At 41.6% G+C, this 72,089-nt stretch overlaps 1 protein-coding gene across 1 annotated transcript; it reads left to right on the top strand.

The window, feature by feature from the left end:
- Positions 1–38,697: 38,697 nt before the first annotated feature.
- fzd10 (frizzled class receptor 10) lies at positions 38,698–40,434 on the top strand. Its single transcript, XM_038997590.1, has one exon. It carries the CDS (start codon positions 38,698–38,700, stop codon positions 40,432–40,434), a length of 1,737 nt encoding a protein of 578 aa, XP_038853518.1.
- Positions 40,435–72,089: the final 31,655 nt, after the last annotated feature.

Genomic DNA, 72,089 nt, shown 5'->3' with positions numbered 1-72,089 from the left:
ACTGTCTGTGTGGGTGGACCATTTCAGTTTGTCAGTGATGTGTACGCTGAGGATCTTGAAGCTGTCCACCTTCTCCACTGCGATCCCATTGATGTGGATAGGGGGGTGCTTCCTCAGCTGTTTCCTGAAATCCACGATCATCTCTTTAGTTTTGTTGATGTTGAGTGAGAGGTTATTTTCCTGGCACCACACTCCCAGAGCCCTCATCTCCTCCCTGTAGGCTGTCTTGTCATTGTAGGTAATCAAGCCTACAACAGTTGTGTCATCTGCATACTTGATGATTGAGTTGGAGGCGTGCGTGGCCACACAGTCATGGGTGAACAGGGAGTACAGGAGGGGGCTGAGCATGCACCCTTGTGGGGCCCCAGTGTTGAGGATCAGTGAAGTTGAGGTGTTGTTTCCTACCTTCACCAACTGGGGGGTGGCCCGTCAGGCAGTCCAGGAACCAGTTGCACAGGGCGGGGTTCAGACCCAGGTCCACGAGCTTAATGATGAGTTTGGAGGGTACTAAGGCTGAGCTGTAGTCAATGAACAGGGTACTATTGTGTTGAATGCTAAGTTATAGTCAATGAACAGCATTCTTACATAGGTATTCCCCTTGTCCAGATGGGAAAGGGCAGTGTGCAGTGGGATGGCGATTGCATCATCTGTGGATCTATTGGAGCGGTAAGCAAATTGAAGTGGGTCTAGGGTGACAGGTAAGGTAGAGGTGATATGATCCTTGACTAGTCTCTCAAAGCACTTCATGATGACAGTGAGTGATATGGGGTGATATTCATTTAGTTCAGTTACCTTTGCTTTCTTGGGTACAGGAACAATGGTGGCCATCTTGAAACATGTGGGGACAGCAGACTGGGGTAGGGAGAGATTGAATATGTCCGTAAACATACCAGCCAGCTGGTCTGTGCTGCTTGGGATGCCTTCTGGGCCGGGAGCCTTGCAAGGGTTAACACGCTTAAATGTCTTACTCACCCACAGAGAAGGAAAGCCCACAGTCCTACATAGCGCATTAATGTGAATCACACTGTTGCTCTCTAATTTAGCTATTTGCACCTTACGGATTGTGGTTGTTGTGGATTGCTGTTCAAAAATCAAAATGTGTATTTGAATCCAATAATGGTTGAATTCAAGAAGTTTAAGCTGCCTACCTGTTTTTGAAACCAGTGGACAGCCAGTGAAAAATGCGCTCTTGCAACAGCTGCATAGTGCGGATTCCAGCCTATGAAATAAAAGTGGGGCTTTTATTGTTCAATCTAATTCATGATGATAAAAAAAAAAATCCATAGGCCTAATGAAGATGTGATCAGACTCGCACACATTTGATAGACTCAAAGAGGCAATCTGTAGTTTCTACATCTATTTTTGGACTTATAAATGATGTATATTAATGTGAAGATATAATTTAATTGGATTATTATATGTAGTAGAAAGCGATGGGTTAAATTTTTACATCTATATATGGCCAGCTATGTAAACTTTGACATTGATTTATCCTGTAATAGATGTTGTTCAATTGGTAGCATACATTTGTATCTTCTTCTAATGCCTCTTAAAGGGAAAGTAATCTAAAAGTGTAATCTAAAAGTTACATTACTGATTATAATTTTGGATAGGTAACTAGTAACTGTAACAGATTACATTTAGAAAGTAACCTACCCAACCCTGGTCTCAGTCTATCCCCTCACAGAACAGTGCATTCCAGGCAGAGTATGTGTAAAGAGGGAATCCATCCCCAGAGCAGTACCTGACCTCCCGTTCCCCTCTGCACACACCTTGTCAGCAGGTAGGGCCTTATCTTGGGCTGGCTCTATTGAGGCATTGAGCACACACTTGACCTTGTAATTATACCTGGTTTTGTTTCCACACCCTTTTCTTCCCATTTATTTCCTCTCATGCACTATTTGAACAAAGATAAGATGGTCTCACTCTCTTGATCTCTCTCTTTCTCTCTCACACTCTCTCACACTCTCTCACACTCTCTCACACTCTCTCTCTTACACACACACTTTCCCTTTCACTCCCTCCCTCTCTCACACACACACACAACAGTACATGCTTTCTTTGTTCATGAAATAGGCCTTGTGAATGTTATACAGGAAAGGCCCTTGGCTTAACCATGACCGTCCTAGCACTCAAATGTTTGTACCTTTGTCAGGCAAGTCTCTCAAGAGGTAGACAGTTTTTCCTGCTGAGAATAAATATACTAGACACATACTGAAATGTAACATTCAACCTGACTCTCATTGCTAGTGATCAGCACACTGGTGACCTTTAAATTATCTCTGTTAAAGTGAAGCTCTCTAACATGGCATTTATATCTCTTAAGCCGGTTTTATTATACTCCCTTTCGTCATCTAAAATAAATGTATACATATTTAACTCTATTCTCTTCAGATGAGTAGAATAAAGTGATCTTGCCTATGGTGGTTTAGAAGCCTTTCTGGCTTTTGAGGGATCCGATCTGGTTGGATTTCAAAGTCATTTTTGGAATAACAATCAGAAGAGTAAGATTTGTGGCATATGCTACCCATAAAGTAAGCTGGTCTGTATCTGGCCATCAAAAATGTATTCACACACAGCTCTAGGAGTGACGGTGTTGCCCTTTGATTTTAATGCTAAGAGCATAATTTATGTAAGATGTCTGAATGGCTTTTTAAGAGAGAATAGATTAAAGAAAGTTCCATGTTTGAGGTCTAAAAAGTCCATGCAAAGCAGTGTTTTTTTTGTTTTTTTTCCAAACTCTCCTGGGGCTGCAATTGGGTTGACAAACGGGGCGGCTGCAAATGGTTATTAGTTCACACCATTTACTAAGCGATCAAAAAAGCTTGCCAATCAAGGCCATCCCCTGAGTTTTATTTTTTTGTAAATATGAAAGGCTTCATCACAACAGTCACTTGAAACGTGGCAGCCCCCATATCGGGCCACGCTGTCTGTCGCCCTGAGCCAGGCCCTCTGCAGATCAAAACCCTCCCGACAAAAGGAGCTCTAGGTGAGGTAATGAGATGCAGTGCTTCTTTCAACTGTGTGTGGAGTGAGAGGCTCTCTGTCTCTTCACTTGGCACTCAACCTCAGCTCAGCTCTGGGCCTGGAGCAGCCTGGACAGTGGAACAATCGTCCTGTATCAACCTCCTACCCTTTGGACAACACCCACTCTCTGCATCTCTGACTTATGCAGTACCAGCTCCCCTGTGTAAGACAGCAGTGGCTGGGTAGGTTGTGTAGAGGTAGTCACACCCATAGATTTCTCTCAGACAGGGGAACATGGGAGTAGCCTGTTGGGTATTTTAGGAGGTGATGAGGGCTCCTATCAGAGGATTCGTAGACAGTGTGATGCCAGAGGCCTTGGAGCATGCTGCCCTGCGTCTCCCTCCCCTGTATGACCACCCTTCACTGGGGATGGAGATAAGAGCACACAGAGGGTGTGTGGACAGGCTGACACGCTACCGCCTCCTCCACCCCTTATACTGTTTGAACACTCTCCTCCCTAAGCCCTAGAGAAAGGTCGACAAACAGCCAGTTATGTCCATTATATCATCCACAGGCATGCCTCAACACTCACATAGACGGAACCTTGGAACTAGAGTCTTCACAGAAGCATTCAAACAACATGTCACAACACAGCAAAAACCCAAAGACCGTTCTCTTCTCTCAGTAAGCACACAAAGCAAAGGGCCTCTATTCACATCCATACACCGTTTATTCACCATTCACTGCAAAACACAATTGGACTGGTGGATTGATAATTCAATATGTCTCAGTTATTGCCATCCTATTACACATTTTTCAGTGTTTACCTGGAGCCCGAGGGTACTAGTCATCCTATTACACATTTTTCAGTGTTTACCTGGAGCCCGAGGGTACTAGTCATCCTATTACACATTTTTCAGTGTTTACCTGGAGCCCGAGGGTACTAGTCATCCTATTACACATTTTTCAGTGTTTACCTGGAGCCCGAGGGTACTAGTCATCCTATTTTCAGCGGCCGTTGCATTACCTCAGAGCCGTGCGGTGCCTAGCTAGCTGCCAGAGAGGGAGGCGGGTATTGTTTTTGTGACAGAGATCAGTAGATGGGTGAGTGTGCTTTAATTCTGCAGGAGCTCCTCTCCCAGGCTAATAAATGCAAGCCTCCCTGCTGACTCAGCTGTCGTGCCTAACCCAGCGGGGGTCAGCCTTTTTGTGTTCCCGTGCCCATATTCTGGAACCATCAATACTCTCCCTGTAACCAGTCAATAGAAGCACACTTTGTGGCTGAGGGGAGACCAACTTCAAGGCTAATCTGGAGAGAAAAAAGTCCTGACACAAGGACCGGATCTAGAAATATATTGTGAAACAAAATTGGTAGAAATAAAACTGTGTTACATATATGAAAATATGTTAAAATATATATTTTTAAATGCTGCACTTTAAGAGGGGAAAATGTGGTACTTTGTTGTGGCTTAGGGACCCACAAATGTGGAAGAGAGTTTATGTCAGATTGAAAACATCCTTGTGAATACTCTTATGACTGAGGAGTCTAGATTGTGAAAAATAATTAAAGAGTTACAGTATGATGTGAGGAATAGAGTTGCAGCTCTAATTTGTTGAAATAATTTGTTTGAACAAATTACACATAATAGCATTTATCAATTTTCATCATCCACTGTACCTGTAACGCTCGTCGTTAGGTGGAAGAGAGGAGGACCAAATCGCAGCGTGGTACGTTTCCATATTTATTGGAACACTTACTTTCAATACGAACAAAACAATAAAACAAACGAAAACCAACGAAGCTACAGTCTTGAACGAGAGAACATAAAACACATGAACGCACGAACAGGAACAATCACCCACAAACAAACAGTGAACACAGCCTACCTAAATATGGTTCCCAATCAGAGACAACGTAAAACACCTGCCTCTGATTGAGAACCATATCAGGCCAATCAGACACACCTAAACCAATGAGACACAAAACATAGAATATACCCACCCAGCTCACGTCCTGACCAACTAAACAAAGACTAAACAAAGGAAATAAAGTCAGGAACGTGACAGTACCATGTTAAAGTGAACTAAAGTGAATTTCACCATCATGCACTGGTGATCATGTAGTAGTGTGCCCACCCTAAATGGAGTGGATAATACAATACTTGAGATTTAGATTGATTAATGGTCTGAAAGGCATGTATAAAGTTTCTGATTTATCTATTCCAATCTTTTTTGATTGATAGAAACGTTTATAAGGACATATACTCTAAAGTTTTAAACAATAGTGGTTTGTGGGAGCTTTGAGTGTAGGGCAGGCAATAGATCACACCATGCATGCCTGTGTTCCCATACTGCCTTGCTGCTAGCTTGTAGAATCAAGTGAATTATTAAACATCCGGCTTCAAATAGCTTGTAAAATTCTGCCCTCCTCAAAAAATTGAAACTTTTTTCTTTCTCTCTGACTCTCTCTGTCTCTCCTTTTCTCTCCTTTTCGTTGGCTTCTCTAACATCAAGTTGTCTCCAGATTTTCAAACGGGTTGAAAAATAAGAGCTTCCTCAGCTTGTGAGCGTATTCAAAGGGCTTCTTCAGATGTGCCACCTTGCAGCGTGGTGGTGGCGGCGCATGAGCAGGATAATTCAGATATGCTAATGACCCAGCGGGGTAGCTCCGAGCACGGCTTACCGCGCTTTAAATAGACAGCTGCCTTCTCCCTTTCTTTTCATGCCCCCCGCTCACCCTCCCTCTCTCATTCCCACTCTATATTAATAGCAGGTTGGCATTTTATAAGCATTTAATTTCTACTAATTAGATAGAGAGTAATTAGCTCAGTACATGTAAAGCTAGGTTTTTAAATATGTTGGACATAAAGAGTGCAGTAGAGAGGTTTGGGACTTGGTAAAAGGGTCTGTGGCTCAGGCCTGGCGTAGTGTAATGATATCACGCTACAACACAGAGAGCTGGAGATAATGGAGTCAGTCAGTGCCCACCACCCCTCCCCTCAGTAAAGTGGCCCTCTGTCCTAGAGACCCTGTGTCTGAGCTGTTAGTATTGCCATAGAAAGCCTCAGTCCCACACTCTCTCCGGATATCTATTCTCTCCAGTGAGAGCCATGCTGCGCAGGAATCCTGGGTGATTGGGTTTCTTTCAGAGGCCTTGTAGTCAGTCATAAATCGGAGGGGATGCTGCCCGGCCCCTCTCTCTCACCCCCTAACCCTGGCTCCAGCTGGCAGGAGACGATTGTTGGAGAGCCTAGGTCACTGCGGGGTCGCTCTCTGTGGATCTTTTTAACTCCCCTGGACTTTTTCTCTCCCCCTCCTCTCCACTTCTTCTCCTCTTTTCTCTCCGTCTGTCCCCTAACTGGGGTTGCTAGGGCTTGCTATTTGGTTTTTAAGACCATGCTGTAATTACAGAGGAGCCCTCATCCCCCTGCTGGCTTTGGATTACTCTCCTCTTTTTATCACTCTTGATTGGTGGTAAGAAGCTATGCTGTTCCCTCTGCTCTGTACACACAGAGCTGATTCATTCACATGGACTAACCTTTACATAGCCAGAGGAGGACATGGACAGACAGGGTGGCCACTGGAGACCCTCAGCCTGGAGCTATACAGGAGCAGAGGTGGTAGCTCTGTGGACCTAGTAGAATAAGCTACTAGGTCCTCGTATGTCTGTGTAAGAAACAACTTTTACTTCAGGGTCCTGAAATCAGAGTAAACAATTGGATGTTTACGATCCCAAAAAAGAGAACAAAAGTGATGTGATTGTAAAACGTGTTGACACAGGTAGAGGCCACATTTCTCTGTCATGTCTGGGCTCATAGCAGCTGGCTGGGTGGTGTGGAAACAGAACAGAACAGAACAGGGGCCATGTTTACTGTGAGGAGCCATACACCACAGGAAACATCACAAGAGAGATGGCTCTACTGAGGGATAACATTACTCTGCAAACATCTGGGGCCATAAAACACATTGAAGATCAAACGTTGAGAATGAATAGAGCACAATAATGACAACAAACAATTACCCCAATAGACAATAGATAAGAGTTCCCTCCAGTTGTAGTTTGACCAGTTGGGAGATGCCTTCCATCTCTAGAGAAGATTGCAATAACCAATAGCTTTATGTTTGACTGTAAGGCTTTATATTGAAGGCAACTAACATTACAGAAGCTCAAAGGAGTAATCTAGAAGATTAAAGTATTTGCTTGTAATGAAATAAAAGGCTTGTGGGGTGTTAGTATGATAATTACTTTTGAATGAGAGTCCTAACAGCATGTTAACTTTCACTCCCTATTTGAACTGAATGGAAATATTCAGCTGACAAACTAATGTATTTCAGATTATAACATCATCTTGAGATAACTGATATATCACCACATCACACAATGTCATCCAAAAAATATAAATATCTGATACTTTGTCCTTACATATGAGAATTTCCCCAATATAGTTAAAAGAAAAAAAGCCCAGAATATCACAACAAAACGTGTGATGTGTGTGGCACTATAGGAGCATGCCAAGTCTTTCATTTGGATTGAAAAGTTCCACAAACGGAGCATTATCCCTTATGAAATAAGAGCAGGCTTGGTAGAGCTATTGTTCTACTTCTGTTTGTTTGAGTCTCTTCTGTTGTGTGTTGGCTCTCTCCAGAACCGTTGTTACTTCTGACGAACAGCGTCTGCAACAGGGACTCTGCTTCCTCCCATGGGATAGACCAAGGAACAAAATAAATATCATCTGTTCAAATAGATAGGACGGTAATAATTGTTGGCCCCATCAATTGAAGTATGTTCCTGGATATTCGTGGATAATTAAATTAATAATTTTAAGGGTTTGACTAAATGGGTGCCAATGAAGACAGATGAATTGTCTGGCAGTGCTCAAATCACTGGTTGCAAGGAATACAACTTATCAGAGCACAGGCTTATTGAATACCATAACAGAGTATGGTAAAAACATCCATTTACCATCAGGACAACCTCATGTGTGCTGGATAGACTAAGTATAATTATGAAATGAAATGCACACTGTTTCTTATAAAGTAAACAACCTATTTATTACATTATAGAGAGCCCAATGTAAGGCGATCCTACACACCTTGACTACAGAGCGAAGCCTGCATCCCAAGCCACATATCACATGCCTAACCAAAGCCAAATGTCAACATTGTGTAAACAAACACCAGTAAACAGCAAGCATAACAATTACAGCTGGGTGTCTTTGTTCCCTGGGGACTTCCCCTTGGTGTTATTGGGTCCGTTTTCTTTGACGTTGCCACAGTGGCAGTTTACCAGCCTCCCTCAGTATATTGTAGTGGCTTGCAGTGCTGGATGAAAGGCCCTCACTAAAATGTGTTAATGGAAACCTCCTGACCCTGAGAAACCTTCCGCCCTGTCAAAACCACTGACAGAGAAGGTGAGAGATGGGGACAGGGGAAGAAGGTGTGTGAGTGTGTGTGAGAGAGAGAGAGAGAGAGAGAGAGAGAGAGAGAGAGAGAGAGAGAGAGAGAGAGAGAGAGAGAGAGAGAGAGAGAGAGAGAGAGAGAGAGAGAGAGAGAGAGAGAGAGAGAGAGAGAGAGAGAGAGAGAGAGAGAGAGAGAGAGAGAGAGAGAGAGAGAGAGAGAGAGAGAGAGAGAGAGAGAGAGAGAGAGAGAGAGAGAGAGAGAGAGAGAGAGAGAGAGAGAGGATCCCACCCACTCTGTGCACACCCCTGTCAGCCCCTCAGATAGCCCTCCTGACAACCCCACAACACCCAGTGAGGACATACACAAGCCAGAGACTGTACTCCTTATGGACGGAAACTTGAAATATATACAAGAAAATGAACTTTTTCCCAAACGCACATTGTCTAAACTGTTGTGCCCAAACACCCAGTGCGCCCTAGACCTTTTGTCTGAGGACCAACTGAGGTCACCAAGCCAGATAATAATACACGCAGGCACAAACGGCCTGAGAGCACAGTAGGAAATGGTGACCACAGCACTAAAGGGAGTGATTGAAAAAGCTTCTTCCACTTTCCCCAACACACAAGTGGTTATCTCCACCCTGCCACCACAAAAATACTTTCACCCTGCTACCATACAAATCAAATCAAATGTTATTTGTCACATGCGCCGATACAACAGGTGTAGACCTTACAGTGAAATGCTTACTTACAAGCCCTTACACCGGGTAAATGCAAATATTTCCTGTGACTGTGCCCAAAACCAAATGTTTACCTGACCCACCACTCCACCCTGGACAGCCTTTACGACCAGGTCCACCCATACAAAGCATCTATAAAGACCCCTTTACTTTTTTCACATTTTGTTAGGTTTCAGCCTTATTATAAAATTGATTAAATCGTTTTTTCCCCCTCATCAATCTACACACAATACCCGATAATGACAATGCAAAAACAGGTTTTTAGAAATGTTTGCTCTACCATAAAGGCCTGATTGGTGGAGTGCTGCAGAGATGGTTGTCCTTCTGGAAGGTTCTCCGATCTCCACAGAGGAACTCTGGAGCTCTGTCAGAATGACCATTGGGTTCTTGGTCACCTCCCTGACCAAGGCCCTTCTCCCCAGATCTGTGCCTTGACACAATTCTGTCTCGGAGCTCTACGGACAATTCCTTCGACCACGTGGCTTGGTTTTTGCTCTGACATGCACTGTCAACTGTGGGACCTTATATAGACAGGTGTGTACCTTTCCAAATCATGTCCAATCAATTGAATTTACCACAGGTGGACTCCAATCAAGTTGAAGAAACATCTCAAGGATGATCAATGGAAACAGGATGCACCTGAGCTCAATTTCGAGTCTCATTGCAAAGGGTCTGAATACTTAGGTAAATAAGGTATTTCTGTTTTAGGTTTAATAAATTCAAAAAAAAATTGAAGAACCTGTTTGCTTTGTCATTATGGGGTATTGTGTGGGGATTGCTGAGGAATTTTCTTTATTTAATCAATTTTAGAATAAGACTGTAACGTAACAGGAGCTGTGTTTACTTTTCTTTGTTCCGGGATAATGTGGACCGCACTGACTTTTAATGTAACAACTGCTTGCTTGCGGAGGACAACAGGAGCAAAGTAGCTACTCTTAGCAAGCAAGTAGCAAACCTTGCGTGTGGTGCAATTGCAAGGTTTGCAAGGTATGACTCTTGGCAAGCAAGTAGCAAACCTTGCGTGTGGTGCAGTTGCAGTTGCATGGTATGATACAGGATGCTCTCGATTGTGCATCTGTAAAAGTTTGTCAGGATTTTAGGTGCCAAGCCAAATTTCTTCAGCCTCCTGAGCTTGAAGAGGTGCTGTTGCACCTTCTTCACCACACTGTCTGTGTGGGTGGACCATTTCAGTTTGATAATACTTGATAATGTATGTAATATCAACAGAGAAGTGTATTTTCTGGGTGATTTAAATATTGACTGATTATCATCAAGGTGCCTACTCAGGAAAAAACTTCAAACTGTAACCAGTGCCTGCAACCTGGATCAGGTTGTCAGTCAACCTACCAGGCTAGTTACAAACAGCACAGGAATTAAATCATCAACATGTATTGATCACATCTTTACTAACGCTGCAGATATTTACTTTAAAGCCGTATCCAAATCCATAGGATGTAGTGATCACAATATAATAGCCATATCAGGGAAAACCAAAGTTCCAAAGGCTGGGCCTAATGTAGTGTATAAGAGCTCATACAATAAGTTTTGTAGTGATTCATATGTTGATGATGTAAAGAATATTTGCTGGTCTGTGGTGTGTAATGAGGAACAACCATACGCTGCACTTGAAGCATTTATGAAACTACTTATTCCTGTTACTAATAAGCACGCACCCATTAAGAAAATGACTGTAAAAACTGTTAAATCCCATTGGAATGATGAGGAATTGAAAAATTGTATGGTTGAGAGGGATGAGGCAAAAGGTATGACAATTAAGTCTGGCAGCCCAACTGATTGGCAAACGTACCTCAAATTAAGAAATCATGTGACTAAACTAAATATAAATATAAATAAACTACACTATGAAACAAAGATAAATTACATAAAGAATGATAGTAAAGCTTTGGGGCACCTTAAATGAAATTTGAGGGGGAAAAGCCAACTCGGCTACTTCATTTATTGAATCAGATGGCTCATTCATCACAAAGCCCACTGATATTGCAAACTACTTTTATGACTTTTTCATTGGCAAGATAAGAAAACTTAGGGATGACATGCCAGCAACAAACGCTGACACTAAACATCCAAGTATTTCGGACCAAATTATGAATGACAATAATTGTACTTTTGAATTCCGTAAAGTGAGTATGGAAGAGGTGAGAAAAACAAGCCACCGGGGTCTGACAATCTGGATGGAAAATTACTGAGGATAATAGCAGACGATACTGCCACTCCTATTTGCCACATCTTCAATTTAAGCCTACTAGAGAGCGTGTGCCCTCAGGCCTGGAGGGAAGCTAAAGTCATTCCGCTACCCAAGAATAGTAAAGCCCCCTTTACCGGCTCAAATAGCCGACCAATCAGCCTGTTACCAACCCTTAGTAAACTTCTGGGAAAAATTGTGTTTGACCAGAAGCAATGGTATTTTACACTAAACAAATTGACAACAGAATTTCAGCATGCTTATAGGAAAGGACACTCAACAAGCACAACACTTACACAAACAACTGATGATTGGCTGAGAGAAGTTGATGATAAAATTATTGTGGGGGCTGTCTTGTTAGACTTCAGTGCAGCTTTTGACATTATCGATCATAGTCTACTGCTGGAAAAACGTATGTGTTATGGCTTTACATCCCCTGCTATAATGTGAATAAAGAGTTACTTGTCTTGGAGAACACAGAGGGTGTTCTTTAATGGAAGCCTCTCAAACATAATCCAGTTAGAATCAGGAATTCCCCAGGGTAGCTGTCTAGGCCCCTTGCTTTTTAAATTTTTTACAAACGACATGACACTGACTTTGAGTAAAGAGTCTCTATGTATGCGGATGACACAACACTATACACGTCAGCTACTACAGCGACTGAAATGGCTGCAAAACTCAACAAAGAGCTGCAGTTAGTTTCAGAGTGGGTGGCAAGGAATAAGTTAGCCCTAAATATTTATAAAACTAAAAGCATTGTATTTGGAACAAAACACTCACTAAACCCTGAACCTCAACTAAATCTTGTAACAAATAATATGGAAATTGAGCAAGTTGAGATGACTAAACTGCTTGGAGTAACACTAGATCGTAAACTGTCATGATCAAAACATATTGATGCAGTAGTAGCTAAGATGGGTAGAAGTCTGTCTATAATAAAGCGATGCTCTGCCTTAACAACACTATCAACAAGGCAGGTCCAACAGGCCCTAGTTTTGTCGCACCTTGACTACTGTCCAGTCGTGCCACAAAAAAGGACTTAAGAAAATTGCAATTGGCTCAGAACAGGGCAGCACGGCTGGCCCTTGGATGTACATGGAAAGCTAATATTAATAATATGCATGTCAATCTCTCCTGGCTGAAAGTGGAGGAGAGATTGACTTCATCACTACTTTATTTATGAGAGGTATTGACATGTTGAATGCACCGAGCTGTCTGTCTAAACTACTGGCACACAGCTCAGACACCCATGCATACCCAACAAGACCATGCCACAAGAGGTCTCGTCACAGTCCCCAAGTCCAGAACAGACTATGGGAGGCAAACAGTACTACATAGAGCCATGACTACATGGAACTCTATTCCACATCAAGTAACTGACGCAAACAGTCAAATTAGATTTCAAAAACAGATTAAAAAAACACCTTAAGGAACAGCGGGGACTGTGAAGCAACACAAACATTGGCACAGACACATGCATACACACACAAACACACATACACACACACACACGATAACATACGCACTATACATACACATGGATTTAGTACTGTAGACATGTGGTAGTGGTGGAGTAGGGGCCTGAGGGCACACATTGTGTTGTGAAATCTGTGAATGTATTGTAATGTTTTTAAAATTGTATAAACTGCCTTCATTTTGCTGGACCCCAGGAAGAGTAGCTGCTGCTTTGGCAGCAGCTAACGGCGATCCATAATAAATTCAAAATACAAATGCCAACTCACACTATTAAATTAATCAAAACAGGAACATTTTACATTTGGCTAGAAATTCAAAAGGAAATGATCTCAACAGAGAAAAATGTCCTGCTGTGTCCAACCTATATCCCCCACTAGAATCCCCATACTTTAATGAATACAGCTTCTCCATCCAGGAAGGGGAAATCAATAATTTCAAGGCCCAGGGACATGTACTAGCCTGTGGCGACATAAATACCAGAACAGGACAAGAACATGACACCCTCAGCACACAGGGATACAAACACCTACCTGGAGGTGACAGCATTCTCTCCACCACATGCCCCCCTAGGCACAACTATGACAACATAACCAACAAAAACGAGTCACAATTCCTGCAGCTCTGATGCACGCTGGGAATGTAAACTTGGCAAAAAAGAAATATCCCTTTTTCAGGACCCTGTCTTTCAAAGATAATTAGTAAAAATCCAAATAACTTCACAGATCTTCATTGTAAAGGGTTTAAACACTATTTCCCATGCTTGTTCAATGAACCATAAACAATTAATGAACATGCACCTGTTGAACGGTCATTAAGACACTAACAGCTTACAGACGGTAGGCATTTAAGGTCACAGTTATGAAAACTTAGGACACTAAAGAGGCCTTTCTACTTACTCTGAAAAAGACCAAAAGAAAGATGCCCAGGGTCCCTGCTCATCTGCGTGAACGTGCCTTAGATGTGGCCAGGGAAATAAATTGCAATGTCCGTACTGTGAGACGCCTAAGATAGCGCTACAGGGAGACAGGACGGACAGCTGATCGTCCTCGCATTGGCAGACCACTTGTAACAACACCTGCACAGATTCAGTACATCCGAATATCACACCTGCGGGACAGGTACAGGATGGCAACAACAACTGCCCGAGTTACACCAGGAACGCACAATCCCTCCATCAGTGCTCAGACTGTCCGCAATAGGCTGAGAGAGGCTGGACTGAGGGCTTGTAGGCCTGTTGTAAAGCAGGTCCTCACCAGACATCACCGGCAAAACGTCGCCTATGGCCACAAACCCACTGTCGCTGGACCAGACAGGACTGGCAAAAAGTACTCTTCACTGACGGTTTTGTCTCTCCAGGGGTGATGGTCGTATTCGCACTTATCGTCGAAGGAATGAGCGTTACACCGAGGCCTGTACTCTGGTGCGGGTCTATTTGGAGGTGGAGGGTCAGTCATGGTCTGGGGCGGTGTGTCACAGCATCACCGGACTGAGCTTGTTGTCATTGCAGGCAATCTCAACGCTGTGCGTTACAGGGAAGACATCCTCCTCCCTGATGTAGTACATTTCCTGCAGGCTCATCCTGACATGACCCTCCAGCATGACAATGCCACCAGCCATACTGCTCGTTCTGTGCGTGATTTCCTGCAAGACAGGAATGCCAGTGTTCTGCCATGGCCAGCGAAGAGCCCAGATCTCAATCCCATTGAGCACGTCTGGGACCCGTTGGATCGGAGGGTGAGGGCTAGGGCCATTTCCCCCAGAAATTTCCGGGAACTTGCAGGTGCCTTGGTGGAAGAGTGGAGTAACATCTCACAGCAAAAACTGGCAAATCTGGTGCAGTCCATGAGGAGGAGATGCACTGCAGTACTTAATGCAGCTGGTGGCCCCACCAGACACTGACTGTTACTTTTGATTTTGACCCCCACCCCCTTTGTTCAAGGACACATTATTCAATTTCTGTTAGTCACATGTCTGTGGAACTTGTTCAGTTTATGTCTCAGTTGTGGAATCTTGTTATGATCATACAGATATTTACACATGTTATGTTTGCTGAAAATAAACGCAGTTGACAGTGAGAGAATGTTTCCTTTTTTGCTGAGTTTACATAGTCAACGGTAGGCTTCGAGGGGACTCCTACGGTAGGTACACCTATAGCTCATCTCTTGGCAGTAGTACTGTAGACTACTTTAGCACTGACCTCAACCGAGTCTCTTAGAGCATTCACAGTCAGCCCACTGACATCCCTATCAGATCACAGCAAAACCAGTCTACTTGAATACTCAAAGCCAAAGGATCTGAATAATATTAAGAAATGCTATAGATGGAAGGAAAGTAGTGTTGGAAACATACCAAAAAACAATTATGCAACAAGAAATTAAACCCCTTTTAGAAAACTTCCTGGACAAAATGTTTCACTTTTTTAGTGAAGGTGTAAACTTGACAGTAGAAAACCTACACAGTATATTTGACATATCAGCTTCCCTATGAAATGTAAACATTTCAAGCAGAAAACCTAAGAAAATCAATAATAATGACAAATGGTTTGATGAAGAATGCAAAACCTAAGAAAGAAATTGAGAAACCTATCCAACCAAAAACATAGAGATGCATAAAACCTGAGCCTACACTTTCATTATGGTGAATCACTAACACAATAAAGAAATACACTTCGGAAAAAGAAGGAACACCACATCAGAAATACGCTCAATGTAATTGAAGAATCCATAGACTCTTACCATTTCTGGGAAAATTGGAAAACACTAAACAAACAACAACATCAAGAGTTATCTATCCAAAACGGAGATTTATGGATTAACCAGTTTTCCAATCTTTTTGTCCCTATATCAAAGAAGAAACAGAATAAACATATACATGATCAAATACAAATCTTAGAATCAAGTATTAAAGACTACCAGAACACACTGGATTCTCCGATTACTTTGAATGAACTACAGGACATGTGGTGTTGATGGTATCCTAGATGACATAAAATATACAGACCACAAATTTCAATTGGCTATAGATAAACTCTTTAACATCATCCTTAGCTCTCCCATCTTCCACAATATTTGGAACCAAGGACTGATTTCCCCAATCCACAAAAGTGGAGACAAAATTGACCCCAATAACTACCATAGGATATCGTCAACAGTAACCTTGGGAAAATTATCTTCATTAACAGCAGACTCATACATTTCCTCAGTGAAAACAATGTACTGAACAAATGTCAAATTGGCTTTTTACCAAATTACCGTACAACAGACCACGTATTCAGCCTGCACACCCTAATTGACACAACAAACAAACAAACCTAAACAAAGTATTCTCATGCTTTGTTGATGCTTTGTTGATTTCAAAAAAACTTTTGACTGATTTTGGCATGAGGGTCTGCTATACAAATTGATGGAAAGTGGTGTTGGCGGAAAAACATACGACATTATAAAATCTATGTAAACAAACAACAAGTGTGCGGTTAAAATTGGCAAAAAACACACATGTTTCTTTCCACAGTCCAGTGGGGTGAGATAGGGATGCAGCTAAAGCCCCACCCTCTTCAACATATTTATCAATGAATTGGCACTACCCGGCCTCACCCTACTAGAATCTGAAGTCAAATGTCTACTGTTTGCTGATGATCTGGTGCTTCTGTCCCCAACCAAGGAGCACCTACATCAGCACCTAGATCTTCTGCACATATTCTGTCAGACCTGGGCCCTGACAGTAAATCTCAGTAAGACAAAAATAATGATATTCCAAAAAAGGTCCAGTTGCCAGGACCACAAATACAAATTCCATCTAGACACTGTTGCCCTAGAGCACACAAAAAAACTATACATACCTCGGCCTAAACATCAACACCACAGGTAACTTCCACAAAGCTGTGAACGATCTGAGAGACAAGGCAAGATGGGCCTTCTATGCCATCAAAAGGAACATAAAATTCGACATAACAATTAGGATCTGGCAAAAAATACTTGAATCAGTTATAGAAACCATTGCCCTTTATGGTTATGAGGTCTGGGGTCCGTGTAACAGTGTTGCTTCCGTCCCTCTCCTCGCCCCAACCTGGGCTCAAGCCAGGGATCCTCTGAACACATCAACAACTGCCTCCCATGAAGCATCGTTACCTATCGCTCCACTAAATCCACGGCCCTACTTCAAGGTCCCAGAGCGAGTGATGTCACCGATTGAAACACAATTAGCGCACACTGCTAACTAGCTAGCAATTTCACACCGGTTACATCCGCTCACCCCCCTTTTGACCGATACCCGCTAATGATCAAAATTCAGAAAAGAGGCGTTAAGCTGGTCCTGGGGCTCTGTTCACAAACAGACCTCACAGAGCCCCAGGACAGCAACACAATTAGACCCAACCAAATCATGAGAAAACAAAAATATCATCACTGGAAAGAATTAACAAAAAAACTGAGCTAACTATAATTATATTTGGCCCTAAACAGAGAGTACACAGTGGCAGAATACCTGACCACTGTGACTGACCCAGACTTAAGGAAAACTTTGACTATCTACGGACTCAGTGAGCATAGCCTTGCTATTGAGAAAGGCCGCCTTAGGCAGACCTGGCTCTCAAGAGAAGACAGGCAATGTGCATACTGCCCAAAAAGTGAAGTGAAAACTGAGCTGCACTTCTTAAACTCCTGCAAAATGTTTGACCATATTAGATACACATATTTCCCTCAGATTACACAGACCCACAAAGAATTAGAAAACAAACCACATTTTGATAAACTCCCATATCTATTGGGTTAAATACCACAGTGTGCCATCACCGCAGCAAGATTTGTGACCTGCTGCCACAAGAAAAGGGCAACAAGTGAAGAACAAACACCATTGTAAATACAAATCATATTTATGTTCATTTATTTTCCCTTTTGTACTTTAACTATTTGCACATAATATGACATTTGACATGTCTTTATTCTTTTGGAACCTTTGTGAGTGTAATGTTTAGCGTACATTTTTTTATTGTTTATCTATTTCACTTGCTTATGCAATGTAAAAAATATGTTTCCCATGCCAAAAAAGCCCCTTAAATTGAAATTGTGTGTGAGAGAGAGAGAGAGAGAGAGAGAGAGAGAGAGAGAGAGAGAGAGAGAGAGAGAGAGAGAGAGAGAGAGAGAGAGAGAGAGAGAAAAAAACCAGAAAATACAGACACAGGGGGAAAGGGGTTGTTTGCCCAGACACAGAGCAGAGGGTCATGGTGAAAACATGCCCTGTCCTTTGTAGTGGAGGGTAGGGGACCACGATGTCACTCGTCAGTTTGGAGGGTGGCCGCCAACAAAGCCGTGTCATCTCACAGAGGAAACAAGGCTAGTGTTATCGTTCACTCCTCAATTCTGCCAGCCTGTTTGAACTGCAGTGGGCCACCCGTTGTCCCCTTGTTTAGAAGGCTAACAGTCTGCTCAATCCATTCATACCTGGACCATCAACAGCACATGACACTGTTCAAAGGAGACAACAGAAGTTGTGTTTACTCCTTTTGGTCTCTCTCCATCCCCGGAAATAGAAAACATAGATGTATTCAACATCTGTAGCAGAGATGAAACAGAAATATAATTGGATGCAATCATGTGAAAGTCTGCTGTCCTTCTTGTGAGGCACATTCGCACCTGAATGCAATTGTAGTTTGCCATAAAAACAAGATAAAGAAGAAATAACAGGCATAATCAAATCAAAAACGGGTCACATACACATAGTTAGCAGATGTTATTGCGGGTGTAGCAAAATGCTTGTGTCTCTAGCTCCAACAGTGCAGTAGTATCTAACAATTCACAACAATACACACAAGTCTAAAAGTCAAAAAATGGAATTAAGAAATATATAAATATTAGGACGAGCAATGTCTGAGTGGGATTGACTAAAATACAGTATATATATATGAAATGAGTAAAACAGTATTTAAACATTATTGAAGTGACTAGTGTTCCATTTAAAGTGACCAGTGATTCCATGTCTATGTACATAAAGCAGCAGCTTCTAATGTGCAGCATTGAGTAACCGGGTGGTAGCCGGCTAGTGATGGCTATTTAACAGTCTGATGGCCTTGAGATAGAAGCTGTTTTTCAGTCTCTCGGTCCCAGCTTTGATGCACCTGTACTGACCTCGCCTTCTGGATGATAGCGGGGTGAACAGGCAGTGGCTCGGGTGGCTGAGGTCCTTGAGGATCTTTTTGGCCTTCCTGTGACATCGGGTGCTGTAGGAGTCCTGGAGGGCAGGCAGTGTGCCCCCGGTGACGTGTTGGGCAGACCCCACCACCCTCTGGAGAGCCCTGAGGTTGTGGATGGTGCAGTTGCCATACCAGGCGGTGATACAGCCCGACAGGATGCTCTCCATTGTACATCTGTAAAAGTTAGTGAGGGTCTCAGGGGCCAAGTCAAATTTATTCAGCCTCCTGAGGTTGAAGAGGCGCTATTGCACCTTCTTCACCACACTGTCTGTGGTTTAAGATTGTCAGTGACGTGTACACCAAGGAACTTGAAGCTGTCCACCTTCTCCACTGCAGTCCCGTCGATGTGAATAGGGGTGTGCTCTCTCTGTTGTCTCTTGAAGTCCACGATCAGCTCCTTCGTTTTGTTGATTTTGAGGGAGAGGTTATTTTCTTGCCACCATTCTGCCAGGGCCCTCGCCTCCTCCCTGTAGGCTGTCTCGTCATTGTTGGTAATCAGGCCTACTACTGTTGTGTCGTCTGCAGACTTGATGATTGAGTTGGAGGCGTGCGTGGCCACGCAGTCATGGGTGAACAGGGAGTACAGGAGGGGGCTGAGTATGCACCTTTGTGGGGCCCCAGTGTTGAGGATCAGCGTAGTGGAGGTGTTGTTTCCTACCTTCACCACCTGGGGGGTGGCCCGTCAGGAAGTCCCGGACCCAGTTGCACAGGGCAGGGTTCAGACCCAGGTCCACGAGCTTAATGATGAGTTTGGAGGGTACTAAGGCTGAGCTGTAGTCAATGAACAACATTCTTACATAGGTATTCCTCTTGTCCAGATGGGATAGGGCAGTGTGCAGTGTGATGGCGATTGCATCATCTATGGATCTATTGGGGCGGTAAGCAAATTAAAGTGGGTCTAGGGTGTCAGGTAAGGTGGAGGTGATATGATCTTGAACTAGCCTCTCAAAGTACTTCTTCATAACAGAAGGGAGTGCTATGGGGCAATAGTCATTTAGTTCAGTTACTTTTGCTTTCTTGGGTACAGGAACAATGGTGGACATCTTCAAGCAAGTGGGGACAGCAGACTGGGGTAGGGAGTGATTGAATATGTCCGTAAACACTCCAGCCAGCTGGTCAGCGCATGCTCTGAAGACGCGGCTTGGGATAATGTCTGGGCCGGCAGCCTTGCAAGTATTAACACTCTTAAATGTCTTACTCACCTTGGCCATGGAGAATGAGAGCCCACAGTCCTCGGGAGCGGGCCGTGTTGGTGGCACTGTGTTATCCTCAAAGAGGGCGAAGAAGGTTTTTCGTTTGTTCGGGAGCAAGACGTCGGTGTCCGCAACATGGCTGGTTTTCCCTTTGTAATCTGTGATTGTCTTTAGACCCTGCCACATACGTCTCGTGTCTGAGCCATTCAATTGCAGCTCCACTTTGTCTCTGTACTGGCGTTTTGCCTGTTTGATTGCCTTACGGAGGGAAAAATGACATATTCCCAGTCACCTTGCCATGGTTAAATGCGGTGGTTCGCGCTTTCAGTTTTGCGCGAATGCTGCCATCTATCCACTGTTTTTGGTTCAGCTAACCGAACTGAAGCATGCTGACGCCTTAAGTGGCTTCAAGGACACATCTCACATTTATCAATATCCACTGTCTAAATATATATATATTTGCTAATAAATAATTAATGTTTTCTGGTGGAATAAGGTCTCAAGATATTGTACAATGCCCATAATCAGCTAAGATCACTTTATTTCTTTATCATGAACTGTATCTCACATTTACTATGAGCTAGTAGCTCACAGGTAAGTTAGGTTATGTGAGAAACTTTAGATACATTTTCAAAGCTCAGACTTGACATTAGATTTAACATACACAGACATACAGTACCAGTCGAAAGTTTGGACCCACCTACTCATTCAAGGGTTTTTCTTGTTTTTTAAAACTATTTTCTACATTGTAGAATGATAGTGAACACATCAAGACTGTGAAATAACATACATGGACTCATGTAGTAACCCAAAAAGTGTTAAACAAATGAAAATATATTTTAGATTCTTTAAAGTAGCCATCAAGTGGCCTTGATGACAGCTTTGCACACTCTTCACATTCTCTCAACCAGCTTCACCAGTCTTGAAGGAGTTCCCACATAGGCTGAGAACTTGTTGGCTGCTTTTCCTTCACTCTGCGGTCAAACACATCCAAAACCATCTCAATTGGGTTAAGGTCAGGTGATTGTGGAGGCCAGATCATCTGATGCAGCACTCCATCACTCTCCTTCTTGGTCAAATAGCCCTTACACAGCCTGGAGGTGTGTTGGGTCATTGTCCTGTTGAAAAACAAATGATAGTCCCACTAAGAGCTAACCAGATCGGATGGCGTATCGCTGCAGAATGCTGTGGTAGCCGTGCTTGTTAAGTGTGCCCTGAATTCTAAATAAGACACCAACAGTGCCACCAACAAAGCACCACCACACCATCACACCACCTCCTCCATGCTTCACAGTGGGAACCACACATCCAGAGATGATCCGTTCACCTATTCTGCATCTCACAAAGACACGGCGGTTGGAACCAAAAATATCAAATGTGGATTCATCAGACCAAAGGACAGATTTCCACCGGTCTAATTTCCATTGCTTGTGTTTCTTGGCCCAAGCAAGTCTCTTCTTATTATTGGTGTCCTTTAGTAGAGGTTCTTTGCAGCAATTTGACAATAAAGGCCTGATTTCATGCAGTCTCCTCTGAACAGTTGATGTTGAGATATGTCTGTTACTTGAACATTGTGAAGCATTTATTTGGGCTGCAATTTCTGAGGCTGGTAACTCTAATGAACTTATCCTCTGCAGCAGAGGTAACTCTGGGTCTTCCTTTTCTGGTCCTCATGAGAGTCAGTTTCATCATAGCGCTTGATAGTTTTTGCGACTGCACTTGAAGAAACTTTCAAAGTTCTAGAAATGTTCCGCATTGACTGACCTTCATGTCTTAAAGTAATGATGGACTGTCGTTTCTCTTTGCTTATTTGAGCTGTTCTTTCCATAATGTGGACTTGGTCTTTTATCAAATAGAGTTATCTTCTGTATACCACCCCTACTTTGTCACAACACAACTGATTGGCTCAAACGCATTAAAGAAGGAAAGAAATTCCACAAATTAACTTTTAACAAGGTACACCTGTTAATTGAAATACATTACACGTGACTACCTCATGAATCTGGTTGAGAGAATGCCAAGAATGTGCAAAGCTGTCATCAAGGCAAAGGCTGGCTACTTTGAAGAATCTCATGTATAAGATATATTTCGATTTGTGTAACACTTTTTTGGTTACTACATGATTCCATATGTGTTATTTCATAGTTGTGATGTCTTCACTATTATTCTACAACGTAGAAAATAGTAAAAATAAAGAAAAACCATGGAATAGGTAGGTGTTTCCAAACTTTTGACTGGTACTGTACACACAGACATAGACAGTAAGACACAGACACAGAGTTCCACACACATGATATTTAGGTATTCAATGCACCCATTTTATTTTCTTTGCCTCAGTCAGTTACCTAATACGAGATCTACCACCCTTAAAATTGCTTTCATATCCCTCAACAAAAGATGTGTGTGTATATAGTGTGTGTGCACTATATCAACATCCTCTAACTTGTGAGAAGAGGCAGCAGAAATAATGTCTGCAGCAAACATAAAGGAAGGAGGTGAAATGAAAGAGCAGGAACAGAAAGAGGAGTGCATATTGTTTCCTATGCTGTTTAATCAGAGGGGGGAAAACAGCCATTCCCCAAAGATGCCCTTACTTCCGGGATAAAAATGTGCATATCAAACAGGATGTATGAAAGGCATGTTTCAAACAGCTTTCAATAGGACTGTTTTCAATACCATGTCAAATGTCTCTGCTTTTCCTCTGCCCTGGTTAAGAAACGGAACAACAAATTCAACATATACAATCATCAGCTATTTTGACCTAAGACCTCTTGTAGCATATTATCAGAACGGGGGGAGGGGGAAATAATAAAAGCACTCATTTGACAGTGTACTGAAGTGAAGCCCAAGGGAACATTCCACTACTGGATTGCCAATAGCTGTCACATTGTTAAAGGGGAAAAAAATGTGGAGACCAGGTATTTCTGTTAAATGTTTTTTTTATAACTTATATCTAACTTGTTTCTTCAAGTATATTAGAGTTTTTACAATCACTTTGGCACTAATTTCGGAACTCTAGACACAAAACTCACAACCAATGATCAAAATGCAAATTTTTCAAAACTAACACTTTTTCCAATTGCTTGGATACAATACACATAAAGATAAGATCATTTGTTCATTGAACTAAAATCACCTGTTCAAAATGACACAACTAAACATCAAAGTATTACCATTTCAAAATGCAATTCACACATTAAATCTGAAATGACTGTCTATTCATTTCATTACAATGATCTAACTATCAATTGATACAACTGCTCAAAATGATAAGTGACTTTTGCATTACTCTTAATGCATACTTTTATGAAAACTGACTAACAATATTCCATGTTTAGATCATGAAAGTTTCAGGATAACGAGATCCATTGACACCAATTTCCGTGGAACATGAACCAATTGGACTACATTATCTATGGATGTAATATTTCATCATCATTCTTTATCAGACACTGTTTCTATGGTCCCATGTACCACTTTTCCAGACCATGTTTTCAGATTTGACATTACTGTACACTCACCGGCCACTTTATTAGGTACACCTATCTAGTACTGGGTAGGACCCCCTTTTGCCTCCACAACAGCCTGAATTATTTACAGTGCCATTCTGTACACCACTGTTTTAAACAGCTGTTATTTGAGCATTTGTGGCCTTTCTGTTAGCTTGAGTGAGTCTGGACATTCTACTCTGACCTCTCTCATTAACAAGGTATTTTTGTCCACTGAAATGCCGCTCACTGAATGTGTTTTGTTTCTCTGCACCATTCTCTGTAAACTCTAGAGACTGTAGTGCGTAAAAATCCCAGGAGGGCAGCTGTTTCTGAGATGCTGGAATCACCATGTGTGGCATCAACAATCATACCACGGTCAAAGTTCCTTAGATTACTCTTCTTGCCTGTTCTAATGTTTGGTCGAACAACGTCTAATACTCTACATATTGAGTTGCAGGCAGCCACATGATTCGCTGTTCGAATGTAACCTTCCTTGATGAGCTAAATCAGGTCTATAGAGCTGATGGCATGACCTATGTCATTGTGTGGTATAATGTCAGGTTCCACCATGCTCAAATGGTAAAAGCATGGTTTCAGGCCCAACCACAATTTACCACCCTGTACTTACCCCCATACTCTCCTTTACTTAACACAATTGAGGAATTTTTCTCCACATGGAGGTGGAAGGTATATGATAGGCTCCCTCACGAACAAGCCACCCTTCTCCAGGCCATGGATGACGCATGCAATGACATCACGGCAGACCAGTGTCAGGCCTGGATTCGCCATGCCCGAAGATTCTTCCCAAGATGTTTGGCTAATGAAAACATCCATTGTGATGTGGATGAGAACCTGTGGCCAAATCCACAAGACAGGGTTGAGGGAAATATAGAAGTACAGTAATCAATCCTTTGTGTTGCTTTTTACAGTAAGCCAGGTGAGAAACACTGCAGTTGACATTTTACTGTCGTTTTCTTTTTTTGTAGCTAATTATTTTTGCTTTGATTCAAAGAAACCTATGTTGTGATTTTATTGTATTTCATCAATAAATTTCTGATTTTGTTCAATGATTCCACTGTGTCTGTAGTATTCTCTCTACTAGTCCTTTTACAGTGATGTATTACGTGTAGTAGCATAATGAAACATGTGTCACATATTTTGTACTACAATATTTAATGATTGTATGAACAACTACACAGTGAAACTATTGGTATCGTGTGTGTGGGTGATTTAAATTAATGTTCCTATGGTATTTCATGATAAATTAGTTATTTGAACCGATGATTCTGCAAGTGCAAGGTTTCTTTAAAGATATGAATGCACAATGCAATGTTTTGAACATTGGACAGCCTGTGTTACAAGTGATGACCCTTTTTGAGTTTTGTGTCTAGAGTTTTGAAAAATGACCACAAGGTTCTGAAATTAGTGCCAAAGTGATTGTAAAAAACTGTATTAACACTTTTGTTTTGTTTCAAATATTTACATTTCAAAGAAACTTTTATTCACAGCAACTTACAGTAGTGAGTGCATATATTTTAATACTGGTCCCCCTTGGGAATCAAACCCACAACCCTGGCGTAGCAAGCACCATGCTCTACCAACTGAGCTTCTCGGGACCAATATGACACTTCAGAACAATGACAGTTCATAGTTTTCAGGTTTCCGCTTTCAGAAATTGTTTAAATGCCTTTGTGTCTTGAGGTAGTATTGTTGCAGGGTATTTTCTCCCCTCAATAAAAGAGAGCAACAGGTTAGTTATTTAACTCTGTTTTGATATTTGAGCTTGAGGAATGCCTAAAGATACAGTAATCCTTCTGTGTAAGGAGGAAGCTTCATAGATGAGGTAAGACTGCTCACAGCTATGAAACAATATGTGAAACAAATTGAAGGGAATTTTCCTCTGCTTGATTCTCACTGGGCAATTCAATGTCTATTCCAAGTTGGTTCAATGTTATTTCACTGAAATGCCTTGGAAACAACGTTGATTCAACTAGTGTGTGCCCAGTGGTTTTATATTCCTTTCAGCTTTCCCAGGTGCAATATCTTAAATGAGAAAGGGTGAGAGGGCAAGAGAGGGTGTGTGTGTGTGTGTGTGTGTGTGTGTGTGTGTGTGTGTGTGTGTGTGTGTGTGTGTGTGTGTGTGTGTGTGTGTGTGTGTGTGTGTGTGTGTGTGTGTGTGTGTGTGTGTGTGTGTGTGTGTGTGTGTGTGTGTGTGTGTGTGTCTGTATTGTTGTGTATTCCTTCACACTGTGCTTGCTTGATTTGCTACTGGCTATGGTTAGCCTGCTGCTAGTATGCTTCCCACATTTCCACCAATAAGAACGGTCCTTTCAGCTCTGTAAAGTATTTTTTTTTACTTTTCAAACATCAAGACATCCAATCAGTGTCTTGATGTTTGAAACACAGTGGGCTGTGAGCCTGTGGAAAGGCACAGCTTGAGGAGGGAGGATTCTGACAGAAACAGAGAGTTTGAGATGTTCTATGCTGATGATGATTAGAGTCCTGGCTTGTATTCATACCTGTTCAGGTTTTACTGCAAGGCTTGTCACCCCCCCCCCTCCCCAGACTTGAAACAAAGCCCAGATTTGTTCACCTGCGCCGCCACTCATCCCTTCCTTTAAACCTCGCCGACAAGCTGCAGTGCGAAGCAACGCACAAAATTACCCAGAATTATCCTGAGTCAATCCTCACACATAACAAGGCGTTTTTGCTTGGTGTTGTGTTATTATTGGATCATCAAGTTCAAGTAAACTTCCTTTTTTCATTAATTAAAAAGAGATATCTGCTACAGCACACCGTTGGGAGGGTTTCATTCTAGCTGGGGGTTTTGTACCAAGGCACAGTTTAAGCAAATAACTACTTCCAAGTAAAATGTCTGGGAAAAGTGCACTTCAATGTCCTCACAAATCTAAACAAACTTCAGAAAGAGAGGCTCTACATGTGGTTCCTTAAAATAGAGCACCATGCCTCGGGTGGAAAGAAAACATGAGAAAACAACTTTGTTCCCTCATTTCTTTACTTAACAAACAATAACAGCAAAAAACAACATTATCCCAATGCTTTTGCTTGCCAGCTCATATAGTGCCTTCAGAAAGTATTCATACCCCTTGACTTATTCCACATTTTGTTGTATTACAGCCTGAATTCAAAATGTATTAAATATAAAATAAATATCAGCACACAATACCCCATAATGACAAAGTGAAAACATGTTTTTAGAAATGTTTGCAAATTTTCTGAAAATGAAAAAATATCTAATTTGCATAAGTAGTCACACCCCTGAGTTAATACTTTGAAAAAGCACCTTCACCGTTGGCAGCGATTACAGCCGTAAGTCTTTCTGGGTAAGTCTCTAAAAGCTTTCCACACCTGGATTGTGCAACATTTGCCAGTTATTCTTTCAAAATTCTTCAATATTATTTCTAGACAACCATTTTCAGGTCTTGAAAATAGATTTTCAAGTAGATTTAAGTCAAAACTGTAACTCGGCTACTCAGGAACATTCACTGTTTTCTTGGTAAGCAGTGTAGATTTGGCCTTGTGTTTTGGGTTACTGTCCTGCTTAAAGGTGAATTCATCTCCCAGTGTCTGGTGGAAAGCAGACTGTACCAGGTTTTCCTCTAAGATTTTGCCTGTGCTTAGCTCCATTCCATTTATTTTTATCCTGACAAACTCTCCAGTCCTTAACGATTACAAGCATACCCATAACATGATGCAGCCACCACTATGCAAGAAAATATGAAGAGTGGTACTCAGTAATGTGTTGGATTGGATTGGCCCCAAACATAACACTTTGTATTCAGGACAAAAACTATTTTTTGCAGTATTACTTTAGTGCCTTGTTGCAAACAGGATGCATGTTTTGGAATATGTTTATTCTGTACAGGCTTCCTTCTTTTCACTCTATCAATTAGGTTAGTATAATGGAGTAACTGCAATGTTGATCCATCTTCAGTTATCTCCTATCATAGCCATTAAACTCTGTAACTGTTTTAATGTCACCATTGGCCTCATGGTGAAGTTTCCTTCCTCTCAGGCAACTGAGTAGGGAAGGACGCCTGTATCTTTGTGGTGACTGGATGTATTGATACACCATCCAAAGTGGAATTAACATGCTCAAAGGGATATTCAATGTCTGCTTTTAGTTTTTTACCCATCTACCAATAGGTGCCCTTCTTTGCGATGCATTGGAAAACCTCCTTGGTATTTGTGATTGAATCTGTGTTTGAAATTCACTGCTCGAATGAGGGACATTGTATGTGTGGGCTATAGAGATGAGGTAGTCATTCAAAAATCATGTTAAACACTATTATTGCACACAATAGGGAGTCCATGCAATTTATTATTATGTGACTTGTTAAGTATATTTTACTCCATAACAAAGGAATTGAATACTGACTCAAGACATTTCATCTTTTCATTTTTTATTAATTTGTAATGTCAAAAAACATAATTCCACTTTGACATTATGGGGTATTGTGTCTAGGCCAGTAGTCAAACATCTCAATATGATCCGTTTTAAATTCAGGCTGCAAGAACACATGTAGAAAAGTTCAATGGGTGTGAATACTTTCTGAAGACACTGTATAAACAGTTTACTTAAGTTATTCAAATCTCAACAGAAAACAATGAATCATCAACACGAAATATACAGTGAATCAGCAAACATGCACTGTCAACTGTGGGACCTTATATAGACAGGTGTGTGCCTTTCCAAATCATGTCCAATCAATTGAATTTACCACAGGTCTACTCCAATCAATCATGTTGTAGAAACATGTCAAGGAATCAATAGAAACAGGATGTACCTGAGCTCAATTTCAAGTCTTACAGAAAAGGGTCTGAATACATATGTAAATAAGGTATTTCCGTTTTTCTTATACATTTGCAAACATTTCTAAAAACCTGTTTTTTGCATTGACATTATGGGTTATTGTGTGTAGATTAATGAGGATTTAAAAAAAATCAAGTTTAGAAAAAGCTGTCACGTAACAAAATGTGGAAAAAGCAAGGGGGTCTGAATACTTTCCAAATGCACTGTACTGTATGTCCCTATGGTCAGTGATACCGTTGTGCCAAAGTTCCAGGTATTCATTGATGTCAAAATGTTTTTCTTCTTCACTGCAGCAAATTTAATCATATTAAGTAAGAAGCAGTATTCTGAAAATGGCAATGTACAGTACATTTGGTGTATAGAATAGTGTCAGTGCAAAAATCAAGCCATGATGTTGAAGGAATTGTTCATAGAGCTCAAAGACAGGATCGTGTCGAGGTACAGATCTGGGGAAGGGTACCAAACATTTCTGCAGCATTGAAGGTCCCCAAGAACACAGTGGCCTCCATTATTCGGAAATGGAAGAAGTTTGGAAGCACCAAAACTCTTCCAAGAACTGTCCGCCCGGCCAAACTGAGCGATCGGGGGAGAAGGGCCTTGGTCAGGGAGGTGAACCCGATGGTCAGCCTGACAGAGCTCTAGAATTCCTCTGTGGAGATGGGAGAACCCTCCAGAAGGACAACCATCTCTGCAGCACTCCACCAATCAGGCCTTTATGATAGAGTGGCCAGACGGAAGCCACTCCTCAATAAAAGGCACATGACAGTCGCTTGGAGTTTGCCAAAAGACACCTAAAGGATTCTCAGACCATGAGAAACAAGATTTTCTGGTCTGATGAAACCAAGATTGAACTGTATGGCCTGAATGCCAAGCGTCACGTATGGAGGAAACCGGGCACTATCCCTACAGTGAAGCATGGTGCTGACAGCATCATGCTGTGGGGATGTTTTTCAGCGACAGGGACTGGGAGACTAGTCAGGATCGAGGGAAAGATGAACAGAGCAAAGTACAGAGAGATCCTTGATGAAAACCTGCCCCAGAGCGCTCAGGTTCTCAGACTGGGGCAAAGGTTCACCTTCCAACAGGACAACAACCCTAAGCACACAGCCAAGCCTAGCCAGAGCCCGGACTTGAGCCCAATCAAACATCTTTGGAGAGACCAGAAAATAGCTGTGCAGCGATGCTCCATATCCAACCTGACAGAGCTTGAGAGGTTCTGCAGAGAAGAATGGGAGAAACTCCCCAAATACAGGTCTGCCAAGCTTGTAACGTCATATCCAAGAAGACTCGAGGCTGTAATCGCTGCCAAATGTGCTTCAACAAAGTACTTTGTTGAGCATTCAGACACTTTACTAAGTACTTTGTTGAGTGCGTATGTAAATTTGATATTTCCGTTTTTAATTTTTAATACATTTGTAAAAATTCTAAAAACCTGTTTTGCTTTGTCATTATGGGGTATTGTGTGTAGATTGATGAGGGGAAAAAGCGATTTAATCCATTTTAGAATAAGGCACAGGTATCTCAATCACTCTGAGCATGATATATCTAGTCCTCATCATTATGGCTCTTTGTCGTTATCGATACTAATTTCCTCTCTCTCTGCACCAGGCAGCACAGGAGCCTCCTAGCCCTGCACACAGCCAGCCCAGTCCGAGGGAGTCCAGGCAAAGGAGGAAATCAGTAGCGAACATTTTGCTACAGGCTCACACATTTTTATCTGTTTTGAATGAGTCAGCTTTAATTTAGCTTTGCTCTCCATTTGCTGCTTTTTGGGATGGCTGCACACTGTACTAGGAGGAAGCCTTCATGAGGCTTTTCCTATAAAATAATCTCTAAAACCCAAAAGTATATTTTACTTGTGCGAGTGTCCCAAACTGATGAACTAGAAAACAAACACATCACAGGCCAGTGGTGTATAAGCATTTCGGTGCACCTTTGATAATATCTGCAAATCTGTGTACACAACCAATAAACTTTGATTTAATTTAATTATAGAGGTCCATCAATCACAAACAGCTCAGTTAACCGTAGATGATCTATTGTGGACAGATTTGAAAGAATGAGCGGAAGTCTATTTATGGAAGGATTTACGAGCAAGCAGAGCTAATGTGAGTACAGGGCTGGTATAAAGAGATCCTCAATGTTGCTGAAAGAAGGGGGCTTCCTGCTCCTGTGAAGTAACAGGAACAGGAAGCTGGCCTTGTGCTCTGCTCTGCCAACCAGGCCTCCCTCCACCGCACTCCCACATCCACATCATTAGAGCAGTGTAATGATTGGGGAGTGATTTTATGAAATCACCCAAGGTCGGTTAAAGATGGCTGCCCTTCGTTCACCCATTTCTACATTAGTTTCTCTTTTTTGGAGCAGAGACAAAAAGGTCTAGGCAGAGAAAAGACCAATGCCTTGCTAGGGAGAAAGGGAAGGGTCTAATCTAATTTGGTTGGAGCAGGATGGATGTGTGTGTGTGTGTGTGTGTGTGTGTGTGTGTGTGTGTGTGTGTGTGTGTGTGTGTGTGTGTGTGTGTGTGTGTGTGTGTGTGTGTGTGTGTGTGTGTGTGTGTGTGTGTGTGTGTGTGTGTGTGTGTGTGTGTGTGTGTGTGCTCGGCTGTGTTGCACAGTGTGAGGGGACTGTGGGAATGGTGCAGGAGGACTGTGGCTCTGAATGGAACCTCCAGAGCCAGAAGCAGTGGGGAGTCTCCCCAGACGCACTGATTCCAGGATGACCACTCAAAGAGGGATTAGAAAAGAGAAGGCCTTCCTGATTAGCAATTCACACTCAAGTGCCCCCACGAAGACTCTGGCTAATATTTCCATCAATTCTCCTCTCCAATGAGAGCCTTTAGTTGTTTACACTTTTTTTTTTTTTTTTATCATCCTCGTTCGTTGCTCCTTCTAAACTGGAATGTTCGTTAAACGCTCTGTGTTCAGAGAAACTTCGTTAAATAGCAAACCAAGTCTTGCACCACAGATTCCCATCGCATCTAAAATTACTTTCCCAGCAAAAATGTGTTTTGCAAGCAGTTAACTGTAACTGTTTTGGTTCAGTGCTCAGTCTGGAGCTGGTGAGCAGACTCAGAGGGGACGCCTTCTTCTCCTCCTCCTCCTCTTATGGCTGTTAAACGATGACCACTTGAAAGGAGGATGAAGTAGAACAAACTACTAAACTAATATTGCCCTTTTCAAAGGAGCCTCAGACATTATTGGATCTGATACATAACAAACATAATGAATTACAACACTGTGTTTATTGCAGGACTGTCACCGTGCGGGTGAGAGTTTCCCCGGTTGTATGGATGCATTCGTCATCATCAACTCCCTACTACTCCACACTATAAAAACTAGCAGCTTTTAATCCAGTGGTGTAAAGTACTTAAATCAAAATACTTTAAAGTACCACTTAAGTAGTTTTTTAGGGTATCTGTACTTTACTTTGCTATTTATAGTTTTGACAACTTTACCTTTTACTTCACTACATTCCTAAAGAGAATAATGTACTTTTTACTCCATACATTTCCCCTCACACCCAAAAGTACTTTTACATTTTAATGCTTATAGCAGGACAGGAAAATTGTAAAATTCACACACTTATCAAGAGAACATCCCTAGTCATCACTACCGCCTCTGATCTGGTGGACTCACTGAACACAAATGCTTCATTTGTAAATTATGTCTGAGTTTTGTTGTGTGGCCCTGGCTATCTGTAAATTAAAAAAAAACAAGAAAATTGTGCCATCTTGTTTGCTTAATATAAGGAATTTGAAATGATTTATACTTTTACTTTTGATACTTAAGTATATTTAAAACCAAATACTTTTAGACTTTTACTCAAGAGTATTTTACTGGGTCACTTTCACTTTTAATTGAGTCATTTTCTATTAAGGTATCTTTACTTTTACTTAAGTATGACAATTGAGTACTTTTTCCACCACCTCTTTAATCATCCACCAACACAGTGGACACATACCACCATTGGGTTGGTTTTCCACTACGGGCTGTTCGACTCGCTGCATCCACGACACCACTGCACCAGTAGACTAGATTATATAAGGATGGCTGCTTGTGACTGAGATAAAGCAGCCTTTCATGGAGCTGAGTGAAGAGGAAGAGTTGAAAAATTTGCCCTCATTAATAAGTCATTTTTATTGAACTATTAAAACCATATGTGCAAAGAATCCTGGGGGCTTTGATGTTTTGCAGGGCTTTTAAATAATTAATTGCCGGATTCATATGCATTTCCTCAAAACGTCTGACCCTTTACCTAAACTGATGCTCTTATTAAAGTGCTTGCACTTCAAATGGGAAAGAAAAAGGTATATTCTTGCAGACATTTATGGAATATTCTTAGTAAACTGGGCTACGGTTTCTCACTTATTGTTCTACCATCTAAAGTATATTCCTCTACATTTTCTGTTGTCATTCACACACTCTGGGTTGGACAGAAGCAATATTTGACCACCTTTCCGGACTAAACTTTTTTTTAAATAAGTGAATTATTACTTATGACTGACACGAAGTAATAACGGCCATTTACATTACAAACACCTGAGCCTTATTGGTAAAATATCCCCTGTACTATCTAACAACATACAGTGGGGTGGATGTTCAAGCAAGACTACAACCCCAAGCACACATAAGATATCCCCAAATAAATGGTTAATTGGCCACAAAATCCAAATTTTGCAATGACCATCTCAGTCTCGACACTTGAAACGCATCGAAAGCCTGTGGTTTGAATTGAAGACGGCAGTCCATAAGTGCAGACAAAGGATATCAAGGATCTGGAAGGATTCTGTATGGAGGAATGGTCTCAGATCCCTCACAATGTGTTCTCCAACTCATAAAACATTTGAGAAAAATGCCGTTATCCTCGCCATGGTAGGTATTGAAAGGTATTAAAAACAAAGGTGTCAATCATTTTGACCCCTAACTTTTTGAGAAAAAAAAATATTACTTATTAAACAAAATCTCTTTATCTGAGCAATTGTATTAGTATATATAATACAATTTCCCCAAAAAATGTGCATACAATATAGCTCAGTATTTTAATTATTTTTTTATACAGAAATCTTGGCTCATTTATCAGGGTGTCAATAATTTCAGACCCCACTGTATATAATTGGAGCAGAATGAACTAAAATCGAATAGTAAATAAATACATGTGATTGTGAGGGAGAACAGGAGCCCTGAACAATGCGCAGGGAATCTGGATAAATAGTGTCACCTCCAACAGAGAGGGTTGTTTCTTCTTATTGTGGGCCATGAATGAGGAGAAGAGGCCCTTGGTTAAGAAGATTATACCCCAACCCCACCCGTTCGTTTAATCAACATGCCCTTTCAGCTCTGCCAACAATACAAAACATGTCTAAAACGTCCCCCTCTCGCTCCCATGGCATACCTCTCTTATGTTGTAACAGACTGGGCTACAACTTAACCACAAGTAATTAAGGAAGATATTTTGCTTTATATGGTTTGGGTGGATTTGTGCCGTCACACCAGACAGTTGTATGAAATTGAATATCAGAAGAATGTTGGTGTCCAATTCAAAAGTATCACTATCATTCTGCCATACTCTATGCTCATCTTCCTATTTGAGACTTCATTAACAAAAAACATTAACTTAAATCATTTTATAAAATAGCTAATACGTTTTCCATTCATTTAAACTTATCAATATTCCCACAAGGACCCAAGGAGCTTTCTTTTTTCACCCTGTGCTTCTTTCATCCACAGTTAAATATGTAAATAAAATGTCTAAAGTCATTCTTCAAAAGGGAACAAAAGGAAAAAGGGAGCTGAGGGAAAAGACAGCCAGAAAATTCCTCCAATTCTCCATAACATTAGCCAGAGGGGGCCAGCTTCTAGCCAGAGCCTAGCAGCAGGGGAGCCAGCTCGCTCCATAGAATCACACATCTTAAATCCCACACACAAAAAAATAAAATATCTTTTCAGCTCCAGCCATCAAAGGGCCCCTTTCACTTTATTAGTTACAGAATTATCTCACAGTTGCTGATTTCTCAGAGATGGAACTGCAATGCACTGCTTGCTTTATAGAGTTGTTGTGGTTGGAAAGATTGCGATAAAGTTGACTGTGTGTGCATGCGTGCGTGCGCGCGTGTGTGCGTGCGTGCGTGCGTGCATACTGGGGTGGGGGTGAATCTATGAAAAGGAGAAGGGGGAGGTAGACAGAAAAAAGACAGAAATCACACAGTAGTAGCTAGATAAAGATGATATAGATTGAACACTGATTCCTCCCCTTTGCTTCTCATTTTCAAAGACATATCATCATGACCAGCAAAACAATCATGAGAAGAAAGAAGAGAGCAAGAACAAAGATGCCTGAATTACAACAAACCAGTAGACTGTGTATTCTTATTAGGCTTTGTGACAATGTTATCTTGTATGTTTCACTAAACAAGCACAGATGGATAATAAGAGTGGATATCTGCTTTAAAAATATGTCCTAAACCCAGATGTTCAGTAAATGGAGATCACAATTGCTTTGGCCTTGTGAATGCAATGCAATGCTATCTCTCCACATTAAAGTTGTCATCTTTTTAGACTATTAAGTATTGGTTACACAGTAAACGTCCTTCTGAATGAGAGCAACTGATCAGGCATGTCAGCTGTTGTCCTTGTAGGAGTTATTGTGACTGAGGAGGTATTAAATAAAAGTATTATAGATTCACGTGTTAAGAAGAGGAGGACGTGTCCAGATCTGAGACACAGGCAAATGTAGTAACCGTAGTTAGACGAGTATAAACAGCTAACCTGCAGGTGACACATAAGAAAGAGGGTATTATGTGTCCATAATGAAGTGTATTCATAACCTGTATTTATGTTCCTGCTCCGTCCAGACATTGCGCACCAACAGCTGAAATGCCACCAGTGAGATATGCAGTGCTAAACCATTTAGGCACGCTGGTGCCATGTTTCTCATCTTGCCCGAACACACTTTTTTTAAAGCACTGTTTACTTGTGATCTGGATTTCACCCGAGGTGGAAACCATGGGCAGACGAGGGTATAAATCTCCCAACTAAAGACTTTCACAAGGTAATGTGAGTTGAGCTATGAGGGATCTGGTATCACAGACACTCTGGAGGGGCCCTCCATATCCTTCTCTCTCTGTCATGCCACCCTGCTGCAGAGGCCCTCGCCTCAACCATGGATCCATGCTGCTAGACTGCATGTGGTTCACTTTGAGGTCCATATCACCGCAGTAGTAACCACTCTCCCAAACTAGCAGCACTGTCATAGTAGAATAGTCATAATCAGCGAGAGACACTAAGGAAATCTAAAATGTCTTCAAGGGTATATCCAACGGACATGGTTTCTCTATCATGTACAGTTACATGCCATAGGGGATTGCATGTAGTGATTGTAGTGGGTGTGAGAACAGGTGCTGAGATAATGCTAAGCTAATACTGTTCCATCCAGGCTCATAATAGCCCCCCCTTTATTACCACAGACAGAGATGAGTAGCCTACATTGACTTCATAATCAGTTAATTTAAAAAAAGAGACATCGAAACTGAACTGAACCCAACGAAATCTCTTCTGAGATAACTTTAACAGGAGACATCATTAAAGCCTCACCAGACAGACTCTTCCCATCACTGCCTGTCTGTGGGAACAGACAAAGAGACAAATAACAGCCACCCTACGCTAATCATTGGCACTATGACACTACCAGAAGATAACTGCTGGGGTTAGCCCTGAACTGTGGTATGCACTGACAGCTCCTAGTGGTAACCCAGGCCTCTCCTCAGTGCCAAGATCAGATGCAGATGATGAATCAACTCCAACAAGACTGAAATTACTTTGTATCAGTGTTTCTCCTTCAGGCGCTTTCCTTTCGTCATAATCCACCCATTTACAATTGAGAACTAAGATGTTCTCATAGGTCATTATAGAATGGTTATAACCGATTTTCAGACATCCTCTTTTATTGAAAGAATAAACCGTATCATTTTGTGAAATAAATGTGCAAACAATCAGTTTTGTTATGATAGGATTTTCTTACAGAAAGAAGACTGATTTAAAATCAATCATGATGTAAAAGCTCTAGGCCTATATATGGGGCAGCTGGTAGCCTAGTGGTTAGAGCGTTGGACTAGTAACCGAAAAGTTACAAGATTGAATCTATGAGCTGGTAAAAATCTGTCGTGCTGCCCCTGAACAAGGCAGTTAACCCACTGTTCCTAGGCCGTCATTGTAAATAAGAATTTGTTCTTAACTGACTTGCCTAGTTAAATAAAGGTTAAAAAAAATTATGTTCATTATAGACACGGGAGAAAAGCTTGAAACATGCTAGCATTTGTGTAAAGAAAAATAACTATAGGTCCAACTGTGTGATAATGGGTTTGAAAGTATCTTATAAAATGTTTTATTGTGAAAAGTGTCTGGTAAAATGTATGAGGGCTGGAAATTAAGTGTTGTAAATGACTGAATAGTAAATTGTGAAAAGGTTCCTACTTGGTTAGGAGGGAACAGGTGTGTTTTATGGAAGGTGGTGAGCAGCTTTTTGACTAGATTGGTCAAGTGGAAATATTACTGCACTTTGTGTGTCTGTCTCTTTTAAATGGACATACATGTGCAGACATTAAAGGCAGCCAAGATCCCCGAGGACTAATGTGAATATTTACATGTATGCCTGAAGGTGGCTATATGGATAAATTATAAATAGATGTCTGAGTCACTAAAAGCCTACTTAATGCTAAACATGGAGTTCATTCTAAGTACCTCCTGAGCATAAGTCCCTTGTATATTGAATATGGATTTTACTGTAGTTCAAATTCCACACAAAACAATGTAACCTATTCCTGTAACAATTATGAATGGGCTATTCGGTGATGAAATGGGGATCTCCATAGCCTACATCAGGTCATAGCCTATAATTATGTTGGAAATAGAAGGAAAACATTATTCACATTGTTTCGGCTAGTGGTTGCTTTAGTGGTTTTTTAACTTGTTGCTTTTTGTCAACACGTTAACGCACTCACAACGTCTCACAAAAGAGTTAAGGGGAATTGAGAGAGAAAAACTCTTATCTCAGCCTCATTCTATTTTCCCACAATGCACGGACCGTGAAAATTGTCAGTTGTGGCAAAGAAAAGAACACATCTATCTCGATTGGAAAGATACAGAAAGCCAGATGGTTTGTCTTTGGGTGTGTTTGGTGTCTGCATATACCTGCGCTGGAACGTGCTAAATTCAGACACTTTTCTATTTAAAGTTTTAGTCGGAAAATGGGGCAAATGGCCAATGAGTAGTTTGCTGCGAACAAGCTCTAAAATGCTGTGATGGTTGGTCTACTCTACAGGCTGTTCCGCACCATTTGAAAAAAATCACCGTGTCAGTTTCATCTTTCTTATGCAAAGTAGCTGTCTTTGAAGGCGGATCTTTTGGCAGGTTAGCCCAGGACAGTGGCAACGACAAGCTCAAACGAGAAATGCCACCAACCAGTCCAAACTGAATAGGTCTGTCTCTGGAGTGGTTAGTCAGGAATAGACCTCAACTCTGTTTTAGTTAATAAGGTTACTACACCGTTTGCGTGGATTTATCGTACGCACTTAGGCTACTCAAACGCGGTGCAAGAGGAGGAGCAATTTAGTTGAGTTGGTAAATGATAGACTGGTTCCATTCGTGCTGCAGGACCCGATGTTAATGTCTATGTGCAGGACAGAGACTGGAGGATTCTGTCCTGACGTTGTTGAAACCGAGGAGTACTGTCCCTTAACGCACTTTTAGAAGCGCTGGAACGTTTGTTTGGATCAGAAAACGTTTATCCAATCAGAAAAAGAACCAAGGCAGACAAAACAATAAATTGTGCAACGGACTAGGCACAACTACCGTAAATGCATTTAATCTCTTAACATGTTGGATTTTTCTGGAACAAATTGATACACTTCAAAGCATGGACATTATGGTAAGCGACCATTATTTTAAAAGAAAACGATTTACACTTTTTTGGAATTGTCTCTGGAGTTAAATTGTAATCAAAGGAATTAGACTACACGTAAAAAGGGGAAACAATGTTTTTTTCATAGACAATTGTGAGTTTTCATCCACAGTTTTGCACATTCATTAAAAAAATATGCTACACAAAGCTTTTTAGTAGGCCTTTCCTGTATAGACGCAACTTCTACTTTATCGCAAGTGACATTTTATCTTAAATTGTTTGCCACTAAAAGGTTCAAAGAGGAGAGACTATGCATTCCACTGCTAAACTGAGCCTCGTCAATGTGCTGCTGGTCTGTCTGAGTGGTGGCTGCTCAGCCATTAGCTCCATAGACCCTGACCGGCCGGGTGAAGGGAGATGTCAACAGATTGTCATCCCCCTATGTAAGGACATTGGCTACAACATGACAAGGATGCCCAATCTGATGGGCCATGAGGACCAGAATGAGGCAGCCATCAAGCTACATGAGTTTGCCCCTCTCATAGGGTTTGGATGCCACACTCACCTCAAGTTTTTTCTCTGTTCGCTGTATGCACCTATGTGCACAGAGCAGGTATCCACCCCAATCCCTGCCTGCAGAGTGATGTGTGAGCAGGCCAGGCAAAAGTGCTCCCCTATCATGGAGCAGTTCAACTTCCGCTGGCCTGACTCCCTGGACTGCTCCAGACTACCTACTAAAAATGACCCCAACAACCTCTGCATGGAGGCCCCCAACAACGGCTCAGACGAGCCCCCCAAAGGCTCCCACACCCAGCGTCCTGACTTCAGGCTTCAGCGGCCCATGAAGGAGACGGAGAGCAAGGAGACCTGCAGTAACCCAGGCAAGTTCCACTATGTGCAGAAGAGTGAGTCCTGCGCCCCCAAGTGCTACCCCAAAGTGGATGTGTACTGGAGTCAGGGAGATAAGCAGTTCTCTCTGGTGTGGATGGCTATCTGGTCCATCCTCTGCTTCATCTCCAGCTCATTCACTGTCCTCACCTTCCTCATCGACCCCCAGCGATTTAAATACCCCGAGAGGCCTATCATCTTCCTCTCCATGTCCTACTGTGTCTACTCTGTGGGCTACCTGATCCGTCTGTTTGTGGGGGCAGACAGTATCGCCTGTGACCGGGACAGTGGGGTCCAGTACATCATCCAGGAGGGACTGGAAAGCACGGGCTGCACCATCGTCTTCCTCATCCTCTACTACTTCGGCATGGCCAGCTCCCTCTGGTGGGTCATCCTCACACTCACCTGGTTCCTGGCTGCAGGGAAGAAGTGGGGCCACGAGGCCATCGAGGCCAACAGCAGCTACTTCCACCTGGCGGCCTGGGCCATCCCGGCCATCAAGACCATCATGATCCTGGTGATGAGGAAGGTGGCGGGGGACGAGCTGACGGGGGTGTGCTACGTGGGCAGCATGGACGTGAAAGCTCTCACAGGCTTCGTGCTCATCCCACTCTCCTGCTACCTCATCATCGGCACCTCCTTCCTGCTGTCAGGCTTCGTGGCCCTGTTCCACATTCGCAAGATCATGAAGACGGAGGGGGAGAACACGGATAAACTGGAGAAGCTGATGGTACGGATCGGAGTGTTCTCGGTCCTCTACACTGTACCTGCCACCTGCGTTATCGCCTGCTACTTCTACGAGAGGCTCAACATGGACTACTGGAGGAGCCTGGCCGTGGAGCAGAAGTGTGTTGACAGCAGCAGGAACAATGCAGAGTCTGAGGAGTGTGGTATGAAGAGCTCCATCCCGGCTGTGGAGATCTTCATGGTTAAGATCTTCATGCTGTTAGTGGTGGGCATCACGAGTGGCATGTGGATCTGGACCTCAAAAACACTGCAGTCGTGGCAGAATGTGTTTAGCAGGAAGCTGAAGAAGAGGACTAGGAGGAAGGCTGCCCGTGTGTTCACAAGCAGTGGGCCTTACATCAAGCCTCACCCAGCACTCAAAGCGCACAACACAAAGTATGAGCCTACCAGGCCCCCTCCTACATGCGTATGAGCTGGCGCTCTCACAGACAGTCTGCGAAACCAAAATCCTTCTAAAGCCCTTACCTAAAACAGACTTTTTAATCAGAGTGCCAACAAGAGACAACAATGTTCATATTTATTCTAAGTGTTTTTTTGTTATCTTGATCCATCTCAAGCTACAAGGACAGCCTTTGTTTAAAATATCTGCTACTCCTGGAACCACTTATCCATTTAAGAACATGATAGAGGGAAAAAACTTTTTGTTTCCAAGACAAAGAAATGGGAATAAACCATTTGGATGTGCAATAGATGTTTTCCTTAGTGACAAAAAAGACAGTACTGTAGAAACAGATGAAGACAATGAAGAGACTCTGACAAAGGGAGTGAATGGTCTGGGAGATCGAGACCCTTTAGTGTTGCGTTGTGTGGCTTTTTAATGGAAATCAAGGCAGTGTCACATGTTTGGACTGAAGTGAGAAAGCAGCTGTTGAAAGGGATCAGGATTGCATGGACTGTAGTGTGACGCAAAATCATGCTACAAATAAATCAACAAGCACTGGACATCGCAAAAGTTACTATTTGTACAGACAGTTTTCCTGTTGTTGTATCTTTGCTGTTTTATAGCACAGGGGAGCATTTGTATATATTTCTTGAAGTTCATATTTTATAAAAAATAATAATAAAACATTCCAGTTTTAAATGTCCTAAACTGGAACTGTATATTATAACTGTGTGGGTTTTATATGTCATGTGAATGAGTTCACAATGGGTTTTACAAAAAGCACATTTCTCAATGACATTATTACATTGGACATTTGAAGATAGTCATCACTAACCATTGATGTGAAGGTATGGAATATTTCAATCATCCACTGTAGTCTGAGCATGTGTGTGTGTGTGTGTGTGTGTGTGTGTGTGTTTGTGTGTGTGTGTGTGTGTGTGTGTGTGTGTGTGAGAGAGAGAGCGCGTGGAGCCGTGCACACACTTGACTTACAGTATCTCTCTTTTGAGAGGTTTATGCTTTTAATTACATAGACACATTGGTGTTTGATGTTAGCCTTATGAATACTCAGACTTCTGTTGATACCTGATAGAATGGAGTGCGCTCTCAATGAAGTACATACAGGATGAAGAAACAATGGCTGTTTTAATTGTTGAAAAGGAAAGCATCATGGGTAATCCAGAGCCCGCTCCCTCCATAGCGCATTTATTAGAGATGACTAATAGAAAAAAGTTTGATGACATCAAAGAGATTATGAACAAAGCACTTTTATATTATTGTAGAGTCAACCATTTTTAAAGCGAGGCTTTCATATTCCATTCCTATTAAAATGTTTCTGTTCACTTCCATGTTTCATACATAAGCTATAAGGAAACAAAGGCTTTTAAGTTTGTTTTGTTTTTGGTTCACAGTTTTTCCGTTTATTTGTAACATATGAAATCAGACCATTTTTATCTAGAGCCTTCGATTTATTTCATCGCAGGAAAAAAGGTGCTAAACTCGAAGAATAGATAAAAAGTGCCCGATTTCATGTTAGAAATAAACGGAGAAACTGTGAACCAAAAACAAAACAAACGTAATATGCAAATAAGGGTCTGATATGATCATCTCACAAATAACCTCTCACTCAAATAACTCAATCAAGTCAGGCTTTGATTATGTTTCTGAAATAATCAGTCCACTGCTTTTAATGTTTTTTCTCGAATTACAGTTCTGCTCTGACTTCTTTAGGCCTACAGATGAACATCTATGCAGTTAAGTTCAGATAACACAGATAATGATTTTGTTTTTGGGCTTTTTTGTCAGGCCACTGATTCAGTCACGTGTGTTTTCATGCGTGTGTGTTTTAGGGATGGGGATTATGCAATAATCCTACAGTCATTCAGGACAGGATTAGGCAGTTTGAAGGGTCTGGCTTTGAGAAGAGGATAACTGCAAACAAAATAAACAATATCTGTCATCTACCCTCCTCTTATCACCCAGGCATAGTGATATTTCTAAAGACACATCTGGCCTGGATTTCAGGCTATCGTTTTGACTGAGACTAGTTTTCAATAGCATGGTAGGCTATTGACAAACTAATATATTTGTTAGCGTAATTTGGGTGGGGGTTAAATGCTCTCACACTGTAAACAATTATGTAAACAGGCCGTCATTGTAAATAGGAATTTGTTCTTAAATGACTTGCCTGGTTAAATAAAGGTTAAGTAAAATTCAGGCCACATCCCCTTCAAACTACAAGTCCATTTTGGAGCGGAAACCCCACTAATATGAGCCCAGCTACCCTCTGGGTTTTGTCTTTAGGATCTGGAGAGGTTACAGCACAAGACCAAGTGTGTACAATGTCATTCTAATGTGAGGGTACTTTTTAGCCTATTAGACTTGAATACTCAACTACCAGCACTGAATTGCCCAATTTCATTAGGTCATACCATAAGAGACCATTTCAGAAAACACCAAAAAACAAGGATCATTGTGCACCTTCATTTTAACTTTAAGGTTTTGTGGGTTTTAATATGCATGAGAAGATCTCCCAGACCCAGGTATAATAATGTTGCAGGTTGAGTGTAAATATGTGCTCTCCCCTGAGGGCATTCAAGTTCCAGCATCAGCCCAACCCGTTTTAACAGTGAAAAGCACATGACTCACTGGCTGAATCAAATTCAAGCAGTGTCTATTGATACTCCGTGTTATGAAAAAGGTGAGTGTTTTCGAGGGCTTCAACAGAGGCCACCTGGATAACAGCCCCCAAGGTGTCTGGGAAAGCTGTAAATATGACAGTTACCAACCTCTTCCTCTGGAGCGTATGCTTCTAAGTTACTTCAGTGTTTCCATTTGAAAAGAAAATAGTATGTGAGCAAGGGCACAGTAGTGTCAGCCCAAAATGTTTTGGAATAAACTACACATGCTTCTGAATTTCTCTGAGGTAGAGTTCTTGTTTTCAAGACACTGTATCACAGATGATTAGACCTGCTATTCCTCATTGCTGGCATTGTTTTCCCCTAACAGTGCAAAGGCTTTATAGGTCTGGAGCTATGATTGAATCAACCAAGTGGCTCATTAGATAGTGTGTGTGTCATATGGCGCCTCTCATAGCCCAGTTGTTGTCCCTAGTGATGGTGTGGTAGACAACATGTTTTGTTTGTCCCAGTAGGGAATCTGGCAGCCGGCATGTGACTGGGGCTAAGGGTCTTCAGATCACCATATCTCAAAGAATGACCATGGCCCCAATCTGAAAGGCCTCACTCACCCCCCACAGCCCCTATCACACTCACGCTCTCATTCTCTCACCCTTTGCTTCCTCGCAACTTTTCCTCTCAACAACTCTCCTGTTAATACGACACTCACATACTGTAGTTCTCTACAGCAGCAGTCTTTTGGGGGAAGTGTACAGTGTTTGACAAAAGAGACCGGAGCTTCTGCTTGTGATCAGCTCACCCACTGGGCACAAACTGTTTGAATCAACGTTGTTTCAACCTAATTTGTCAACGTATTGTGACTTTAAACCTACGTGGAAAATACATTGGATTTGAAAAAGTAATCAATGTTGTTTGGAGGTTGAATTTTAAACCACGGGATTATGTCATCATGGTAACCACATTTCAACATAGACAAACCTTGTATAAAATATGTTGAATTTGTACCTTTAAAACAACATCAGATCTTCAACATTATTAATTGTACATGTACATTTTAGTCATTTAGCAACTTACAATTAGTACATTCATCTTAAAATAGCTAGGTGAGACAACACATCACAATCGCATCAAGTATCTTATGCTGCAAAACGCAACATCATATGATCCAAAATGCATCATACTGGCTGTATTTCTGTATTTTGAAAGTCTTGAAAAGTTGATTGCTGACATTCAAAACATTTTGGGACTATGTCAACAATGGACTCATGCAATTTAAACCAAAAGACTGCTTTTGGGTAGTTTTCCTTTAAAAATACTCTTCAAAGAGCACCTCTGGAAAATTGCTTTATCTACCCTTTGGTCTCCCATCCAGGGTTTTAATCAAGCCAAGCGCTGCTTAGATATGATATTTGTCACTGACTATTAACAATGTGCTATCATGAGAATGATTGTTGAGAGATCGCCACTTACAGTTGAAATCGTAAGTTTACATACACCTTAGCCAAATACATTTAAACTCAGTTTTTCACAATTCCTGACACTTTATTTTAAGAATGTGAAATGTCAGAATAATAGTAGAGAGAATGATTTATTTCAGCTTTTATTTATTTAATCATATTCCCAGTGGGTCAGAAGTTTACATACACTCAATTAGTATTTGGTAGCGTTGCCTTTAAATGGATTAACTTGGGTCAAACGTTTCGGGTAGCCTTCCACAAGCTTCCCACAATAAGTTGGGTGAATTTTGGCCCATTCCTTCTGACAGAGCTGATGTAACTGAGTCAGGTTTGTAGGCCTCCTTGCTTGCACACACTTTTTCAGTTCTACCCACAAATGTTCTATAGGATTGAGTTCGGGGCTTTGTGATGGCCACTCAAATACCTTGACGTTGTTGCCCTTAAGGCATTTTGCCACAAATTTGGAAGTATGCTTGGGGTCATTGTCCATTTGGAAGACCCATTTGCGACCAAGTTTTAACTTCCTGACTGATGTCTTGAGATTTTGCTTCAATATATCCACATCATTTTCTCTTCATGATGCCATCTATTTTGTGAAGTGTGCCAGTCCCTCCTGCAGCAAAGCACCCCCACAACATGATGCTGCCACCTCCGTGCTTCACGGTTGGGATGGTGTTCTTCGGCTTGCAAGCCTACCTCTTTTTCCTCCAAACATAACGATGGTCATTATGGCCAAACAGTTCTATTTTTGTTTCATCAGACGAGAGGACATTTCTCCAAAAACTACGATCTTTGTCTACATGTGCAGTTGCAAACCGTAGTCTGGCTTTTTTTATGGCGGTTTTGAAGCAGTGGCTTCTTCCTTGCTGAGCGGCCTTTCAGGTTATGTCGATATAGGACTCGTTTTACTGTGGATATTGATACTTTTGTACCTGCTTTCTCCAGCATCTTCACAAGGTCCTTTGCTGTTGTTCTGGATTTGATTTGCACTTTTCACACCAAAGTACGTTCATCTCTGGGAGACAGAATGAGTCTCCTCCCTGAGCGGTATGACGGCTGCGTGGTCCCATGGTGTTTATACTTGCGTACTATTGTTTGTACAGATGAACGTGGTACCTTCAGGCGTTTGGAAAGTGCTCCCAAGGATGAACCAGACTTGTGGAGGTCTACAATTTCTTTTCTTGGCTCATTTCTTTTGATTTTTCCATGATGTCAAGCAAAGAGGCACTGGGTTTGAAGGTAGGCCTTGAAATACATCCACAGGTACACCTCCAATTGACTCAAATGATGTAAATTAGACTATCAGAAGCTTCTAAAGCCATGACATAATTTTCTGGAATTTTCCAAGCTGTTTAAAGGCACAGTCAACTTAGTGTATGTAAACTTCTGACCCACTGGAATTGTGATACAGTGAATTATAAGTGAAATAATCTGTCTGTAAACGATTGTTGGAAAAATTACTTGTGTCATGCACAAAGTAGATGTCCTAACCAACTTGCCAGAACTATAGTTTGTTAACAAGAAATTTGTGGAGTGGTTGAAAAACAAGTTTATATGACTCCAACTTAAGTGTATGTAAACTTCCGACTTCAACTGTAACTAAATACTGTTGCTATTGCAGTCATTCCAAAGGGTAGGTTTAACAGAGCAAATAAAATATGACCATACTTTAGTCAGTCATCAACAGCTATAGTTTCAATTCAACAAAAAGAGACAACACAATAGGCCTAGGGTTTGATTTCAAATGTAATGATATTTAGTGATACTGAATTGTGTTTGATTGCCATTGCAAGCAAATATCAACATTTGAAGAACATCTTCTGCTTGGATAGTTCCATCTGTGCCACTGACTTAGTCTGGCTTTAATTCCAATGTATCTACAAATGAATAATGTATATGTTTGATTCATGTCTCCATCTCCACAAAGATCAAAGTTAAAGAATAGGACTAAATCAAATCCATGTAAAGTTTGATTTGATTTGATTTAGTCCTGTTCTTTAACTTAGATTTTTAGTTGAGATGGAGATGTGAATTCGACATATCAATTATACATTTGTTGACTAAATGGAGTTAAAGCCAGACTAGGTCAGTGGCACAGATGGAACTATACAAGCTGAGGTAAATCTCCTTCAAATGTTGATTTTTGGTTGAGTTGAAAACCAAACACAATTCAATATCACTTTTGAAATACAATAAATAACTTGTCCGCAAGTTAATAGGCTAACAAATTATATGTTGGATCCAAGTATCCAACTCAGCCAAAAATAAAAGTTAAAGAATGGGATTAAACCAGTGGCTCAGATGGAACTATCCTAGCAGTAGATCCAGATACTATATTTGTTTATATTTGGTTGCGTTGTCAACCAAACACAATTCAAGACTACTTTTGTAATACAGTAAATAATCTAAAGTTAAGGCTATTTTACAAACTAATGCAACATTCAACCTTTAAGTGAGTAACAAATCCATGGCCACATTTTGAGGTTACAGTAACTATAAATGTATTCTTATGTAATCATAAAGCATGCATGTTCAAGATAGCGTGCATAGGTCGTCGCAGGTATGTGGAGATCTTCACAATTGCTGTTATAATCGCAGATTGACATTTATTGTCATGAGTCGTGTTCTGGAGGCAGGCCTGAGCGTATTCCATTTAGATAGGCTAGCTGCAAAGTCATAATTGACTCTATATATAAAAATGAATGAAAACAGAATTTTTCATTTAAGGTTAGGATTAGGCATTAGGGTTAGCCGTATGGTTAAGGGTAGGGTTAGGTTAGGTTTAAAAACAGATTTTATGATTTTGTGGCTGTGTCAGCTATTGACCACTCTGCAGAGCTGCCTATAGAACAAGATTCATGACAAAAAACGCTAACCTGCGTTATAATTTGCGCAGAATCTTGAGCGGCATTGATCACTTGCATCATGTACATTTAATTAAAGTTCGCTGCAATCTGGGTCATTTGGTTCTGCTATTAGATGAAGCACAGTGATACATTCATCTGTTGTGTACATGAACAAAACATCTGACATTGTATTCCCATTTGAACTTTCCTGGTTGTTGTAAATGGTTGAAAGCACAGCATAGACATTTGGGTGACAACTGAACCAAAAAGAAGACATTGTTTTTTCATTGGAATTTGGTTTTGCTTTTAGATGGTTGAAAGCATAGTGATAACACATTGGAAATTCTACACACTTTTGGTTTTCTTTTTGAGTGGGTGAATATACTGTAGGTTGTAATCTCATTGATCAACATCTCAACCAAATATGACTCAACTATTCACATTGAAATGATGTGGTGTGCCCAGGGGGTAGTTGAAAGTATCAAATCTTTGATACTAAGTTGATTTAATTGAAACTGACTGGTTTTCCACAAGTTGGGATGGCAGATGGTAGTATTTTCACACTGTGTAATTGAGATGATGTTAAGCCTATTTGTGTGGCCGGGTGCTGTAAACATAAAGTTAATGTGACAGAACAGGCCTTCTGGAAGCAAGTCTCTGACTCAAATTCAGGGATGGGAAAACAAGCAGGGTAACATCATCACTTCAGTTGATCCCTTAATCTTCGGGATCGGTGTCCCGTCCACGGTACGGTTGAGCTAACGTAGGCTAATGATTAGCATGAGGTTGTAAGTAACAAAAAAAAATCCAAGGACATAGCCATATCTGATATTGACAGAAAGCTTAAATTCTTGTTAATCTAACTACACTGTCCAATTTACAGTAGCTATTACAGTGAAATAATGCCATGCTATTGTTTGAGGAGAGTGCAAAGTTTCGAAAATGAAAAGTTATTAATAAACAAATTAGGCACATTTGGGCAGTCTTGATACAACATTTTGAACATAAATGCAATGGTTCATTAGATCAGTCTAAAACGTTGCACATACACTGCTGCCATCTAGTGGCCAAACTCTAAATTGCAGCTGGGCTGGAATAATACATTACGGCCTTTCTCTTGCATTTCAAAGATGATGGTACAGAAAAATACAAAAGCAAAGTTGTTTTTTTCTTTGTATTATCTTTTACCAGATCTATTGTGTTATATTCTCCTACATTCCTTTCACATTTTCACAAACGTCAAAGTGTTTCCTTTCAAATGGTACCAAGAATATGCACATCCTTGCTTCAGGGCCTGAGCTACAGGCAGTTAGATTTGGGTATGTCATTTTAGACGAAAATTGAAAAAACTCATACAGCTATAAAAACGATTACCAAATTCCTATTCCCTTGCCCCTACGCTTATTGTGTAGCTTTCCTCCCATTGTATATGAAGGTGTGGTGGAACCAGAATTCTGCCTCTCTACCTGTGCATTGGCTGCTGCTGCTGCTGCTAGCAGTCATAAAGTGCTCTGGCATGGTGACATAAATCAGGCTGTCTGGTTGACTGGTTGACTGGCGGCTGAGACAGCTTTTATCAGGCTTTCTGAGGACGCCCCATGTCCTCATCCTCAGTTGCCCAAGCAGCACCTGTTTACCAGTCCAGGCCTGTCTGTTGGGAGTGCAGTACTCGGCTCTTCTCTCTTTCTCTGTCTTAGACCCATTACACACACACACAAAGGAATTTGTCTCTAGCTAGGGGGGAGCTCTCCCAGCATGAGCTCTCCCAACATGTAAGCTCCTGATGCACTAAAACAAATGTAAAGATTTGTTTTATCTTTGAGGAGTGAACCCTGGCACTTCTTCCACTTACTTAACAACGTCAACAAATATACATCATTTGCCACTTGTAGAGCTGACCTTCCATTGGCTTTGGAGGGAAAGAAAAGGAACAGTGTATAGAATAAAAGTGATCTTGTAAAAAATGTTGTGTCTTAATAAAGGTCCAGACATGGCTAGAAGTAGGATAAGGATATTTTTGCACAATGTCCTATTATCATTTTTCACATCCATAGGAAACACACACACACATACCTCTGTTTGCCTCTCCTACAACCCAAATGCAATGTTCCCCTGACTATTGAAGGTGAGGGTAATTACATAAGAATATGGCAACAATGTGAGCCTTCCCTGTAAGGTGGGTGAAGTCACCTTTTTAAAATGCGTAATGATGTGCCTTTCAAGCCCTCTCCTGATCAAACAAGTGTTTGATAGTAGCTTTGGTTAGAAAGCGGTCTGAATATGTTTATTTGCATGTTTAGGAGTGAATGAGGTAGAGATCAGGTAGACACCATTATCCTTGAAACCCTAGACCCACTCCAATTTGCATACCGCCAAAACAGATCCACAGACGATGCAATTTCTATTGCACTCCACACTGCCCTTTCCCACCTGGACAAAAGGACCACCTACGTGAGAATGCTGTTCATTGACTACAGCTCAGCATTCAACACCATAGTACCCTCAAAGCTCATCACTAAGCTAAGGATCCTGGGACTAAACACCTCCCTCTGCAACTGGATCCTGGACTTCCTGACGGGGCGCCCCCAGGTGGTGAGGGTAGATAGCAACACATCTGCCACGCTGATCCTCAACACTGGAGCCCCTCAGGGGTGCGTGCTCAGTCCCCTCCTGTACTCCCTGTTCACCCACGACTGCGTGGCCAGGCACGACTCCAACACCATCATTAAGTTTGCAGACGACACAACAGTGGTAGGCCTGATTACCGACATCGACAGGTCAGAGACCTGGCCGGGTGGTGCCAGAATAACAACCTATCCCTCAACGTAACCAAGACTAAGGAGATGATTGTGGACTACAGGAAAAGGAAGACAGAGCACGCCCCTATTCTCATCGACGGGGCTGTAGTGGAGTAGGTTGAGAGCTTCAAGGTCATTGGTCTCCACATTACCAACAAACTAGAATGGTCCAAGCACACCAAGACAGTCATGAAGAGGGCACGACAAAGCCTATTCCCCCTCAGGAAGCTAAAAAGATTTGTCATGGGTCCTCAGATCCTCAAAAGGTTCTATAGCTGCAACATCGAGAGCATCCTGACTGGTTGCATCACTGCCTGGTATGGAAACTGCTCGGCCTCCAACCGCAAGGCACTACAGAGGGTAGTACGTACGGCCCAGTACATCACTGGGGCTAAGCTGCCTGCCATCCAGGATCTCTACACCAGGCGGTGTCAGAGAAAGGCCCTAAAAATTGTCAAAGACCGCAGCCGCCCCAGTCATAGACTGTTGTCTGTACTACCGCATGGCAAGCGGTACCGGAGTGCCAAGTCTAGGACAAAAAGGCTTCTCAACAGTTTTTACCCCCAAGCCATAAGACTCCTGAACAGGTAATCAAATGGCTACCCGGACTACTTGCATTGTATGCCCCCCCCCAACCCCTCTTTTACGCTGCTGCTACTCTGTTTATCATATATGCATAGTCACTTTAACTATACATTCATGTACATACTACCTCAATTAGCCCGACCAACCGGTGCCCCCGCACATTGGCTACCCGGGCTATCTGCATTGTGACCCGCCAACCCCTCTTTTATGCTACTGCTACTCTCTGTTTATCAGAGTATACATAGTCACTTTTACCATATCTACATGTACATACTACCTCAATCAGCCCGACTAACTGGTGCTTGTGTATAGCCTCGCTACTGTTATAGCCTCGCTACTGTATATAGCCTTGCTACTGTTATTTTTCACTGTCTTTTTACTGTTGTTTTTATTTCTTAACTTACCTTTTGTTCACCTAATACCTTTTTATTTTTATTTTTTTAACTTAGAAATTGCACTGTTGGTTAGAGCCTGTAAGTAAACATTTCACTGTTGTATTCGGCGCACGTGACAAATTTGATTTGATTTGATTAGTGTTAACTGAGATGGACCTCTGTTGACAGCCTGGTCTCATAGACTAGACGTAACATAGTAAATGTAAATATGGAACACTGCAATTAAGGGAAAGTGAAAGGGGGATACAAATTAGTATGATATGTTACGTTTGGTATGGTTCCATAAGACAGATGGTTACTTAACCCTAACCTTAATGAGGATAGAGGGCGCTATTTTCACTTTGGGGAAAAATCGTGCCCAATTTAAACGGCCTCGTACTCTATTCTTGCTCGTACAATATGCATATTATTATTACTATTGGATAGAAAACACTCTCAAGTTTCTAAAACCGTTTGAATTATATCTGTGAGTAAAACAGAACTCCTTTTGCAGCAAACTTCCTGTCAGAAAGTGAAAAATCTGAAATCGAGGCTCTGTTCCAGGGCCTCCCTATCAATTTGCTTGAAATTTATGACTATACATGCACTTCATACGCCTTCCACTAGAGGTGAAATGGGGTTTCTAGGTATTTATATGGTCAAAAGAGAGAGCTTGGAATGACATGACCCCGAATTCCTTTGTTCAGGAAGACGCATAAAGGTCATCAGTATCGGCTTCTGAAAAGCATTCGCTATAGACGTCTAATATCTCCGGCTTTGATTTTATTTGATAAATGTGATAATATCATCGTAAAGTATGTTTTTTCAATATAGTTTAATCAGATTATTGAATTTTTTTCGGGAGTTTTGGCGTGTTCCGTTCTCTGCGTTTGTTCACGAAGGAGAGCTTAGCGCCACTTGGCTAGTTTTGCTTGCTAATTCGAGTGGGAAAAAGGCCATTCTAAAACCAAACAACGATTGTTCTGGACAAAGGACCCCTTCTACAACATTCTGATGGAAGATCATCAAAAGTAGGACCCATTTATGATGTTATTTCATATATCTGTCGAACATGTTTACTATTAGTTTGCGCCCAGATTTTGGGCGCTCTCTCGCTATAACGTAAGCTGCATGTCGTACTGAAGTTATTTTTAGAATTCTAACACGGCGATTGCATTAAGAACTAGTGTATCTATCATTTCCTATACAACATGTATTTTTTAGTAAAGTTTATGAATAGTTATTTGGTCAGAATAGGTGAGTGTCAGAAATATATCCGGACATTCTGGGAAAAAGTTGCTAAGTTTTCACAATGTATAACCACGGATTTCAGCTCTAAATATGCACATTTTCGAACAAACCATATATGTATTGTGTAATATGATGTTATAGGACTGTCATCTGATGAAGTTTATGAAGGTTAGTGAAAAAAATAATATCTTTTGCTGGTTTATTCGCCATCGCTAACGTTGCGTTGAATGAATGGGGTTGTGTGGTAGGCTATTGTAGTAAGCTAATATAATGCTATATTGTGTTTTCGCTGTAAAACACTTAAAAAATCGGAAATATTGGCTGGATTCACAAGATGTTTGTCTTTCATTTGCTGTACACCATGCATTTTTCAGAAATGTTTTATGATGAGTATTTAGGTATTTCACGTTGGTCTCTATAATTACTCTGGCTGCTTCGGTGCTATTTCTGATGGTAGCTGTGATGGTAGCTGCAATGTAAAACTGATTTATACCTCAAATATGCACATTTTTCGAACAAAACATAGATTTATTGTATAACATGTTATAAGACTGTCATCTGATGAAGTTGTTTCTTGGTTAGTTTGGTTGGTTCTTGGTTAGTTTGGTTGGTTATGTGCAAGCTACCTGTGTGTGAAAAATGTCTGTGCTTTTTTGTATTTGGTGGTGAGCTAACATAAATATACGTGGTGTTTTCGCTGTAAAACATTTTAAAAATCGGACATGTTGACTGGATTCACAAGATGTGTATCTTTCATTTGCTGTATTGGACTTGTTAATGTGTGAAAGTTAAATATTTCTAAAAAATATTTTTTGAATTCCGCGCTCTGCCTTTTCAGTGGAATGTGGGAGGAGTTCCGCTAGCGGAACCCCGGGGCTAGACAGGTTAACCATTTTAGCTAACCCCTTCCCTAACCCTAACCATTTAACCTTACTCCTAAACTTAACCCCAACCTTAACCCCTAAACCTAGCCTAGCTAAATTCATAACATATTGTACGTTTTGCAAATTCATAACATATAATACGAATTGTATTTCATAACATATTATACGAAATGGGTACTGGAAATCCACAAAAGAATATGTAATATATCATACTAAATGGAGCATCTCAGATTTACGTACAGAATAATATGAAATTCTTTGAGACCAGGTTGCTGTTGAACGCAGCCCCTGCAAAGTGCAAACAGGCAGTCCTTCAGAGGTTTGTTAGCAGTGACCTTCTACAAGGGATGAAAATAATTCGGGGAAAGAGAACTCTTGTAACAGATTGATTTGTTTTCTGTTTCTTTGTTTGGTTTGTTATTAACGGAAGGGGCATGCACCTGAGCAAGAGCAAACAACAACAGAAAAAGTGAAATCACATTTGTGAGCAAGTACAACAGAAAATGATCACTCTACTCTAACACACAAATACTGCCCTTTTTCATGCCTTCATGTATTTTCCCTCTTGTTTTCATAACGTTATTCTGCAACCTCTGCATCATTTTCAAATTCCATCATATTTGGATTCTTGTCATAACAGACATCAGAACAGGGACTTAACTGTCATATACTGTAATACACAGTGACCGAAGCATATCAACATCCACCAGCCTGAACGGGAAGATCAATCCACATTATTGGGGTAACAGGCCTTGGCATGGCCTCAGCATGGCACCACACATGTTTTATATGATGACAAAGGCACAGGGATATTAAACATTAAACTGAAATGTAGTGTCAAAAAATAAGGGAGAAGTATAACTAATACTTGTGGCACCCATAAACTGAAACGGAGCTGAATCTACAAAGGCGGGTGAGTGAAGATTGTCTATGGGGGAAGGGGGAGGAGGGGTGAATAGTCTGGTGTCAGCTGGAAGCAGCGTTTTCGCCATGGTGATTTAGCAGCGCAAGATTGTGACACTCTAATCTGCCACCTTCCTAATCTTCACAGCAAAGTGCTCAGATAATAAAACCCATCAGAATTCCAGCACCCAGAATCCCATTGTTGCCCGGTGAAGGGGATGGGTTCCCTCTCTCTGAACGCATTCCCTCTCACACACACATACAGTTGAAGTCAGAAGTTTACATACACTTAGATTGGAGTAATTTAAATTATTTTTTCAACCACTCCACAAATGTCTTGTTAACAAACTATAGTTTTGGCAAGTCGGTTAGGACATCTACTTTGGCAATGACACAAGTAATTTTTCCAACAATTGTTTACAGACAGATTATTTCACTTACAATTCACTGTATCACAATTCCAGTGGGTCAAAAGTTTACATACACTAAATTGACTGTGCCTTTTAACAGATTGGAAAATTCCAGAAAATTATGTCATGGCTTTAGAAGATTCTGATTGGCTAATTGACATCATTTTAGTCAATTGGAGGTGTACCTGTGGATGTATTTCAAGGCCTACCTTCAAACTCAGTGCCCATTTGCTTGACATCATGGGAAAATCAAAAGAAATCAGCCAAGACCTCAGAAAAAAAATTGTAGACCCCCACAAGTCTAGTTCATCCTTGAGAGCAATTTCCAAATGCCTGAAGGTACCACGTTCATCTGTACACACAATAGTACGCAAGTATAAACACCATAGGACCTCGCAGCCGTCATACCACTCAGGAAAGGGACGCATTCTGTCTCCTAGAGATGAACATACTTTGGTGTGAAAAGTGCAAATCAATTCCAGAACAACAGCAAAGGACCTTGTGAAGATGCTGGAGGAAACAGGTACAAAAGTATCAATATCCACAGTAAAACGAGTCCTATATCGACATAACCTAAAAGGCCGCTCAGCAAGGAAGAAGCCACTGCTCCAAAACCGCCATAAAAAAAGCCAGACTACGGTTTGCAACTGCACATGGGAACAAAGATCGTACTTTTTGGAGAAATGTCCTCTGGTCTGATGAAACAAAAATAGAACTGTTTGGCCATCGTTATGTTTGGAGGAAAAGAGGGAGGAAAAGAGGGGAGGCTTGCAAGCCGAAGAACACCATCCCAACCGTGAAGCACGGTGGTGGCAGCATCATGTTGTGGGGGTGCTTTGCTGCAGGAGGGACTGGTGCACATCACAAGATAGATGGCATCATGAGGCAAGAAAATGATGTGGATATATTGAAGCAAGACATCAGTCAGGAAGTTAAAGCTTGGTCGCAAATGGGTCTTCCAAATGGACAATTACCCCAAGCATACTTCCAAAGTTGTGGCAAAATGGCTTAAGGGCAACAAAGTCAAGGTATTGGGGTGGCCGTCACAAATCCCTGAACTCAATCCTATAGAAAATTTGTGGGCAGATCTGAAAAAACGTGTGTGAGCAAGGAGGCCTAAAAAACTGATTCAGTTACACCAGCTCTGTCAGGAGGAATGGGCCAAAATTCACCCAACTTATTGTGGGAAGCTTGTGGAAGGCTACCCGAAACGTTTGACCCAAGTTAAACAATTTAAAGGCAATGCTACCAAATACTAATTGAGTGTATGTAAACTTCTGACCCACTGGGAATGTGATGAAATAAATAAAAGCTGAAATAAATTATTCTCTCTTCTATTGCTCTGACATTTCACATTCTTAAAATAAACTGGTGATCCTAACTGACCTACAACAGGGAATTTTTACAAGGATTAAATGTCAGGAATTGTGAAAAACTGAGTTTAAATGTGTTTGGCTAAGGTGTATGTAAACTTTCGACTTCAACTGTACACAAATACACACATATGCACATAGACACATACAGTCATATTGAATGTAATGGGGGTGCTATCTTGAATCTGCATTTTGTCTTTAGTGCATTGGTGCATTGGAATGTAGTCACTGTATGATGCCTATTGTGATTACTGAACAAATCCTTCCCCATGCAAACAATCAAGGAGTGTGTGTGTGTGTGTGTGTGTGTGTGTGTGTGTGTGTGTGTGTGTGTGTGTGTGTGTGTGTGCGTGCGTGTACGTGTGTGTGTGTGCGTGCGTGTACGTGTACGTGTGTGTGCGTGTGTGTGTGTGTGTGTGCGCTTGTGTGTGTGATGTTGGCAAGGCAGTGAGAGGATTGATGGCAAAAGATGCAGGGGTGGAGAGAGCAAAAGTGTGGGAGACTGTCACTATGTTTGTGTTTGTGTGTGTGTGTACATTTGGGAGTGTTTGTGTGTGTGTGTGTGTGTGTGTGTGTGTGTGTGTGTGTACATTTGGGAGTGTTTGTGTGTGAGAAAGATATAGGGAGAGAAAAGAGCGAGAGGGATGATGGTGGAACTGGCAGGGCTCAGGAACAACGCTGAGAGAGAATGCCTGTGGTTCAAAGACACTCTCAACAAACTTAACAAAGAAAGATGGCTCAGAGGGGGAGCATATGAAAGGAAACTACACAATCAACTGTCACATAAACTTGGGGAAAACATCTCGGCCTCACTACCAGAACATATACAGACATTCTACAACATTTTGCAATCTAGATTCTGTACCAGTTCCAAAACAACATTATGTACAGCATATAACACATATAGGAATAAACGTGTTCTTGTCATTGTATATAACCATAAGTGTGTCAAATCCTGTTTACCGCCATGTGAAGTATCTATATTTTTACTCCATGACAACAAATGTATAGTCTACTGTAAAATGTCTGTTCTCATACATGCATCATATGTGTTTCTGTCCACAGGGATTGTATTAAGTGGTGCAATCAGAACCTGCCTGTATCCCTGGGGTGTTCCTTTTTTTCTGGGGAAAGTAGTTCATTCAAACTGGCATGTACAACACATAACATGTGTTTCCCCTCAGAGGCTCCGTAGTTTACTCTAGGCAGTGACAAGACTGGAAGAAATTTAGGCCAAACACAGAACAACGACCAAGGAGTTGATAAATGGCTTTATTGTTTTGTTTCTTACTGTATCTGATACCAGATACATGTGTTCCTTTGAATAATCAAGCTAAAGCCTGGGAAGGGGATCTCAGTTTCCCAAACACTGAGGTTGGCCCAGATTGCATGGTCATGATAGTGGTAATGAGAGTGATGACAAGGGGGTAATCTGCAGAGAGAGGAGGTCAGGACCCACTTATCTGCCCCGAGTGGAAAATCCAGGCCCACTTAAAGTCTGTCTGGACGACAGCTGTCATAAGTGAGAGAGGCCCACAGGCGTACCCACTGCATTCTAGAACCCCCTCCATGAAAGCATGCAGCACACTCAACTTTAATCTCAATGTATACTTGTTTACAGTATATACCATTTGCATATTTGTGTTTATGGGTTCGCAAATACAAGCGACAATGGCCACCATTGAAGTGATGCACTGAACATAGCTCTCAGCATTTGATGGCTATATCAGGGTATGGGCAACATTTTCAAACAAGGCTAGACACAAAACAACATGACAAACAGCCTCTGATTTAGTTCTTCAAAGGATAGAACAGTGTGCAGAGAAACTAAATCAAACTCTCAATTGTTCTTCTGAAGGTGGCGATTGAAATGTTGGAAGCAGAGATGGACGAGCTCTCATTAAGTGTTGTTTTACTTAAGAATATAGGCCTTGGAGCTGAGTTAACTAAGTGGCTGGAGCAGGTCAGCAAAGGTCAGAGAGGACAGGGAAGGGCTCCCGTGAGAGCCGGACACTTTTGAGGGCTTCTACAAGGGGCACTGAGTCAGTTCATTGATATTCAAGGATTTGACCCGGTGACAACAGGGATGTCACTAAGGTTAAGACAGCCTTGCCTCTCCTTATTGTGCCTCTGCCAAAAGCAGAGGGGTCTCCAAGTCCCCCCCTCACCCTCCACAAGGTTGCCATGGTGAGCAAAGCAAGCCTGCAGCACTTTGTCACAGTCATGTGGGCACATTCTCCCTTTCTTCCTCTTTTTCTTCCTTTTCCCGCTGTCATTCTTTCCTGCTGCCTCACCAAGGAGGTTTCTGTCCTCTGACAATTCTTACTGAGTCACAGACATCCACGTATGTACACAGACACACAGGCCGTAGAGTTCCTAGATTACCCTCTCTACCAAAAGAACCCAGTAACACAAAACCATTTCTCTGAAACACCAACTAACACATCATATATATTTCAGGAGAGAGGGACAGGATGTGTGTGGGTGAGATATCTAGGTGGTAGTCTCCAACAACAGGGGTTGCATGAGAAGACAAGTGATAGGGTGCCATGAAGTGCACACATACAGTAAACCAGCCAATCAAATTCCTCATATTAATTGAGGAGGGGATATTATATCTGTGCTGATTATGTCCTGTGCCAAACAGACCATTGAATGTTCCGAGAGCAAATGTCAGGGAGATTAGGCTGAGGGGAAAATTGCAGCAGTGCTATTTAAGCTGAGGAGGAGCAGGTGGGAGCAGCTCCTCTCTCTCAGGTTATGGGGCATGTCTGTGCCTCAACCTGGCTGAATCTGTAGCTGTACCTGACTGCTGTGGCTGCTGCACTGTAATTATAGGATCAGAGAGGGAGCGAGGCATCGTGGCCCCGGGGGCCCAAAAGGCCCCCACTGACAGGAGTCAGTCACCATCAGAGAAAGATACACTGTGCCCTCCTGCACTCACACCAAGCCAGCACTCTCTTTACTTCACAACCTCCCCTGACCATGGGAGCCGTACAGGTGCCTGGCCCGCACCGGTCCAACAAGTTCAGCTCTCTCTCTCACAGCCAGTGCATACCACATGTGCATCCTGCACTCCAACATTCTGAACACTTTAAAGGAGTTATAGCGCCAGCCAACAGGAAACAATGGTGGAAATTGCTGATGTGAACCAACACCATTCTTCTTTGTTGGCTCACGGCCCTATGGAGGAAAAGCTCTAAAACACTTGGTATGGCCAACCTGACAGAAGAACCCATGAAATAGAATACAGAGTGGAGCAGCCCCAGCCAAGGACAAATTGGGGGTAAAACACTATATACACTATACACATTATCCACTATAATCACACACACTATAGACACTATACACACTATACACATTAGACAGTATTCACACTATACACTATACACACTATACTATATACACACTATACACTACACACACTATACTATATACACTATACACTCTACACGCTGTACAGTGTAGAGTGTATAGTGTATACACTATATACACTGTACACTATACACACAATATACACTGTACACTATACACACTAAATGTCCCATGTGGCTCAGTTGGAAGAGCATGGCGCTTGCAATGCCAAAGTTGCAGGACCGATTCCCATGGGGGACCAGTATGAAAATGTATACACTCACTACTGTAAGTCGTTCTGGTAATAGTGTCTGTTAAATGATGTAAAATATACACACTATACTCTTGGAAGATTAGTCCAAATGAGGACTAAAAGACATCCTAGTTAAATCAAACTATACACACTATATCTGGTCCTGTGTGGCTCAGTTGATAGAGCATGGTGCTTGCAACACCAGTGTTGTGGGTTCAATTCCCATACAGTTTACACACTATACTCTTGGAAGATTAGTCCAAATGAGGATTAAAAGAGATCCAAATCACACTATACCTGTTCCTGTGTGGCTCAGTTGGTAGAGCAAGGCACTTACAACACCAGGATGGTGGGTTTGATTCCCAAGGGGGAAAAATGTATGTTCTAAGTTGCTCTGGATAAGAATGTTTACTAAAATGTACAATATACTACACAGTATGCATGCTATACACACCAACTCCACAGGGGAAGAGTTTTTCTTTATTCCTTGGGCTAATGCATAAAAATTGAGCAAACAGAGGGAAGCTAATGACAGTTCAAACAGGACATATGGAATTAATGAATATAACTGTAGCTGCCATAGCAGTTTCCATTTAAATGTCCTATTAAGACTGAAATAAAGTGGCAGTGCTCTCAAGGTCAACATCCCTCACTGTAAAGATGTGTGTGTGTGACTAAGAAGACAATCAGCTCTTACGGTTGCATTTTGTCCGATTTCAATGAGAACTACATAGGCTCCACTGAGCCATAAAATCATTGCAGAAGCTGCCGAGGAGCTTTTAACAGGTTCCAAGGACCATGGCTGACTTTTTAAATAAAACATAAACAAGAGAAAATATCAAACCCATTAATCTTTCATTAAGCTAGCCAGATAAAAAAGAATCGCTTAAAGTATCACTGGTTACCATCACTGCGAGTGCAAAAGCCCCCCGCTAACATCAAAGGCTTCTCAAAGAAACAGAGAGGGAGAGAGCAAGTCAGTAAACTGAATTTGGCTGAGAACCAGATTGGGGTTCAGTTTTAATTTCGTCTGACTTATACTGGCATCAAAGAGGAAATGGGGGCTATGGTGTTTTTTAGGAGTGGCATCAAGGCAGCAGGCCTTTCCAAACAAACACAGACATAAGCAATTCGCTGCTGCTCTGATGGTTAAGTGGTTATAGACTGGGAGTACTGGCCAGGGATGAGTTCTAATACAGTAAGCCATCATTTTCAGCAAGCTTATAGGATCCATGTGGCCAGAGACAGGCTGAACTGCACTCTTCTGTCCCCCTGGCCCTGCACAGACACACAGGCATTCCTCACATGAAAGGGGAGGAGGGGTCGTGATGTTTGGGAGGGGTATGTAACAGGACATTGTAGGAACAGATGGATTTTGCCCTATATGAGTTGTGATGGAGACATTTCAGTTTTGTGGTACAGCACTATGTTTCAACCACCGTGTGCTACTGGTTAGTTTATCAGAAAAATAAAATACAATACTAGTCAAAAGTTTGGACACACCTACTCGTTCAAGGGTTTTTCTTTATTTTGACTATTTTCTACATTGTAGAATAATAGTGAAGACATCAAAGCTATGAAATAACACATATGGAATCATGTAGTAACCTAAAAAGTGTTAAACAAATCAAAATATATTTTAGACTTGAGATTCTTCAAAGTAGCCACCCTTTGCCTTGATGACAGCTTTGCACACTCTTGACATTCTCTCAACCAGCTTCATGAGGTAGTCACCTGGAATGCATTTCAATTGACAGGTGTGCCTTGTTAAAAGTTAATTTGTGGAATTTCTTTCCTTCTTAATGCATTTGAGCCAATCAGTTGTGTTGTGACAAGGTAGGGGTGGTATACAGAATATAGCCCTATTTGGTAAAAGACCAAGTTCATATTATGTCAAGAACAGCTCAAGTAAGAAAAGAGAAATGACAGTTCATCATTACTTTAAGACATGAAAGTCAGTCAATTCTGAAAATGTCAAGAACTTTTGAAGTTTCTTCAAATCAAATCAAAATCAATGTATTTGTCACATGCGCCAAATACAACAGTGAAATGCTTACTTACAAGCCCTTAATCAACGATGCAGTTTTAAGAAAATACCTAAAAAAATAAGCATCTTTAAAAAGTAATTAAAGAGCAGCAGTAAATAACAATAGTGGGGCTATATACAGGGGGTATCGGTACAGAGTCAATGTGTCATTGTGCAGGGGCACTGGTGTCGAGGTAATTGAGATAATTATGTACATGCAGGTAGGGTTGTTAAAGTGGCTATGCATAGATAATAACAGAGAGTAGTAGCAGCGTGGTAGTAGCAGCAGCGTCTTCAAGTGCAGTTGCAAAAACCATCAAGCGCTATGATGAAACTGGCTCTCATGAGGACCGCCACAAGAAAGGGAGACCCAGAGTTACCTCTGCTGCAAAGGATAAGTTCATTAGAGTTACCAGCCTAAATAAATGCTTCACAGAGTTCAAGTAACAGACACATCTCAACATCAGAGGAGACTGCGTGAATCAGGCCTTCATGCGCGAATTCCTGCAAAGAAACCACTATGAAAGAACACCAATAAGAAGAAGAGACTTGCTTGGGCCAAGGAAAAGCAGCCAACAAGCGCTCAGCACATGTGGGAACTCCTTTAAGACTGTTGGAAAAACATTCCAGGTGAAGCTGGTTGAGAGAATGCCAAGAGTGTGCAAAACTGTCATCAAGGCAAAGGGTGGCTACTTTGAAGAATCTCAAATAAAAATTATATTTTGATTTGTTAAACACTTTTTTGGTTGCTACATGATTCCATATGTTGTCTTTCATAGCTTTGATGTCTTCAGTATTATTCTACAATGTGGAAAATAGTTCAAATAAAGAAAAACCCTTGAATGAGTAGGTGTGTTCAAACTTTCAAAAGTCTAATTGACAGAAGATAACAGCTTGAAGTGATACTGTAGGTTAAGAATGGCGAGGACCTCATCTCATCACACCTGAGTAGGGCAGATATGAAACTCTTCAAGTGTTATTTTTGTTTCTGTGACATTAAGGTGTGCAAATGTAGGTAAATGCAGGCAGGTGGGCAGGCAGGCAAGCAGCATAGCGGCTGTGAAACTGTGGTAGTGCCATGATTCTGTCTGTAGTTTTCTTCTGAAGCTTGCTTTGACCTGGATCTATGTAGAGAAGCAACCACAGTGATGTCTTTTGGCTTACTCTCCTCCTTTTCTTGTCTTTTGAAAGAATTAAAACAGCTTGGCATTGGTGTCAAGTAGGTTAATAACATGCAGTGGATTAAGGTTTCAGTATGGCTCTTCACTCTGCTCAATTGGAGTGGAACTGATTTACTAAGGGGTAAAATAACAACTAAAACCTATCCCAACACACATACCTCTCATATGGTGACCTGCATCTCAACAGTGGGATACAGAAGTCAGGAAAGTGGCTTCTAATATACTTCATAGGTCTAGTGTGCTACATGGGTTAGTCATGCCTGTGACTGAATTAAACATGGCAAGATTAGTTTATTTTTTATCTGCAGCCAAAGTACTAAATCTAACCACTGCTACTGATACTTATCTGTTTCAAATATTTCCTTTGATACCGTGGACCTATGAGATGAAAATGTATCAGTTCGGCATCCTTTTCTGAAGGCTCGTGTAGCAAACATTCACTGAACCACATATTATGTAACTAATCGTCTATATCTTCTCAGATGGTATAAAATACGATCCTTTTAACATACTCTCTGATTAAAAATCTTGTGGAGTTTTGTGGAGTGAAAATATTTGCATGCAACAGAAATGCTTATGAAGACGACTGAGAGCGCCAAAACTGTGCTCCCTACGTTTTCCCATCAAAATCAACACTATATCACAACGTGATATTATACAGCCCAAACTCTCAGAACAGGGATGATGGGTGTTGAAGTAAGACCATTTGTTTGAAATAAGGTTGGTCTAACAGGAATTGCTTGATCAGTTGTTTCTTTGTTCACAACAGGAGTGGGAAGGAGCAGCTACTAGTTCTGATATTGATGATACTTTAATTGACTTAGAGATGTTACAACCAATAATGTGTTTTGGTAGTTTGTACTGTACAACTCCCCTTTGTCAATGTGGAGTAGATGTGATGTTTTGGGACAAACAGGGATGAAAGCCCAGGGTCTTGTGGCTAATGAGATACTGAGGCAGTAAGAATTATGCTTTTAATTACTGCCCAGGCATTGTCTAAAGGGGGGATTGCTGAAGAGCATGCTGTGTGTCTTAGGTTGGGAGTTCAGACCCATGCCAGTCATGCTGTGGCTTCCCGCCTTTGATGCTCACTTCCATGGGATTTTCTCCCCCCCTCCTGCTTATTAGATTCTTGCAGCATGATGCTTCAGTGCACCTTTGTTCAAGCCCATACTTTGGACAAAAAGAGGCATAACGACTGAAATCTCAACTTCAAACCCCCAGACAGTTTCAGCAGTGCACATAGCAACTTAATCTTTTGTGGAAATGAAATCAGTGGCACTCCCATTGTGTGACGGCTTTTGGCCGACTCCCGAGGAGGGGAGATGAGATAAATTGTGTGTGTTTGGGTATAGGAGGAAATTCTCAAATCACTAGTGCTGGGTATTTGAAATGACAAAAAGATGATTGCTTCCTAGTAATGTCAGCATGTAACATGCAATTAACAAAAAACAATATCACAAAAAAAAAAACTAAATCCAACTGGTTAATAAGAACCTAGTGATAAGGTTCTTTATGAACAAAGAACCTAGTGAGAATCTAGTGAGTACCCCTGTAAGAGAGGAATATGCTGTACATGCAAAGGCAGGCAGGCAGGCAGGGAGGCCATATTAATCCACCAACCCTCTCCTCTTCCAGAGCCCAGCAGGAGGGTGTTGCTAAGCGTCTGCTCTCTGTTCCCCTGAAGCCCAGCTGTGGCCCAGCACTTTGTTGACTTTTGAAAGATCACATGTCATCCTCTCTGAGGCTCGCTCCAAGGGGCACAACCTCTGTAGGACACTGCTCTGGTCAGCATGGGCTGGTCAGCATGAGCCCCCTCCTCCTATGGCCAAGCTGGCTAAAGTTTACACGTGGAGTTAAGCCAAAAACACAAGATTCACTACAGCATATAGCTCCTGTTACTATCAGTTGTTTGGTATCTATGAAATGAGTCAGATACTTCCTTGTCTTTGGTGTCTGGCTAGTAGCATGACTGGTGGGACAAACTAAATTACAGAAGTGTGTGATGTTTACATTTCACATCTTTGCAGACAGATGACAATTATCTAATGATACAAATGTAATTCCATTCACTGAACTGAGGATCGCACTCTTTCTCCATCAACAAACAACCTTCAAAACATGTTGTTCAGTCCTGAAAAGAGTCAAGCCTCTTGGCTGAATGAGATCTTTGTTATCAAACCCAGAGGAAACAACATTTGCCAAATAAGAAGGAATTTGAATTTGAAGGGGAGAGTTTCCTCGGTACTAATCTGGGTTAGGAGAAGTATGGGTAAGGGTCATTATTTCAACAAACAGAAGAGAAGGAATTATCAAGGCCTTGGCGGAGGTTTTGTTTAGTGTCTTGCCATATATAATGTATACACCCAATTTCAGTACTATACTTTCCTACAAATTTCTGTCGACAGTATAAAATGCTGCCCTTCCCTTTTAAGAATTACACCTATGCCCCGTTTATGAATTACTTGTCCAGGTTAGCCCATTTCCAAGACCAATGTGTCTCCAACAGTTGTAATCCCTAAAATTTGTGCAATTCAAGTATTTTTCCTACATGCTTAACACACAATGATGTTCTGGAAGGGGAATATCCATTGAAGTCAAGTAACAGACTCCTTCTCCCTGACCTGGCTCTCACACCAAGCTAGTGCATAAATCTTAAAAGGTGGAGCTATAGTGTGTGTGCTCGCTGCAACCGGTTAACAACAAAAGACAGAGACACACAATCTCCCAGCCAATTAAACAGTCATGGTCTATTTTCTTCCATTTCCTCATTCCTGAACCATTTCAAAGTTAGGGATAATATGAGGATGCATGTGAGCTCCAACCAACCTACTCAGTGCATAGCCAATCAGCATGTCACGCTGAGTGTGTGCTGATAGCTGAATTCTGTCATGACAGTTGAGTGTCACCCAGTCTTCCAACTTGCATGGTAAACACTGGGCTCAATATCAGCCCCTCATAAACTGCCCTGTTATTAGACATGAGTCTTGCCCTTGTGGCTCTTATGCCATTTAAGTATGATTAACAGCAGCACCATGTCAAAACAGAAAAATTGGCCCTATTTCCACATTCATTCAATCACTTCAAAGCCCCTCTTCATCTAGAAAAAAGTTAATAGAATTTGACTCTTTGTAAGTGTGTCATACTGTATTTAATGATTAAATGTAACTCTGGGCATCTCCATGGCCCTCAGTCATAATGATCGCATGCGTCAGAAACTGTATTAGAATTCATCTGTGATCCCTTTGAGTATATATTGGTGAGAACAACTCAGAGATGTTTATCATCACAAGATGATGGATATGATAAGATTACAGCAAGTAGTAATAGTGGTGCTGCTTTTACTAATCTCTGACTGCCAGGGAAAAGACAGTCTGTTCCTTCCCATTTCTCTTTGACGCCCTCATGCTTGTTCTCTTTGTTTTACAGTTGATATATTTGCCTTTGATATTTTGATTTACTGTTCCATCGGTTGCGATGTGTGGCACGGTTGCTGAATGGGACAACTTCAAACTAACTGTGTTGAGGGGGAAATGTGGAAAGAATGTCCATCACAGTCATCATCCTCTAGGGGATCTCTATCTTACTCTCCTCCATTTGTTTCCACTTACTGGAGTTCAAAGAATGTTCCTACTTTTTGGTCAAGGCTGCATTTAATGGAGATAATGGTACAGTTTAGTAAAATTAAAGATTAAAGGCAGAAACATTTCAATCTATCAGAGAGCTAGAACCCTTTCCATGGATTTAACTCTTTTGGGGGAAGAAACCATATTTCAGCAGTCTTCTACATGATGACTCAGCTTGACTGTGGCTTTGTAGAAGAACAGAGATAAGGAAGGATGGAGGATTCAAGACATACGTAAAGCCTTATACAGAGCTGGTTATAGTACCTTTTGTGGTGCGGTATACATACTGTAATGAAACAGCACGGAGCAGGTCTCGAACCCTCGACCTTCTAGCCCGAAGTCCGGCGCGCTATCAACTGTGCCGCAAAAGCATGCTCAAGCGGCAGAGTCGATTTCCGCGCTTATAAACCCAGGGTCGTTACACTACTCCCTCCTTTCAAAGAGCGCGTCCTCGCGCTAGCTTGCGACTTTACGTCTTACAGGAACGCGCTCACCGGCCAAGCACACGCACTGTCGTGGATGCGAGGTCCGATCCCACTTCTGACACCAGTGTAATGAAACAGCACGGAGCAGGTCTCGAACCCTCGACCTTCTAGCCCGAAGTCCGGCGCGCTATCAACTGTGCCGCAAAAGCATGCTCAAGCGGCAGAGTCGATTTCCGCGCTTATAAACCCAGGGTCGTTACAATACTATATGGTGCTATTTGATTAATCCATGGGTTTAGAGGACATGGGTGTGTGGGCAAGGGAAGTGAGGTCAAGTCAGGTAAACAATATTGTATTTTGCTCATCCTGCATCTCCATGATGTGAGAAACACACAGTGGTGTCTGGGTGTGTGTGTGTGTGTGTGTGTGTGTGTGTGTGTGTGTGTGTGTGTGTGTGTGTGTGTGTGTGTGTGTGTGTGTGTGTGTGTGTGTGTGTGTGTGTGTGTGTGTGTGTGTGTGTGTGTGTGTGTGTGTGTGTGTGCATGCGTGTGTGTGTGCGTACCATTTTACCGGGGGATCGCATTGATGCTGAGCAGATTAAGTTCCACAGCAGGCAATAGAGTAATCTAATTTCCTAGCCCGCTTACTGATATCATGCCACTGTATGCTTATTATTCAGAATCCCCTCTTGTTCTACATTTCCAATCAAGTGTAGGAGCTCAATAGGTCCACTGCTATTCCAACTAAGGCTTTGATCCTGCTTTGTTAGCATATGTTTGTCCAAATGGGACAGTAAGTTAGGGAGAAATAGTGCAGCCATGATGTTTGGACAGACATACACAGCTATTGCATGTTTTGAGTCAGAAACACCCAAAATAACTATCACAATGATGATAATGATCACTATGATCATTAATTTTCAAACAACAAAACCAATTTGGTATGCAGTCCTAAAGTACTGTGCATTCCGTGTTTCTCTTGGAGGAACGCGCCTACTCATTTGCGTTGGTCCTGGATAGTCTCTCAGTGGTTGACTGGTGTAAGTGTGGGATCCACACTGCTGGACCAGTTTGAAGCCTGAAGCGCATTTATCATCGTCCCTGGCAGGGGGTACCTTTCTCAGCCTCGCACTGCTCATCTTGCAGCTCGCTCTCAGCCTCGCACTGCTCATCTTGCAGCTCGCTCTCAGCCTCGCACTGCTCATCTTGCAGCTCGCTCTCAGCCTCGCACTGCTCATCTTGCAGCTCGCTCTCAGCCTCACACTGCTGATCTTGCAGCTCGCTCTCAGCCTCGCACTGCTCATCTTGCAGCTCGCTCTCAGCCTCGCACTGCTCATCTTGCAGCTCGCTCTCAGCCTCGCACTGCTCATCTTGCAGCTCGCTCTCAGCCTCGCACTGCTCATCTTGCAGCTCGCTCTCAGCCTCGCACTGCTCATCTTGCAGCTCGCTCTCAGCCTCGCACTGCTCATCTTGCAGCTCGCTCTCAGCCTCGCACTGCTCATCTTGCAGCTCGCTCTCAGCCTCGCACTGCTCATCTTGCAGCTCGCTCTCAGCCTCGCACTGCTCATCTTGCAGCCTGCTCTCAGCCTCGCACTGCTCATCTTGCAGCTCGCTCTCAGCCTCGCACTGCTCATCTTGCAGCTCGCTCTCAGCCTCGCACTGCTCATCTTGCAGCTCGCTCTCAGCCAGGCACTGCTCATCTTGCAGCTCGCTCTCAGCCAGGCACTGCTCATCTTGCAGCTCGCTCTCAGCCAGGCACTGCCCATCTTGCAGCTCGCTCTCAGCCAGGCACTGCTCGCTCTCAGCCTCGCACTGCTCATCTTGCAGCTCGCTCTTTGCCTTGCACTGCTCATCTTGCAGCTCGCTCTCATCCTTGATTTTCATCTTTTACCTTTAATTTTCGTTTATTTTTTGGCTTTGGCCTTTGTTGTTGTTGTTTAAGGGAAGGGGTGGTGTTTGAAGGAAACGTTTTCTTCCCAAAGAAGCCCTTAAAAGTATGTGTCTGATGTCTTATCATTGGAGTGAAAGGTGATATGATAGATACAAATATTTTCAGAAGCCACACCACTGTTTATCACTTGGAGCTACTGATAAAAATACATTCCAGCTTCAATTTGAAGTAGTTTTTTCTGTCTCATGGTTGGCCAATCTAGCTACCCCAAATACCAAATAGAATTTGAGGGAAATCTGTATTTTCTTGTATAGCCTAATGCACATTGAGAAGAATAGCATTACTCCCTTCAGATGTAAGATGGGTGTGATTATGATCTTGTAATAATTGACTTTGTTACTCCAAGTGAAGAAGTTCTAAAGACAAAAAAACTGCCGAACTGTCCTCTAAAAGAAACGGGTCTTGTTGCTCTAAGGAGAAGGGAGTTTTATGACATCTTCCCAGAGGGGCCCGCTTTACGTTTCCAGATGTTCAATTAGCACTTTATATGGAGCATTTACCTCTCATTTGCATTTAACTGGCCCATCATCAACTTTTTACACATTACACATTGTCTTTTTAAAGACAAACACTATACAGAGTTATGTTTGTGTATTGTTTTTCCCTTGTTTGTTGTCCATTAAGTGGTCCAGTGTTTTTTTTATTTATTTATAATAAGGGATTGACGAAAATAAGTTATAATCCTTACGTAGGATAAAGCACTAAATGAATGTTGATGACACTGACGCCCCCTCTCCCTCTTCTGTCTATCCTCTCTCTCCTTTCTCTCTCATTTGTGCTAGAGGCGTCACAACAGACCCTGGTTCGATCCCGGGCTGTATCACAACCGGCCGTGATCGGGAGTACCATAGGGCGGCGCACAATTGGCCCAGTGTCGTCTAAGTTAGGGGAGGGTTTGGCCGGGGTAGGCCGTCATTGTAAATAAGAATTAGATTTTAACTGACTTGCCTAGTTAAATAAAGGTTAATTAAAACAAATAAAATCATCTCTCTCCCTTTTGTCAGGCAGGTAAACAGTGACTGGAGCGATTCCTCTCAGACTGGTCCCTCAGGTCTGAATCAGTAATCCCTCTTAGATCTCAGACATGAAAGACTTGCGTACATCTTCCTCAAAATGGCAACTTATTTTCTAATGGATAAAGGGTGAGACGGTGAAGGGGAGGAAGGGTGGGAGAAGAAATGTTGACTTTTATTTTAGCCCCCTTGAAAGAACGTGAAAGAGAAATAAAAGTGACTGTCACACAATCATTAACATATTTTATCAATGTCAAGAGGAGCTCCGAAAGAAGAAAAGGAATGGTCCATCCCAGTCTTCCATCCCAGTCTTCAAAGTTCTGGCCTCCAGTAACTATGGGTGAGTACTTAGTACATGATGGTCTGTTTGCCCACTTGTGCATGTAAAAACCAATGTAAGAGGAAGTCATTAAACAAATTATGCACAGTAATGTTTGATAGAACCAAGAGAGATTGCTCCTATGAAAAGAACAATGGGCATACAGAATTAGAAGGGATGACAGTGGCAAAGTTTAGGTATCACAGCTAGATGATTGGAGAGGCTGGGCTGCAAGGAAAAAAACTTCAGGCTCTGTTAAAAGTTTCACTATCCATGCTTCCTCATTATTCTTTGCTTACGAAAACAGCTCATCAAAAACTGAGATGATGCAAGCACAACACTAACATCAGCAGCAATTTATCGGGAAAAATCGCACAACCCCTAGATCACTTTTCCTTTGAACATCCAGAGGAAATTAGATACATGTCCATCCAGAATCCATGTTGAGCAATGTGCTCCGCCGAAACAGGCATTTCCCATTGATCTAGTCAACATCAAAACAAATCATGGTGATGAAACAGACCAAAGTGGCACAGTAGGGGGACTTCTACCAAGTATAATCTCTGACAGTATCAAAACACATCTCTGAGTTTAAGGCTAGATTCTGATAAATAAATTAGGTATTTGCTATGGAATAAATTATAATTCCAGATTATTGGACTATGTTGGATACTTAATTTTGAATAGCACAACACATCCAAACGCAAGACAATTCTTATGTTATTAATTATAGGGCATGAGTAGTGAGTAGGCCTGATATAATTTAAGATGATGTGTGTTCCTTGGGCTTTTGAATGACACCACCCTGTGTATTATTATGAAAAAAATGTGTTTTATGATGTCAACAAGATAAGAGTTTATTTTCTAGAAATTATAAAAGTATGTCTAGATTATAATCAGGTAGTCTACTAGGCCGATGTATAGACATGGGTTTATGTCGGTTTGTGTAGCTGCCAGGCCTGTACTTTATCTCCATCTGGTGGATATTTGTAAAATTGCAGCTGGCAGGTGCGAGAGGTATACTGAAAACTTTCAAGGTCATGAAGATCACTCCGCTTATTTATTATCTATTATCTTTCCATTCCAATATATATCTTTCTCTCCTCCGTTTTGCACATATGTATAGTTAGTATTTTTGGATCCATTTTTTACTTGAAAACAAACATATTTTATCCAATTAGTAAAATATGTTTTAAAATAAGATGTTACGCGTTGAACTGTTCATTTCATTCGCAAATTTGACGAGCGTAGTAATACTTTGAAGTGAGAAGACCTACACATACTGCGTTCAAGCAAGACAAAAATTTAATCGCTGCTACTGATTCGTTCTTTGTCTAGGTTGAGTTTGTAAGTAGGTAGAAATATTGATATCATATTTACATAAATCACCAAAGATTCTGATAGACGTTAAGTGTATACATTAACTTCATGTGAAGAATGGAATCTGTTAATTTACATGAATTGAATTTTGTACGTTAAATGTTGTCAACTAATGTTAGCGCTAACGTGAGTTAGCTAGAAAATGTTGGCTGGCTAGCTAAACAACATTCTTGTTGTTTTTTTTTTTAGACATCACGAAAACTTATCGTGTGAGCTTGTTGAAAATAAGTTGTAATGAAACGTGTTTTTTTTTGTCAATTTAATGTGCAAAGATAGTTAGCAGTCACTCCAATGCTAGCTAGCTAAACTAGCTTTAAGGGGCCATGTGCCTGCCATGCATCTTTTTACTTCATTGTGGAAGTAGCTAGCCAGCCACTTCCCAGCGCGTGCTTTTACCTTTGTCAACCAATTTCTCTTCACTATTTGTTGTTGAAATAATTCTAATAGTTGGCTACAGGTACTGTTTTTGTTGGTCTAGCTAGGCTTTGGCAAGTAAATGTGTTGCAAGTGACTTTAATGTATGTGCTCAAACTTGGTTGACACTATTAGCGAGCTAAACCAGCTACCAATTAGCTATCTTACAATGAACATAGTTATCAAAATATTTTAGTAAATGGGTAAATTCTTTGCAATAACAC

This window comes from Salvelinus namaycush, chromosome 1 (assembly GCF_016432855.1).
Source record: "Salvelinus namaycush isolate Seneca chromosome 1, SaNama_1.0, whole genome shotgun sequence".
Taxonomy (NCBI): domain Eukaryota; kingdom Metazoa; phylum Chordata; class Actinopteri; order Salmoniformes; family Salmonidae; genus Salvelinus; species Salvelinus namaycush.
The sequence above is the reverse complement of the archived record's forward strand: the minus strand, read 5'-3'. Positions and strand labels throughout refer to the sequence as shown.

Bases quoted from the DNA above. Each gene is read 5' to 3' on its own strand.
- fzd10 (XM_038997590.1), top strand. From the start codon at position 38,698: ATGCATTCCACTGCTAAACTGAGCCTCGTCAATGTGCTGCTGGTCTGT.